The sequence below is a fragment of the Hordeum vulgare genome, chromosome 2H (assembly GCF_904849725.1).
Source record: "Hordeum vulgare subsp. vulgare chromosome 2H, MorexV3_pseudomolecules_assembly, whole genome shotgun sequence".
NCBI lineage: Eukaryota > Viridiplantae > Streptophyta > Magnoliopsida > Poales > Poaceae > Hordeum > Hordeum vulgare.
This window is the reverse complement of record NC_058519.1, coordinates 617,320,684-617,392,772: the sequence shown is the minus strand read 5'-3', so window position 1 is coordinate 617,392,772 and position 72,089 is coordinate 617,320,684. Positions and strand designations below refer to the sequence as shown.

The following is a 72,089-nucleotide window of genomic DNA, read 5'->3' as shown; positions in this document are numbered from 1 at the left end:
CAAGATAGCTTTTGTCCCATCATATTTGGCAGACCCTTCCTCAATATTGTCAATGCTGATATTGACTGTGAGGAGCAAACTGTCACTTTTGGCTTTGAAGGTGTGTCACATGAGTTCAATTTCTCTAAGTTTGGTAGACAACCTCATGAAAAGGAGTTGTCTAGTAGGGATGAAACTATTGCCTTAGCCTCTATTGCCATGCCTCCTATTGATCCCTTAGAGCAATACTTGTTTGAGAATGAAAATGATATGCATATGGATGAAAGGGATGAGATAGATAGAGTTGTCTTAGAACAATATCCTATCCTTAAGAATAACTTGCATGTTGAACTGCTTGGGGATCCTCCCCCACCAAAGGGTGATCCTGTGTTCGAGCTTAAACAGTTGCCTGATACTCTTAAGTATGCCTATCTTGATGAAAAAGAGATATATCGTGTTATAATCAGCGCCAGCCTCTCAGAGCATGAAGAAAAGAAGTTACTAAACACTCCGAGGAAGCACCGTGCTGCTATTGGATATACTCTTGATGATCTTAAGGGCATTAGTCCTACCCTATGCCAGCACAAGATTAAAACTGATCCTGACTTCAAACCAGTTGCTGATCATCAAAGGAGATTGAATCCTAAGATGAAAGAAGTAGTGAGAAAAGAAATACTAAAGCTCCTCGAAGCAGGTATCATTTATCCTGTTGCTCACAGCGATTGGGTGAGTCCGGTGCATTGCGTTCCTAAGAAGGGAGACATTACCGTTGTCCCCAATGATAAGGATGAATTGATCTCACCGAGGATTATTACTGGCTATAGGATGGTGATCGATTTTAGGAAATTGAATAAAGCCACTAGGAAAGATCATTACCCTTTGCCTTTTATCGACAAAATGCTAGAAAGGTTGTCTAAACACACACACTTCTGCTTTCTAGACGGTTATTCTGGTTTCTCCCAAATACCAGTTGCACAATCTGATCAGGAGAAAACCACTTTCACCTGCCTTTCGGTACTGATACATCTCCATCGTATCTACTTTTCCAAACTCTTTTGCCATTGTCTTGGACTCTAATTTGCATGATTTGAATGGAACTAACCCGGACTGACGCTGCTTTCAGCAGAATTGCCATGGTGTTGTTTTTGTGCAGAAATGAAAGTTCTCGGAACGTCCTGAAAATTTACGGAGAATATTTCTGGAAAATATGAAAAATACCTCAAAGATCCACCGGAGGGGACGGGCCAGTGGGCCAAAAGCCCTGTAGACGCGGCTACCAGGCTTGTGGGGCCCACGTGGCTCTGCCGCCCCCAATTCCGGCGTTATTTATTCCCTTTCGTCTCGGAAAAAAAATCAAGAGAGAAGAGTTCATCGCGTTTCACGATCCAGAGGCGCCTCCACATCCCGTTCTTGCCCTGGAGGGCAGATCTTGAGTCCGTTTTGGGCTCCGGATCAAGGAGATCATCGCCATCGTCATCATCAACCTTCTTCCCTCTCCAATTCCATGAAGCTCTTCATCGTTAGTGAGTAATCTATTCGTAGGCTCGCTGGGTGGTGATGAGTAGGATGAGATCTATCATGTAATCGAGTTAGTTTTGACGGGGATTGATCCCTAGTATCCACTATGTTCTGAGATTGATGTTGCTACTACTTTGCCATGCTTAATGCTTGTCACTAGGGCCCGAGTGCCATGATTTCAGATCTGAAATTATTATGTTGTCACCAATATATGTGTGTTTTAGATCCGATCTTGCAAGTTGTAGTTACCTACTATGTGTTATGATCCGGCAACCCCGGAGTGACAAGAACCGGAACCACTCCGGGTGATGACCATAGTTTGAGGAGTTCATGTGTTCACCAAGTGCTAATGCGTTGGTCTGGTTCTTTATTAAAAGGAGAACCTTAATATCCTGTAGTATCCATTTGGACCCCGCTGCCACGGGAGGGATGGACAATAGATGTCATGCAAGTTATTTTCCCTAAGCACGTATGACTACACACGGAATGCATGCCTACATCACATTGACGAACGGGAGCTAGCCAGATATCTCTCCGTGTTAGAACTGTTGCATGATGAATGCCATCCAACAATTCACCGATCCATTGCCTACGAGTTTGTCCCACTGTTGCTGCTACTGTTACTTGTTGCCATTGTTACTTGCTTTGCTTTGCTGCTGTTACTATTGTTACTTGTTGCTGTTGTTACTTGCTACTCTTGCTACTTGCTACTGCTGTCACTACTGCTGTTCCTTGCCACTGCTGTTACTCGTTACACTGCTACTACCTGCTACAATACTTTTCTGGCACCATTGATACTTCAGTTAGGAATAATCTGCCGTCAACAGATTCTTTCCTAGCACCGTTGCTATCATACTACCTTTGCTGCTTATATCCTGCTTGCAGATACTAATCTTTCAGGTGTGGTTGAGCCGACAACTCAACTTCTAATACTGGAGAATATCCTTTCACTCCCATCGTGTCGAACCAACAAATTTGGGTTGAATACTCTACCCTCGAAAACTGTCGTGATCCCACGCGCTGGTGGGCCATTGCAAGACAATTGCTAATTGTTGAGCAACCGGAAGCAGCTCTTTTCTGGCGCCGTTGCCGGGGAGGATAGCTATATTCTCTGAGTCACTTGGGATTTATATCTGCTGATCACTATGAAGAATCTGAAGATCCAACAACCAAAGTCTTGCCCTCAACTATGAGGGGAGGTAAGGAACTGCCATCTAGCTGTGCACTCGATTCACCTTCAGTTATGAGTAAGTTTGCGACACCACCTCCTGCTAGAAATCTTGATATGTCGCCTGTGCGTGATACTGCTAGAGATACTATGCCTGATACTGCTAGAGATGCTATGCCTTATACTGCTATCCATGATGCTATGCTTGATACTGCTTTGCCTGATGATGCTAGAGATGCTATTTTGCCTGATGATGCTATGCTTGATACTGCTTTGCCTGATGATGCTAGAGATGCTATTTTGCCTGATGATGCTATGCTTGATACTGCTAGAGATACTACTTTGCCTGATATGCCACTAGGGGCATTCCTTGATGCTCATATTGCTAGAGTTACTGCCAATGCTCGTGATGCTTCTGAAACTGCCGATACTATTGAGATAGAACCTGCTTTTGTTCCTGCTAGATCTAGCTCTCCTAGATATGAATTGACTGATATACCTGAGGGTTATGTTATGGAGGGAGAGATAGCTGAGGATTTTCTTGCGTGTAAGGATGCCTATGACGCTGAGAAATTACTTCTCAAGTGGAAGGAAAAATCTCTGAAAGCTAGGATGAAATACGACCCGAAGTTTGCCACTTCACCTATCTTTATCACCGATGAGGATTATGAATTCTCTGTCGACCCTGACATAATCTCTCTAGTCGAATCTGATCCTTTCCACAGTTATGAGTCTAAGACGGTCATAGCCCATCTTACCAAACTACACGATATAGCCACCCTTTTCACTAGTGAGGAGAAGATCCGCTACTACTATATCCTTAAGCTGTTTCCTTTCTCTCTAAAGGATGATGCTAAAGCCTGGTTCACTTCTCTTGCTCCTGGATGTGTGAGTAGTCCCCAGGATATGGTGTATTACTTCGGTGAGAAATATTTCCCTGCCCATAAGAAGCAAGCTGCCTTGCAGGAAATATACAACTTTGCTCAACTCAAAGAAGAGAGTCTCCCACAAGCTTGGGGGAGGCTCATCCAGCTACAGAATGCTTTGCCTGATCACCCTCTTAAGAAGAACGAGATAATTTATATCTTCTATAACGGACTTACCGATGCTTCTAGAGACCACCTAGATAGTTGTGCCGGTTGTGTTTTTAGGGAACGAACTGTAGAACAAGCTGAGATCCTATTGAATAACATCTTGATCAACGATAATGCTTGGACTATTCCCGAACCACCTCCTAAGCCAAATCCTAAGAAAAGAGGTATTCTATTCCTCAGTCCCGAAGATATGCAAGAAGCCAAGAAATCTATGCAAGAGAAAGGCATTAGATCTGAAGAAGTCAAAAATCTACCGCTTATCGAAGAGATCCATGGTCTTGATAACCCGATACAAGTAGTAGAGGTGAATTCTCTGCGTAGATTCAATGAGAGTGATATTCCTTTTGATAAACCTGCTGGCCTATGCTTTGATGAATTTGACAACTTTGTTGGCAAACAACAGAGTTTCAATGATTATGTTAGCAGACAATTGGAACAAAGTACTCGTATGCTTAGTCATTTAAGTGCTTGTGTAGACAGAAATGTCAATGATCTGAAGCTTCTGAGTAAACATGCCTCTATGATTACTACTCAGGTAGAACAATTACTTCAAGCTCAGAATGACTTGCTCAATGAATTAAATGACAACTCTATCAGAGTCATTACTAGAGGAGGCAAAATGACTGAGGAACCTTTGTATCCTGAAGGCCATCCTAAGAAAATTGATCAAGATTCTCAAGGAATTAATGCTGATACACCCAGTCATCCTAAGAATAAGAAGAAGGATGATAGAAACCTACATGTCAGTTCACCAAATACTGTCACACCTGAAGAACCAAATGATATTTCTGCGTCTGATGCAAAATAACTATCTGGTGATGAACATGAACCTGGTGACAATATGGACAACAATGTTCATAATAATACTCAACATAGCAATGATAAGGATGTGGAGATTCAACCTACGGTTAATCCTGATAACCCACAACCTAAGAGATGCGATAAGAATGACTTCACTGCTAGGAAGCATGGTAAAGAAAGGGAGCCATGGGTTCAGAGACCCATGCCCTTTCCTCCTAAGCTATCCAGGAAAAAGGATGATGAGGATTTTGAGCGCTTTATTGAAATATTGAGACCCGTCTTTGTGCAGTTGCGGTTAATTGATATGCTCAAAATGTCTCCATATGCCAAGTACATGAAAGATATCGTGACCAATAAACGTAAGATACCAGATCTTGAGATCTCCATCATGCTTGCCAATTACACTTTCAAAGGTGGAACTCGTAAGAAACTTGGTGATCCCGGAGTGCCCGCTATATCTTTCTCCATTAAAGGAAACTACGTAAGAACTGCCTTATGTGACCTTGGAGCCGGTGTTAGTGTTATGCCTCTCTCTCTTTATCGTAGACTTGAACTAGATAAGTTGACACCCATTGAAATTTCTCTGCAAATGGCCGACAAATCAACTGCTTTCCCTGTCGGCATTTGCGAGGATGTGCCTGTTGTGGTTGCTAACGTTACTATCTTAACGGACTTTGTTATCATGGATATTCCTGAGGATGATGCCATGGCGATCATTCTTGGAAGACCATTCTTAAACACCGCAAGGGCTGTTATAGATTGCAGCAAAGGCAATGTCACCTTCCATGTCAACGGTAATGATCATACAGTGCACTTTCCGAAGAAACGATATCAAGTACATTGCATCAATGCTATCGAAAAAACTTCATCGATTCTTATTGGGAGCTTTGAATTCCCTATTCCTCGTGTTAAGATGAAGTATGATTTGCTTGTTGGGGAGATTCATATCCCCATTGAGGTGACTTAGTGGCTATTCAACAATTCTCCGTTTCCTCTTGCGATTCGAAAAAGTTTTGTCATGAGGATTTGATCAACCCCATTGAAGGATTTATTTCGTTAACCATGAAATGGATGAATCAAGGAGTCACATACCTCTGTTTTAAGCTTTCACTTTCTGTTGGTTAGAAGGAAAATGATAGATTTAGTTTAGTTTTTCCTGTTTTCTGTTTTAGCGTCCCGGAGCTGGTTATTTCCCTCCTTGGGAGTAGACCAAGCTAGACCAAAAGCCTAAGCTTGGGGGAGTACGTGTTTGCACCAACTTTACATCTTTGTTAGTCGATGTTTACACTTTGCCACTGTATTATCCATGCTAGTTTATTTTCGTTTTCTTGTTTTCTTGTTTTGTGTCATTTTGAGAAAACCCAAAAAGATTTTCCTTTCTTCTTTTGCTTGTTGGGAGCTTTCCCGTGTAAATAGTTTTCTTTTTCTTTGAGTCGAGGTAGAAGACCATGGTTACAATGTTTAGTGGCTCTCGCATGCATACCTGTTCATTTGTTAAAGAGCCATATTACTTTGTCTTCTCCTTTGTGTTTTCCTGCAGATTCAGCTTAGTCCAATGCACGAGCACTCTTATTATTGTTCACATCGTTCGATCGTGCAAGTGAAAGGCAATAATGATGATATATGATGAAGTGACTGAGACTGGAAAAGCTGGTATGAACTCTATCTATTTTGTTTTTGTAAATATGACTAGCTTGTCGTCCCAGATTCAGCTTTGTTGAGAGAGAACCATGTTTGCAATGACAACTTAGAGATCATAGTTTCTAATGCCATGCTTAATTAGCTAGGATCTTATAATGGTTTGTCTTGAATGCCAACATAGATTTTGAGATGACTATGATGTAGTATGATAGGATGGTATTCTCCTTTGAATGATTCAAGTGGCTTAACTTGGCGCATGTTCATGCATGTAGTTGAAACAAAATCAACATAGCCTCTATGATGTTCGTGTTCATGGTGATTTATATCCTGCTCATGCTTGCACTCAATGTTAGTCAAACTCTTTGCATCTTGATGATTGTTGTCGCTCTCTAGTTGGTCGCTTCCCAGTCTTTTGCTAGCCTTCACTTGTACTAAGCGGAATACTGCTTGTGCATCCACTTCCATAAACCCAAGAGTTTTTCCATGAGAGTCCACCATACCTACCTATTTGCGGTACCTACCTCCGTTCCAAGTAAATTTGCATGTGCCATTCTCTAAACCTTCAAGAAATAATTTGTTTTGCATGCCCGAACCGCTCATGTGGTGACAGGGGGCTATTGGTATCTTCCATGTTAGGCATGTTATCCTCGACATGTGTTTATTCACTATCATTCACGAGAAAGGGGCCGGTAATTGGAATGCCCAGTTCCATGCTTAAATCGAAAACATAACTGTAGACTCCCCCCGGATTGATGTTAGTATGGACGGTACCCGAGGATTCGGCTAGCCGTGGAGTGTGATTGATTGGTGGTGGGGGAGTTAAAACTTTACTTTTCTGTTTGGGAACCGCCTATAGCATGAGTAGCATGGAAGATATTGAGAACTCTTGGTCATTGCATTGACAATGATAGCATGCCACCCAAAATTATTATCTCTGTTTTCAAAGCTTGAGCTCTCGCACCTCTGCAAATCAATGCTTCCCTCTGCGAAGGGCCTGTCTATTTATTTTCCTGTTGAGTCATCCTCTTCTTATATAAGCACCAATTAGAGAGCACCTCTGTCATTTTATGCTTTGCTTTTGATTGATATTGAGTATGACTATGACTGGATCTTCGTTGCTATGAATTACAATGTTTAGTCAGCCCTTGATCTTTGAAAGTGCTCTGCATTTATGTTTTGCGGTCTCAGAAAGAGCTAGCGAGATACCACCTATTCATATTGCTTCATGCTTGTTTTGATTGAATTGTTGGTATCTGAAACTCATTATTAATTGCTCGCTAGCTATTTATGCCATTGATATTAGTTTACCATGAGACCTATGTGTCACTTGCTTATGTGGTTAACTTGTGATCTTGCTGAAATTCTGGTTATGAGTTAGACATAGTTGCAACAACAATATCAAACAGAGTTTGTCAAAGTTTTTCTTTCTCTTTTAGTTTGTCAACTGAGTTGCTTGAGGACAAGCAAGGTTTTAAGCTTGGGGGAGTTGATACGTCTCCATCGTATCTACTTTTCCAAACTCTTTTGCCCTTGTTTTGGACTCTAATTTGCATGATTTGAATGGAACTAACCTGGACTAACGCTGTTTTCAGCAGAATTGCCATGGTGTTGTTTTTGTGCAGAAATGGAAGTTCTCGGAACGTCCTGAAAATTTACGGAGAATATTTCTGGAAAATATGAAAAATACCTGCGCAAAGATCCACCGGGGGGGACGGGCCAGTGGGCCACAAGCCCTGTAGCCGCGGCCTCCCCCCTGGCCGCGGCTACCAGGCTTGTGGGGCCCACGTGGCTGTTGGGTTACGTAGCATAAATTCAAAATTTTCCTACGCATATTCATATCTTCCTATGGAGAGACCAGCAATGAGAGAGGGGTAAGAGCATATTCATACCTTTGAAGATTGCTAAGCGGAAGCGTTTCTAGAACGCGGTTGATGGAGTCGTACTCGCAGCGATTCCGATCTAGTGCCGAACTACGGCACCTCCGCGTTCAACACACGTGCAGCCCGGTGACGTCTCCCGCACCTTGATCAAGCAAGGAGGAGGGAGAGGTTGGGGAAGAAATCCAGCAGCATGACGGTGTGGTGTCGATGGAGAGATGAGGTCTCCCGGCAGGGCTTCGCCAAGCACCGACAGAGAGGAGGAGGAAGAAGGGCAGGGTTGCGCCGAGGGAGAGGGAGAAGTCTATCTCCCAAGGGCCAAAACCCCTCTGTATTTATAGGAGGAGGGGGAGGGGCTGCGCCACCCCTAGGGTTCCCTCCCTAGGGGCCGACGGCCACCAGATGGGAAAGGGGGGGCGGCGGCTAGGGTGGGAGGGGGTGGCGCACCACCTCGTTGGCCTAAGGCCCACCTGCGCCTAGGGTTGCCCCCTCTCCCCACCACTTGCGCATTGGGCTGGGTGTGGGAGGCGCACCAGCCCACCTAGGGGCTGGTTCTCTCCCGCACTTGGCCCATCTAGCCTCTTGGGGTCGTTGCCCCCCTTCGGTGGACCCCCGGGGCCACCTCCGGTGGTCCCTGTACGATACCGGTGACGCCCGAAACACTCCCGGTGTCCAAAACCATCCGTCCTATATATCAATCTTTACCTCCGGACCATTCCGGAGCTCCTCGTGACGTCCGGGATCTCATCCGGGACTCCGAAAAACTTTCGGTAACCTCGTATAACAATTCCCTATAACCCTAGCGTCATCGAACCTTAAGTGTGCAGACCCTACGGGTTCGGGAGACAGGCAAACATGATCGAGACATCTCTCCGACCAATAACCATCAGCGGGGTCTGGATACCCATGGTGGCTCCCACTTGCTCCACGATGATCTCATCGGATGAACCACGATGCCAAAGATTCAATCAATCCCGTATACAATTCCCTTTGTCTATCGGTATAGAACTTGCCCGAGATCCGATCGTCGGTATACCTATACCTTGTTCAATCTCGTTACCGGTAAGTCTCTTTACTCGTTCCGTAGCACGTAATTGTGTGACTAACTCCTTAGTCACACTGAGCTCATGATGATGTTCTACCGAGTGGGCCCAGAGATACCTCTCCGTCACACGGAGTGACAAATCCCGATCTCGATTCGTACCAACCCAACAGACACTTTCAGAGATACCCGTAGTGCACCTTTATAGTCACCCAGTTACGTTGTGACGTTTGGTACACCCAAAGCACTTCTACGGTATCCGGGAGTTGCACAATCTCACGGTCGAAGGAAAAGACACTTGACATTAGAAAAGCTTTAGCATACAAACAATACGATCTAGTGCTATGCTTAGGATTGGGTCTTGTCCATCACATCATTCTCCCAATGATGTGATCCCGTTATCAATGACATCTAATGCCCATGATCAGGAAACCATGATCATCTATTGACTAACGAGCTAGCCAACTAGAGGCTTGCTAGGGACACATTGTGATCTATTTATTCACACATGTATTACTATTTCCTGTTAATACAATTATAGCATGAACAATAGACGATTATCATGAACAAGGAAATATGATAATAACCATTTTATTATTGCCTCTAGGGCATATTTCCAACAGTGGCTCTGTCGCCCCCAATTCCAGCGCTATTTATTCCCTTTCGTCCCGGAAAAAATCAAGAGAGAAGAGTTCATCGCGTTTCACGATCGAGAGGCGCCGCCACATCCCGTTCTTGCCCTAGAGGGCAGATCTGGAGTCCGTTTTGGGCTCCGGATCAAGGAGATCGTCGCCATCGTCATCACCAACCTTCTTCCCTCTCCAATTCCATGAATCTCTCCATCGTTCGTGAGTAATCTATTCGTAGGCTCGCTGGACGGTGATGAGTAGGATGAGATCTATCATGTAATCGAGTTAGTTTTGACGGGGATTGATCCCTAGTATCCACTATGTTCTGAGATTGATGTTGTTACTACTTTGCCATGCTTAATGCTTGTCACTAGGGTCCGAGTGCATGATTTCAGATCTGAAATTATTATGTTGTCACCAATATATGTGTGTTTTAGATCAGATCTTGCAAGTTGTAGTTACCTACTATGTTTTATGATCCGGCAACCCCGGAGTGACAATAACCGGAACCACTCCCGGTGATGACCATAGTTTGAGGAGTTCATGTGTTCACCAAGTGCTAATGCATTGGTCCAGTTCTTTATTAAAAGGAGAACCTTAATATCCCGTAGTATCCATTTGGACCCCGCTGCCACGGGAGGGATGGACAATAGATGTCATGCAAGTTCTTTTTCCTAAGCACGTATGACTACACACGGAATGCATGCCTACATCACATTGACGAACGGGGGCTAGCCACATATCTCTCCGTGTTATAACTGTTGCATGATGAATGCCATCCAACAAATCACCGACCCATTGCCTACGAGTTTGTCCCACTGTTGCTGCTACTGTTACTTGCTGCCATTGTTACTTGCTTTGCTCTGCTGCTGTTACTACTGTTACTTGCTGATGCTGTTACTTGCTACTGTTGCTACTTGCTACCGATGTCACTACTGTTGTTCCTTTCCACTGCTGTTACTCGTTACACTGCTACTACCTGCTACAATACTTTGCTGGCGCCATTGATACTTCAGTTAGGAATAATCTGCCGTCAACAGATTCTTTCCTAGCACCATTGTTATCATACTACCTATGCTGCTTATATCCTGCTTGCAGATACTAATCTTTCAGGTGTGGTTGAGCCGACAACTCAAATGCTAATACTAGAGAATATCCTTTCACTCCCATCACGCCGAACCAACAAATTTGGGTTGAATACTCTACCCTCGAAAACTGCCGCGATCCCACACGCTGGTGGGCCATTGCAAGACAATTGCTAATTGTTGAGAAACTAGAAGGAGGTACCTTTGCTTATAGATGTTTGCCTTTTGGCTTATGTAATGCACCTGCCACCTTTCAAAGATGTATGATGGCTATATTCTCTGACTTTTGTGAAAAGATTGTTGAGGTTTTCATGGATGACTTCTCCGTTTACGGGTCTTCCTTTGATGATTGCCTCAGCAACCTTGATCGTGTCTTGCAGAGATGTAAAGACACCAATCTTGTCTTGAATTGGGAGAAGTGCCACTTTATGGTTAATGAAGGCATCGTCTTAGGACATAAAATTTCTCAAAGAGGTATTGAAGTCGATAAGTCTAAGGTTGATACAATCGAGAAAATGCCATACCCCACAAATATCAAAGGTATAAGAAGTTTCCTTGGTCATGCTGGTTTCTATAGAAGGTTCATTAAAGACTTCTCTAAGATTTCTAGGCCTCTTACCAATCTATTGCAAAAGGATATTCCTTTTGTCTTTGACGATGATTGTGAGGAAGCCTTCGAAATACTTAAGAGGGCTTTGATAACTGAACCTATTGTTCAACCACCTGATTGGAACTTACCTTTTGAGATCATGTGTGACGCTAGTGATTATGTTGTTGGTGCTGTTCTAGGGCAAAGAGTTGATAAGAAGTTGAATGTTATTCACTACGCTAGTAAAACTCTAGACAGTGCCCAGAGAAACTATGCTACTACGGAGAAGGAGTTTTTAGCAGTCGTGTTTGCATGTGAAAAGTTCAGGTCTTACATAGTTGATTCTAAAGTCACTATTCACACTGATCATGCTGCTATTAAGTACCTCATGGAGAAGAAAGACGCTAAACCTAGACTTATCAGATGGGTTCTCTTGCTACAAGAATTTGATTTGCATGCTGTCAACAGAAAGGGTGCTGATAACCTAGTAGCAGATAACTTGTCTAGGTTGGAGAACGTTCTTGATGACCCACAACCTATTGATGATAGCTTTCCCGGTGAGCAATTGAATGTCATCAATGCTTCACGTAGTGCACCGTGGTATGCTGATTATGCGGACTATATCGTTGCCAAATACATACCACCTAGTTTCACGTACCAGCAAAAGAAGAAATTCTTCTTTGACTTGAGACACTACTTTTGGGATGATCCTCACCTTTATAAGGAAGGAGTAGATGGTGTTATTAGACGTTGTGTACCTGAACATGAACAGGGACAGATCCTACAGAAGTGTCACTCCGAGGCCTAGGAGGACACCATGCGGGAGATAGAACTGCACACAAGGTATTGCAATCATGTTTCTATTGGCCCGCTCTCTTCAAGGATGCCCGTATGTTTGTCTTGTCTTGTGACGAATGTCCAAGAATAGGTAATATTAGCAAACGCCAGGAAATGCCTATGAACTATTCACTTGTCATTGAACCATTTGATGTTTGGGGCTTTGATTATATGGGACCTTTTCCAAAATCCAATGGGTATACTCATATCCTAGTTGTTGTTAACTACGTCACTAAGTGGGTAGAAGCTATCCCCACTAGTAGTGTTGATCACAACACCCGTATCAAGATGCTCAAAGAAGTTACCCGTATCAAGATGCTCAAAGAAGTTATCTTCCCTAGATTTGGAGTCCCTAGATATCTAATGACTGACGGTGGTTCACACTTCATTCATGGTGCTTTTCGTAAAACGCTTGCTAAGTACGATGTCAACCATAGAATTGCGTCTCCCTATCACCCTCGGTCCTGTGGTCAAGTAGAGCTAAGTAATAGAGAGATTAAACTAATTCTGGAAAAGACTGTCAACAGGTCTAGAAAGAATTGGTCTAAGAAGCTCGATGATGCACTTTGGGCTTATAGAACTGCCTATAAGAATCCCATGGGCATGTCTCCATACAAAATGGTGCATGGGAAAACATGTCATTTACCTCTTGAGCTAGAGCATAAAGCTTATTGGGCAATCAAAGAGCTCAACTTTGATTTCAAACTTGTCGGTGAGAAGAGGTTATTTGACATTAGCTTGTTTGATGAGTGGAGAACTCAGGCATATGAGAATGCCAAGCTGTTCAAAGAGAAGGTTAAGAGGTGGCATGATAAGAGGATACAAAAGCGTGAGTTCAATGTAGGTGATTATGTCTTGCTATATAACTCTCGTTTAAGATTATTTGCAGGCAAGCTTCTCTCTAAATGGGAAGGTCCCTATGTTGTTGAGGAAGTATATCGTTCCGGTGCTATCAAGATCAACAACACGGAAGGTAATTGTCCGAGAGTTGTAAATGGGCAGAGAATCAAGCATTATATCTCGGGTACTCCCATAAATGTTGAAAGCAATATCATCAATACCATAACTCCAAAAGAATACCTAAGGGACATTTATCAGCCTGTTTCAGACTCCGAAAACGAAGAGGTATGTGATTCGATAAGAAAACAGAGTCCAAAACTTTTCTAGTAGGAAATTTTCTCCGTTTTGGAATATTTGAAAAAATACAAAAAATGGAAGTAGTCCGGAAAGTGCGCGAGGAGGCGACAAGCCTGCACGGCGCGGGCCCACCCCCTGGCCGCACCGTGAGGGCTTGTGGCCACCTCGTGCGCCTCCCGGACTCCGTTTTCGTGCAGGGTACTCCTTCTGGTCTGGAAAAAATCATTATATATACTTCCGTTTGGTCTGACCCCTACATCACGCAGATTTCCTTTGTTTTTCGTTTCGAGCCTGTTTTCTGCCGCAGATCTAGGTCAAGATGTCATCCCAGGAATCCGTGAGGGAGAAAAACCTCCGTCAAATCTATGGAGAAGTTCATGCTGATCTGAAAAGGATGGAGGTCATGGAGGCTAAGGAGAGGCTACCTAAAGAAACCAAGGGCAAAGATAAGGAGAAGGATCAGGCATGGGACGAAGTGCAATCTGTGCTCAACAAGGAAGAAGTTGAAGAAGTGGATTTCCTCCAACCTTACCTCCACCTACTATCTCCATCTTTGATTGAACTCTTGAGGTTTTGTGAAACAACTCGTGCTCGCAATACTTGTCTCACTCGTGAAGTTGTTTTGCTGGAAAAACATATCGCATATCTCCAAGGTATAAATCAAAGATTAATGGCCCTCTTAGAGTCAAAGATTGCAACAACTCCATCACCTTCACCACCAAAGGAAGACAACTGAGCATTGGTATGGGCAATCCCCTTGGCTTGTGCCAAGCTTGGGGGAGTTGCCCCGGTATAGTATCACCATCACATCTTTTGCCTTTACCTTTGTTTTAGTTTTCCTTTTCAGTTTTCTTTTTCTCTGGTAGTTTAAAAGTATTAGTGTTTTAGTCTTGAGTTTTGCCTTGTGTCACCCCTGATGTATTCTTGCTCGTGAGCCATATAATAAAGAGTGTCTTAGTTGAAGGGCTTTGCCTCTTGCCATGATCAAAAGAGTGAGAATAGAACAAAAGCATGAAAGATCATGTAATGATCTTATGGGAAGTGATGGCTTCACATATAAAAGAATGAGGATTGAAACTTGTTGAGGGTAGGCAAACGTAGACCTTGGTCATTGTTGCAATTAATAGGAAGTGATAAAGAAGGAGAGGTTCACATATAAATATATCATCTCTGACACCATCTATGATTGTGAACACTCACTAAACTATTGCATGCCTAGAAGTAGATGTTGGACAAGGAAGACAATATAATGAATTGTGTTTGCTTGGCTCCGAACAATGTTATATGATTAGAGATCCCTTAGCATGTGACGATTGCTTCCACCTCATATTAGCCAAAACTCCCACACTAAGTAGAGATACTACTTGTGCATCCATAAACCTTCAAACCAGTTTTGTCATGAGTGTCCACCATACCTACCTATGGATTGAATAAGATCCCTCAAGTAAGTTGTCATCGGTGCAAGCAATAAAAATGCTCTCTAATATGTATGATCTATTAGTGTGTGGAAAATAAGCTTTATACGAACCTGTGATGAGGAAGACATAAAAGCGACAGACTGCATAATAAAGTTCTTTATCACAGGAGGCAATATAAAGTGACATTCCTCCGCACTAAGAGGACACGCATCCAAACCTTAAAAACGCATGACAACCTCTACTTCCCTCCGCGAAGGGCCTATCTTGTACCTTTACTTTTTGCCCTTGAAAGAGTCATGGTGATCCTCACCAATTCCCTATTTCGCCTTTATCTTGGCTACCGTCATATGCTAGGGAAAGATCTATATTCATATGTCAACTTGGAGGCAGGCATTCATGAATTATTATTGTTGACATTACCCTTGAGGTAAGCAGTTGGGAGGCAAAACTGTAAGCCCCTATCTTTCTCTGTGTCTAGTTGAAACTTTGATCTCATGAGTACCACGTGAGTTGTAGCAATTGTAGAGAACGGAAGAATGATTGAGTATGTGGATTTTCTTTACAAGCTCTTATTTGACTCTTTATGATGTTGTGATAAATTGCAATTGCTTCAATGACTAAAGGCTATCGGTTCTTACTTCTCGGTAAGGTTCTTGATCCATGCTTTACTTTGTGAAGGAATTATCACTTTAGTATGAGAGATTATATGTTGGTATTGATGTTCTGATCTTGATCATGATGCATGCATGTTCGTATCTTGTTTTGTCGACACCTCTCTCCCTAAACATGTGGACATATTTATTGAGCTCGGCTTTCGCTTGAGGACAAGTGAGGTCTAAGCTTGGGGGAGTTGATACGTCCAATTTGCATCATGTTTTCATGTTGATATTTATCGCTTCTTTGGTTGTTATTTCACTTCACGGTACAATTCTTATGCCTTTTCTCTCTTATTTTGCAAGGTCTACATGAAGAGGGAGAATGTCGGCAAAATTAGAATTCTGGCCTAAAAGTGGAGCAAAGTTGAGATACCTATTCTGTGCAACTCCAAACGCCGTAAAAATCAACGAGGATTTTTTTCCTGATTTATCAAAAATACTGGGCCGAAGAAGTGCCAAAGGGCCACCAGGGGGTGCCCACAAGCATGCACGGCGCGGCCACCCCCCCCCCCCCAGGTCGCGCCATGAGGGCTTGTGGGCAGCCCACTGGCCCAATGGCCCCCTCTTTTGCTATATGAAGGGTTTCGTCCAGAAAAAAAATCAAGGAGGAGCTTTTTCGTGGATTCTCCGCCGCCACGAGGCGGAACTTGAGCAGAACCAATCTAGAGCTCCGGCAGGACGATCCTGCCGGGGAAACTTCCCTCCCGGAGGGGGAAATCATCGCCATCGTCATCACCAACACTCCTCTCATCGGTGGGGACTCGTCACCATCAACATTTCATCAGCACCATCTCATCTCCGAACCCTAGTTCATCACTTGTAACCAATCTCCGTCTCGCGACTGCGATTGGTACTTGTAAGGTTGCTAGTAGTGTTGATTACTCTTTGTAGTTGATGCTAGTTGGATTATTTGGTGGAAGAGTTTATGTTCAGATCCTTGATGGTACTCATTACCTCTCTGGTAATGAATATGATTATGCTTTGTGAGTAGTTACTTTTGTTCCTGAGGACATGGGATAAGTCATGCTAATAGTAGTCATGTGAATTTGGTATTCGTTCGGTAATTTGATATGTTGTATGTTGTTTTTCCTCTAGTGGTGTTATGTGAAAGTCGACTACATAACACTTCACCATTATTTGGGCCTAGAGGAAGGCATTGGGAAGTAGTAAGTAGATGATGGGTTGCTAGAGTTACAAAAGCTTAAACCCTAGTTTATGCGTTGCTTCGTAAGAGGCTGATTTGGACCCACTAGTTTAATGCTATGGTTAAACTTTGTCTTAATTCTTCTTTCGTAGTTGCAGATGCTTGCGAGAGGGTTTAATCATAAGTGGGATGCTTGTCCAAGTAAGGGCAGTACCCAAGCGCTGGTCCACCCACATATCAAACTATGAAAGTAACGAACGTGAATCATATGAACATGATGAAACTAGCATGACAGAAATTCCCGTGTGTCCTCGGGAGCGTTTTTCCTCCTATAAGACTTTGTTCAGGCTTGTCCCTTGCTACAAAAGGGATTGGGCCACTTTGCTACACCGTTGTTAATTTTGTTACTTGTTGCTCGCTATGAATCATCTCACCACACAATCACTTGTTACCGATAATTTTAGTGCTTGCAGATATTTTCTTGCTAAAAACCACTTGTCAGATCCTTCTGCTCCTCGTTGGCTTCGACACTCTTACTTATCGAAAGGACTACGATTGATCCCCTATACTTGTGGGTCATCACCCCCTCCACGCATTCACCCCAATCATCTTTGTTGATGAAGATTCACACACAATACACTAATTCCATTTATCTCAGGTTGCTTATGTACAAATTACAGGGGGCAGTTTAGAGAGAACGTGTGAACTCCACTAACCCACGATTCCATGCACGTCTAAGGGAGAGTGAGACCATGCGGTGACCACTCACACATGTACATTTATGCTAACACCCACTCCCCCCCGGTCAGTCTTGAAGTCGATGGTCAAGAGGCAAGGAGTGGAACGGAACTCTTAAAAAATGTTCATGTACAATCCCTTGGTCATGACATCAGCAAACTATTGACACGTGGGAATGTGCAGAACAGGGAACTGGCCGAGCGCCACCCATTGACGAACGAAGTGGATGTCGAGCTCGACGTGTTTAGTGTGTCGGTGATGCATGGGGTTACTCGAGAGGTAGACCGCCAAGACATTGTTGCAGAATACAAGTGTGGCATACGAGACGGGGGTAGAGCAGCTTGCCGAGAAGCTAACAAAGCCATACGCACTCGGCTACAACGTGGGCGACGTCGTGGTACTCTGCCTCCGCGCTGGAACGCGACACCGTCGCCTAACTCTTGGAGGATTAACTGACAAGTGGGTTGCCGAGGAAGACGCGGTACCTAGGTCGAGCGGCGGTGTTAGGGCAGCCGACCCAGTCCGCGTTAGTGTAAGCGCGGATGCCGAGGGCAGAGGAGGAGTGCACATAAAAACCCGGGGTGGTGTTGTCGCAGATGTAGTGCAAAATGTGCTTGAGGAGGGCGAGGTGGCACTCCCGCGGGTCGTGCATGTGCAGTCATAGTTGTTGAACAGCGTAAGCGAGCTCAGGACACATGATAGTCAGGTACCGGAGAGCATCGGCCATGCTCCAGTAGCCGTTGGCATCGTCGACGGGTCCGTCTGCCGCGGAAAGCTTGGCCTTGGTGTCGATCGGGGTGGCGTCCTGCTAAGAAGAAGAAGAAGTTGATGGCTGATGATATGCCTAGAAAGTCTGCACCTAAACCTTCTGCACCCAAACAGCCTAAGAAACCAATAGCTCCCAAGAGGACTACTAAGGATATACCTGCAGCAGAGAAGAACAAAGGCTCTTCATCCAGAGAGGCTGCTGCAGTGGAGGAAGAAGATGCATCTATGCTGAGAAAACTGAGAGCTCACTTGCCTTTGCACAATGATTCTCATCCTATTGCTGACGACACGAAGAAGAGAAGGGATCAAGGTTTGAGTCGGTGGAGGACTGCAGATTCATATACTATCACGAGAAGAACTCTTGTTGATCCTCGTTTCCACACTAAGGAGCAACAAGACTTTTATGAGACAGTTTTGCTGGACAAGAGTCCTGCAGTCAGTGACATGAGATATGTTGACTGGAATTACATCAAGGACAATGAGGACTACTTCCCTCATGTGAGAGAGAATTTTAGGCTGATTAACATTGAAGGTTTTGTTGGCAAAGAGATGACATCTTGGAATGATGAGATGATCATGCAATTCTATTAACTGCTCATTTCTTTCCAGATGGAAGGATAGGATGGATGAAGGAAGGTCACCGGTATGAGTCTACCGTAAATGAGTGGGCCACTATTATTGGTGCCCCTGTGGCACAAGAGGGAGATTTGGATGTGTACTCAGAATCCAAGATAAATCGCAACATAATAGCAAACATGTACAATCGAGTGCCCTATCAGTATGTGAAGACACATAAGCTTGGCTCTGTCTATTTTCTACAAGGAGGAATACCAAAAACTAACGCTATCTGAGATACACCCTGATGTCTAAATCAAGAGATGATAAGATGATCAAAGGTTATTCCATTAACATGCTACACCATTTAGACACCCACACCAGGATCATAGTGATGGATTTGATAGTAGATACTGCCAGGAGGACTACTGCAGATCAGAAGAGATCTTGTGGGTATGCACCATATATTCATATGATCATCAATGCCAAGATTGGCAAGCATGCATATCAACTTGATCATCCACACTTGCCACTACAGCCAGAGTTCAAGGACAATGAAGTTGTGACGGACCCCAGCCATCCCAGCTCAGCTACAACGCATCAGGCAGCACAGGTAGCAGAGGGAGAGGCAGCAAGAGATGCTATAGCTCCAAATCTTAAATCTAGACAGGAGTAGATGTCATTTCTTGTCAGCACCATACGAGGGATGGAGAAGAATATTTCTGAGACATTGGTGAACCAGAAGATCCTTCAGAGGATCGTATAAACTAAATTCCATGATGTGGATGTCAAATTCATAGAGTTGGCTACAGGTGTTGAGCAGCTCAAGCATGAAGTTGATGCGGTGCATATATCTCATCCCAGCAGTGATGATGAAGAGACGCCTCTTCCTACGACTACTCAGTTCAGGATCCAGTCTAGGTCTGTAGCTGTGCCAGTGACGGAAGCAAGCTGAACTTCATCAGCTCAAGCATGAGTGCCTTCAACTCCACCTCTAGCTCCTGCACCTCCAGTGTCTACAACTCTAGCTCTAGGGACATCAGCAGAAGCCTTCGTCGACGCTCTTCTGTCTACTCCATCGACTGCTACTGGAGGAGATCGAGCGCACAAAGATGATTAGTTCTAGACCTTTGAACTTTTTGGTAACTTGTTGCCAAAAGGGGAGAAGTGCATAGATCAATCAGGGCTGGGAGAGAGAGAGAGAGAGCTTTGCCTTTTTATTTTCTCTTGTTTGGTTTTACAAAACATTTGGTCTTTTGGATGACTTAAACTTTCGTGTTTGATCATAGACTTTGATTGTTGATGCTAATACATTATACATTTGAGCTATCTACATGATGATTATTCACTTATTTGTTTAGTGTTATGTGCATTAATATTCATTCGTATCATTTATACGCACCACCAAGATGTATGTGACATGGAAGAGTAACCCATGATCCTAATGGATTGTGCATTGCAATTAGGGCTTCGAGAGAGAGAGAGCTTTGCCTTTTTTATTTTCTCCTGTTTGGGTTTACAAAACATTAGGTCTTTTGGATGACTTAAACTTTCGTGTTTGATCATATGCTTTAATTGTTGATGCTACTATGTTATACCTTTGAGCTATATACATGATGATTATTCACTTATTTGTTTAGAGTTATGTGCATTGACATTCATTCATATCATTTATGCGCACCACCAAGATGTATGTGACATGGAAGAGTAACCCATGATCCTAATTTATTGTGCATTTGCATTCAAATGCAAATTTAAAATAATGCACAAATGGGGAGCTCTTGTTTTCACATACTTCTCAAAGCGACGATGCTAATCATTGACTATATCTTTTATTGAAGCTTTGGTCTATATGTTGTCATCAATTACCAAAAAAGGGGAGATTGAAAGCACAATTGCTCCATAAGGTGGTTTTGGTAATTAATAACAACATATGTATCATTTAACTAATGATGTTATCCAAGTATATTTTAGAAAAGTTTAAAGATGCATTAGCATAAAGGATTGTGAGGAGAAGCCCCTTGATGCAAGAAAAGGAATAGGATTGGCCAAGCATCAAGCAAGAAGACTCTAAATTTTATATTTGTGAGAAATCACATTCGAGTCTATAGAAAAGCCAATACTATTAAAAGGGGGTGAGGTATTTGTGATGAATTGGTTGCTCAAGTGCTTAGAGATAGCCACCATAAATACTCAACATTTCTCTCACAAAATCTCTATCCCAAGCCTAAACAACAAAATCGGTGCCACCAAGATTTTTCATTCGGCCCTACTAATTTTTCCAGTGACAAATACTTTGCCAAACCCTAATCTCTCGGTATCACCAACTTTCATATCGGTGCCACTAATATGAGTGACCAAGTTGTTGTTGTGTCAATTTAAAGAATAGAAATTTCCAAGTTTTGAAATCGGTCTCACCGAGATTTGGAAACTGCTCTAGGCCATCGAAGCGGTACCACCGAGATTCATGTATCGATCTCACCGAGAATTCAAAAGTTGCCACATTTAGTGCAACTCGGTACCACCGAGATTCATTTCGGTGTCATCGAGTTGGGTAATAATGTTGTAACGTTTGGATTTTGGGAAATTCCTATATATACCCCCACCACCTCTCATTCGCAGAAGGAGCACTCAGAACACACACACACACACACACACACACTAGCCAGATCCATTTTCTGAGACAGAGCCACCTACTCATGTGTTGAGATCAAGACATTTCAATCCATTCATTTGAAACTTGATCTAGCCTCCTCAAGTTGCTTTTCATAAATTAATCTCTACTACCCATGCTAAATCTGTGAGAGAGTGATTGAGTGTTGAGGAGACTATCTGTTGAAGCACAAGAGCAAGGAGTTCATCGTTCTACCGCATATATTACCTTTTGGAGGGTGGTGCCTCCTAGATTGGTTAGGTGTCACTTGGGACCCTCCTATTTTGTGTTGTGGAGGTGAACCAAGAAGTTTGTAAGGGCAAGGAGATCGGCTACTTCGTGAAGATCTACCCGAGTGAGGCTAGTCCTTCGTGGACGTAAGCCATGTTGGAATAGACAAGGCCGCTTCTTCGTGAGCCCTTTATGGATGGAGCCCTCCGTGGACTCTCGTCGCCGTTACCCTCCGTGGGTTGAAGTCTCCACTAACATGGACGTACGACAGCGCCACCTATCGGAACCACGCCAAGAATTATCGTATCAACTTTTGTGTTTGATCTTCCTTCCCTATCCTCTACTTACATTTGCATGTCTTTACTTTCCGCTGCTATACTCTTAGATGTGGATGTGTAGGGTGAACTTGACTAGTCATAATTGCTAAAACTGGCCAACAACTAAAATTGAGAAAATGCTAAGATTTTATTTGGTCAAGTAGTCTAATCACCCCGTTCTAGAGATACTTTGGATCCTACACAACAACAACAATTAGCACATGTTGTTGGAAGAACCATGGTGTGGATAGAATCAATACTTATGATATAGTGTGAGATCCCGTCGTCACAGGGCCGACCCTGAGGTGGGAGCAGGGTCGGCCACCCCGGGCCCCCAAAACCTAGGGGTCCCTACCCGTAGGATGCACGAGTATACGCCATGGTCCAAGGAGGCAGCTAGCTAATCACGGGCATGGAGACGCAGGATCCCGATGGGATTGTCTATCTCGCGAGTTCTCATGTCGCCCTCGTCATTTTCTTCTTTCTAATTTCCCATGCATAAACAGGCAGATCCTGCATACTAAATCTGCATATCAAGTCGGACCCATCCTGTTCCTCATACATGTATCCCACTCATTGTACTTTTCTTTTTCCTAATTTCCTATTGTTAGTTTGCCAATCCAAAGCGCTGATTACGAGTCAGAGACACGAGGCTTCTTCGAGCGCTCGATGCCCTCATGAACATGGACATCGTAGAGCGCTTCCCTTCAGACACAAAATCGGCTGCCAGGAATACCGACACTAGCAGAAAAGGAACTACTTGGATTGAATCGGAATAGATCAATTAATTTTGGATCGATGGTCTACACATCAAGGGTGACCTCTTTTCTATTATTATCTAGTTCTTTTTTTGGAATATTCTCTACTTCTTAAATACTCTATTTAGTTTGGATTGTTCAAAAAAAATATTTACTTTGTCGATCGAAGCCAGAATTGTTTTCGATTTTTGAATCATTGAATAAGATTAGGGTTGTAAAAATTGACACTATTTTGTATATAATTTTGAGATGACACCAACAATAAAGTTGTAATGATTATTGATAGTTTTCCCGGGAAATCTATTTTGCTCAATTTCGATTAATATTCGGACATCACCAAACAGGTGCTGCTATACCAGAATTTTCAGATTTTAGTTTATAAAAAAATCAATTACCAGATTTTAGTAAGTTTTTATTTTTCAAGAACTAGTATATTTCTATGAAGAACCAATTTCTATGAAGATATAATTATGTTTCGTTATTCGGGGATGTAGCTATACTTGTATTATTTATCTCATAAAATAAATAAAGTAGATTTAAGAGAGATTTACACAAGTCCTTGGTGTCAAAATACAATGCTAATACATTAATTATTATTTGAAAGCTTATATTAAGAGGCCCCAGTTTCTAGATCCGCCCTGGGCCCCCGAAATCTTAGCACCGGCCCTGCGTCGTCACTAAGTTTTCAGTATTGTCATATAATATGTTAACATTTAATCGTGTCCTTAGACTATGAGAATGTCATCATACCGGATGGTTGTTTTTGGGAGGCCACACGTTTCCAGTATGTGGAAGATCATAAAGGTTGGTTATGGCTACATCGGAAAAGTATGTCAAGATTCTCAATGATTCAAGATTGAGATTTTCTATTCCAACAATGGAGAGATATTCACATGTCCCACTTGGTGTTATGGTATCATTATCGTCTGGTCAGACGCATTGCTAGTGATCACAGGGATAACAGAATGCAAAAAGAAGAAGAGAGAACAAAACCGGCAACTAGGATAACAAGTATAGTGATCAATGAGTTGATCATAGAAATATCGTCTTGCCTTGGGTTTTGTAAACGTATTGTGAAGCAAAGGAAAATGTATGCAGAAACAAATGTTTTGCTAGATCCCATTGTTAACTATTAACTGAAAGGTGTTCCAATTCATGTCCACATATTACTGAACCAATAGGATCACACACGTAACGACTAGTGGTTTGTTAGAGAACTAGGAGATCATAGGAGAATGAGTGGGAGTTACCAGAAGTGATATGTATGTTCCCGAATGTGTTCCGGGAGGTCTTTGAAGTGTTCTCGGAACTGGTTACCATTTATGAAACGCCACCGAACAGCCTTCGATGAATTTCATGTTGATCCCATATCTACATACATAGAAGATGGGCTAAAACCCTTTCTGGTGTGGAATCGAGCAATAGCTAACCACTTTGTTTCCACCTCCGTTAGACCCGGATATTCTTCCCAGATAAAGTCATCACCGTCGTACTCATGAAGATCAAGTCTTTTGAATAATTAATCCACAACTGCTTCAGCTCTTCCCTTCCTCATGTTGTTTTCTACTTCTGCCATCACTGCTCGTTCGGCTACCAAAAACCTAGATCACTCCTAAACCAAGGCCAGAAGGATACAAAGCCCCTAGTCAGCCTGAGTCATCGGAGCGAAGGATGTTTACATGGGGAGATTGATCGAAAAGTAGGAGTGGAAGGATGGAACGCTTACATGGGGAGATTGATCGAAAAGTAGGAGTGGAAGAATGGAACGCTAGGAGGAAAAGGCATATGCATGAAGTTATGGTATACAACCGCACATGCTTAAAGTCATTGTAATTGTCTTTCGCCTTTGTTTATAGAAGCTATTCTAAATTTCTTATTAATTAACGGATGAGGCAATTTTTTGCCTTTATTTTGAAAACACTTTTTTTCTTCTGAAAATGCTTAGTTTTTAATTTAGACACGGTACCGACATAGATACTCAGAGTCTCAGATACACGCTCATAAACAACTCCTTATAAATGGAGATACACTCTTTCTACCCACACTTTATCTAGTATAAACTGGGTATCCTATTATTCAGAAGGTCCTCCTCCATGTCTTCAAGACTCCACATTATGGTTGGGGATAATTATGAAGGAAAAACAAGTTTTGAAATGCGGAATTGAATAGTGTTCTTTTACACTAGGAAGTTAGGTTGTGAACCAACTTATAGTCTGAATGGTCAGAAGAATAGTGGTATTCCTTATTCGTAAGAGTTTAAGTTTTATACTTGACATTGTTGCTGTATTTTTTATTTATTCCAGACTTTTTCTCAACGATGGAAGCATACGTAATGACTTCATTAATCTTAAAATGATTGCCGGCTCATCTAAAATTATTTTAAAATAATATAAAAAGGACGTCTTCATCAATTAGGAACGCATATATGACGACTTCATCAATCTTAAAATAATTTTATTAGTTTTAAAATAATGTGCTGATATATCTGAAAAATCTTAAATGATGTACCAGTTCATTTAAAACAATCTTAAAATGATGTTTTTATGAGAAAATATGGAGACTTTATTCAACATAAGCCCCGGTAAAGTTTGCCATAAGGTTGGTTACAAGAAAACTGGGTTTCGAATCAAACCAGCAATCTGTCATATCTGGAGTGCTAACTTGCTTCGCATAAAGATGGGCAGAAGTGTTTGCCGCTCTATTACAATGTTGAATATCAAAGAAAGAAAACACCACTACATGCGCCCTATCTTATCTAAGATAGACGCCACAACTGATCTTGAGTTGTGACGTAAGTTTCAGAGCTGAACCAAGTCCAAACAATTTGTCTCCATAACAATCTTCGAGAAGCCTCTCAGCCGCAAAGCGCCACGGCCTCAGCTATAAGAGGGTCCAGGCTGCCAGAAAACCGTCAATGTACCGGTTGAATTTTAGCAAGCTCATGGACCGTCAATGTACGCAATGGATTTCATACAACAACACTCGAAATAGGACATGAAGGTACAGACCATTTTACAACACGCTACTCCCTGTAGCTAAATAATTTGTAGTTACACAGGGAGTACATTTTATTCCGACACATGGGTGTGCATGCACACAGCATACCCTCGTGCACCAACTACCTACGACTAGCGGGCAGGACGGCAGGTTATAGACTAAGGCCTCGTTCAGTATCCGGGTATTCGCACGTTATCGAGAGTATTTTACTGGCCCGGTAAAAGAATCCTTGAAATCTCCCACAGCCTTTCGTTACCCCGGTATTGGACCGGTCCATTTTCAAATTTACACGTCTGAAACTCTTAATACCCGTGTAAGAGCAGACGCGAGAGGCAGCTCGCGAATTTCCTCCCTCTGTGACGGCACCGCGCCCTCTACCGCCTGCCCCCTCCGTCGTCGCCCCTTTGCCCCTCTCCACCGTCCGCTCTCCGACATCCATCATCCGCCCTCCACTCTCCGTCGTTGGCCCTCCACCCTCCGTCCGCCGTTCGCCGGCTCCGTCCAGGCCTCCTCAACCCCTGCCAGACGATCCGTCGGTCCTGCCTCCTCAGCCCCTGCCGCCTCCAACACCAGAACTCATTGCTCCGATAACCTTGTGTCTTCTCACGTAAGGGTTGGTTCCATCTCATCCCTCCCCTCTCCTCCCCCTTTTCTAGGGTTTCACTCGTTTCTCTAACCATTGTCGTTCTAGCATTCTTGCTATTGTAGATGTGATTTGTTTACTGGTCAGCTTACAACATTACAAGATTTAGTCTGCAGCTTGTAGTCATGTTCCTGTAACATGTCGTGTTCCTGTAACATGCTCTTGTTCCTGTAACATACTTGGTGCTATTAAGATGCGATCTGTCCTGGCAGTCATGCTCCTGTACCATGCTCGTGTTTATCAAATGGAAGTATACAATATAGCTCATTTGCAATGTTGTTTGATTTAGTAACAATTATACAATGACCCATCTCAGTAGTTCAATTGTTGTTGACTGAAGAACTGATGCTTATCTCACTAGTAAATTACTGGTGTTTGCTGATGAGTGTGTGTCTAGTTGGTCTAGTTGCTCAACTTTGATTTACTGATGAGTGTGTGTCTCGTTTAAACTAGCTGCATCAGCAAGCTCAGATAAGTTGTAACCACAGAAGTAGTTCCTTCATATAGGAAGCTGGCTTTGGACTCAACACACCAATTTCACGCATACATTCAGTTGACAACACATATGTTGATTGACTAAAAAGAATGGTCAAATTTATCTTACCACATCATTTTCATTATGTATAAGTAGCCGCTGTTATCATTCAAATAAAATTATGAATGGTTGGTTGGCACATTTTTAAATACACGAGAGGGATATTTGCTTACTAGACAAGGATATACAGTTACCTTCTGTTATTTGGACCTGCGATCGTCAATCTTTTACCCACTGTTGTGCTAGTTGGTTCGTGCTTTAGGTCTGTGCTAGCAGGTTGATGGTTGTCCCTTTTTTCTCAGCTTTGAGTTGGGAAATGTGGAAAGTTGGCATTTCTATACAATTACTTATGCATGATGATGGGAAGAAACATATTTGATAATGATGTTCTGTCATCAAATAAAAGGAAGGAAAATGTAGAGATGTTCTATTTTATTCTGAATTAACATTCTCCGTCCTTGGATAGTTGTGCTCGGATTATCTAAACCTTAGACCAACTGATTTGTTTTTTTATAGGTACCCGAGCCTTGGTTTATAGTGGGAGTGGACGAGCCGCCACCTTCGTGGGATCCCGTTAAGACGCCAAAGTTTGGTATGCCTTGTACTTACTAGGGCTTGTTAGCTCTCTAATTCTTGTTAGCTTTCTAATTCTTGTCATTGTTTCTTGATTTCTTCGGTATTAGTTTTCAAATGAAGTCACGGGGTCTAGATCGTATTAGGAAGAGAAGAGAGGAAGATGATGATGAGATGGTCCTTTTCATTCTTCCATTATTGCACTCTTACTTAATGGACAGTAGAGGACAGGGTGAAAAAAACAAAGGCAGAGGCAACAAAATTACATGAATTCTCTATCACCAAGTGCATGGATGTGTTGAAAACAATGGAGGATGTGACCCACATCAAGAAGATCAAAGCATTCAACGTCTTCAAGGATGCTGCAAACCATGAGATTTTCATCAATGTCGTTGATGATGATAAAGATACTGCTGTTATGTGGCTTCGGAGCCAAATGTCCCCATGAGGTATGTTCAAGATGTGAGCTCTCAAGTGTTGGCTATAATGCTTTTGCCCCTTTTTCTGCCTTGTATGTGTGTCGGATTCAACTTCTCTAGATGACTAGATACATCCATATCTAAGAAACTTCTCTGGAATATGTCTCGGATAATTGTTTCTTGTCATATCCACAGTTGAATATGTAATATGTAGTATGCATCCAAAAAATAAATAAATTAGTATCTACGAGATTTGCCATCTCTCATGTCTCAATCAGTGACACTGGATTCTACATGGGCAATTGATTCCATTTCTTGGTCCTTTTAGGATTTAAAGGACCTCGGCCTAGTTAAGTATATAGGTTTAGGCTTGTAGTTGAATGTTGCCATTGTCCTAGCCCATCCTTTTCTTCTGGAGTTATAATTTCAGATCTTTTGTCAGTCTGTCCTGAAGCATGATAGAGAAGATGCACCCCGGAGCAACACTTCCTTACATGTAACAATTATAAGAATTTCACTCATAGACATATATTTCAGTCTTTTGCATCTATTCAGGCTGAACCTCGCTACAAGCATGGAAGTCCTCTTTCTGTAACTAGGAAGTTGCTTGCTTTGCTGGGTATGACTGAAAATTACATTTATTTTGGTGTGATTAATATATACATGTACATGTTTGACTGCTATTGATAAAATATGTTTGTGGGGTGTCTAAAAGATCTTAACATTTTGTATCTATAATAGAAGACATGGAAACAAGTGAAGTTGACGTAGGTTATAAGATGATTGAAATGTTGTTTTCCATTTGAGTTTAGTTGCATTTTTCCTTACTGTAATTTTATATCAACGACCCTTTGTGTGCTCGCGCGTGTCAAACAATGCAGCAGCTGGCTTGTACCGAAATACATTATTGAGATGAGTTGTTGACCATTGTATTTCTGTAGCTATTGTTGTATCTAAATGTGCAACAGCTTGCTTGTACCGAAGTACATTCTTGAGATGAGTTGTTGACCATTGTATTTCTGTAGCTATTGTTGTACCTAAATGTTTGCTTTTTGTCTGGCAAAAGAAGTTGACGACCATTGTAATTTCTGTAGCTATTGTTGTATCTAAATGTTTGCTTTTTGTCTAGCAAAAGAAGTTGACTGTGATTTAGATTGTTGATTCATGTGAAGCTAAACTCAACATGCTTTTTATTTGCAAGAAATCAACAAAAAATTGCATAGTAATAATGTGTTCAGTAATTTGTCGCTCTTGTACAGTATGCTTTTTATTTGCAAGAAATCAACAAAAAATTACATAGTAATAATGTGTTCAGTAATTTGTCGCTCTTGTACAGTTCACAAACAATTATTATACGTGCTTTCCTGATTGTTGTTTCAACTTTCAAGTATAAAAAAGCATGTTCAACTCTCTTTTGTTTCATCAGGTTCTCAAGCACCCGAGGAGGCAAGGTTGGATAATTTTGGCCACTCGGATTCTAGATGACCATGACATCGGAAGAACAATTCATCTTCATTACAAAATTATTCTCATATTTTCTTGGTTTGTAATAATTCTCAGCCTTGCTTGGTCTGCAATAATTGCAGAAGTATTCAACAATTCATCTCCATTACGAAATTATTCTCATACTTCCTTGGTTTGTAATAATTCTCAGCCTTGCTTGGTCTGAAAAACATAATTGATCCTGAATAATTGGAGAAGTATTCAAGTACTATGTTTTACATTATGACTTTTGCAAAATTGTGTGATGACTGTGAGACTATTGTTGCTATGGTGAGATAGTGATTCTAAGTCATATTGTTGCTATGATAAGATAGTGATTCTAAGTCATGCAAAATTAAGTTGTTGATGTGATGATCCGCAAAGATCGCATCGTTGTTTTGATTGCATCGTTGTTTTGATTATCCAATTATCTTCGTGGTTGTTGTGTCATTCTGATTTATGCTTTGATCGCTTCGTTATTTTGATTATCCAATTATCTTCGTGGTTGTTGTGTCATTCTGATTTGTGCTTTGTTGTTGCTGTTGTCACAGCTGACCGGATTGCTAAATGATTTGATTTTTATTCTTCATTTTATCGGAATGTAGGACAGCTATTGCAACTTGTGCTATGTTATTGTACCAACATAAAAAAACTGGGAAACTCTAGTACCAAACCGAAATTGAGGGGATTTGATGGAGGGGAGGGGATCACCAAATCCCCTCCAATCCTCAAACCCATCGGGTGTGAAAAAACACCAATACCAAACGAGGCCTAAAAGGTAGAGCGTCCTGCTCCCCTGGCCATCTCTAGATGTACTTCTCCGCCGCCGGGTGCCCGCCGCTTGCCGGGTACGCGGGGTCGGGGGCCACGGGAGCGCCGACGGGGCCGTGGTGGCCGCGCGTCCCGGCCGTGCCGTGGCGTCCCATGGCCGCGTCGGCGCGGTGCTCTGCCTTCTCCCGGTGCTCCTGCGCGTCGGCCTGGGACTTGTGCGCGCGCTCCTCCTCCTTGGCCATCTCCTTCTCGCCGTGCGTGGTCGCCGCGGCCTTGCCTGCCTTGCCCTGCACCTCGGCCGATCCCTCCTTCGCCTTCTCCTTGGCCGAGCTCACCATGTCCTTGGCCTTGACCTTCGCCGTTTGCATCGTGTGGTGTGTCGCTCCTCCAATGGCTGCCTCGTGCAGTGCGTGTGTCTGGTCGTGTGGATATAGTTCTTCTGTGGCTGTCTTGCTTCGGTGAGCTCTTGGGTGCAGTCAGTGGATTTATAATTTTATAGGCGCCGATTGCTCGGAGCGGCGGCGGTGGAGTTTGGACTCTTGCCAGATGAGCGGCGTCCTCTCGCCTTGCTGCACGTCAGCTGCGGGGCGGCTGGTGGCGCGCATGCGGCGATTCCAGAGCGGAGGGAGCTGCACGTCGCGGCTTGAGGTGGCTCCCCGCGCGCGAAGGTTGGGCCTGTGCGGTCGCGTAGGCCGTGCCGCGCTGCCGATCTGCCGTGTGGTGGATGATGGAGGTGCGCTTACGAAAATCCAGCAACGATCAGGATGAACACCAGGGAGAGTGCGTCTGGGATCAGCCGATGGTAATGGCCAAAACCAGGACACGGACGAGGTTGGCTCCAGTACTGGCAATCTTCGTGCGGTAACCTGGTGTTTGTCTTGGCGAATACGCAAAGGTTCCTCATTCCGGTAGCGAGCGTAGAGCAAACAGAAGAGGTTAGCTGGTGTTGCAAGTCGTGTCGAGCCTTTGTTGTGTCTGCCGTGGTATTACTGCTGTCATGTTAGCCATTACTGATCTTGATGCATGGTAGTACTTTACACAAAACTCAAGTGCATATGCTACGCCAACAGGGCAACGCCGTCCCTTTCTTCATCATTCACTGTAGGGAAAATCTATATTGCAGCGTGCACACCGTCGCGCTCCGGTGTGGCGGGTTATGATCCTTTTGATATTTGAAATTTAAAAAGTTTTATCTACAAAACCTTTAATTTAATCGATGATCCGTTTTCATCATTGACTTTCCCGCAACGAGTTCTTCGAAACTAGATCTCATGTCGACATGTACCGTCAACTATTTTTTTCTGTTCATATTTGCCATATTTTTTAACCCATTTGTCATATTATTAACCACTTACTTGCCTAAAAAAAACTTAATTTACACTTTTTAATGTTGTTTCGTACAAAGCCTTTTAACAGTTTTCATTATACATGATATAAAAGCATGTCAAAAGTTGTGTTTGCCAATTTAAATATGCCAACTTGTCATATTTATATATAACTTTGCCAGAAAACTATTTTGTGTGCTTGTAGGTTTAATTATGCCGAGTTATCATATTTACAAACGATGACCAAAAAAGATTTTGTTATGGTCACCGATTTTAAATATGTTAAGTTGTCATATTTTTGCGCGTAATCTCCTACAAAAAGTTATTTGTGCTTGCCATTTTGATTATGTCGAGATGTCATATTTATACGTAATTTCCAAAAAATTGACGATCAAGTTATTTTTACAGACAAGTAAATACTCACTAATATAACAAGTAAGTGCAATAAATGTGGTAAGTAGGATAGAGAAAAAAGTTGTCGAAACATGTCGACATGGAATCTAGTTTTGAAGATTTCGTTGAAACAAAGTCAACGATGAATACGTATCATCGATTGAATTAATGATTTAAGAGATAAAAGTTTTTGAATTCCGGTCATTTAAAACTTGCATGCAACGTTCAAGGATTGATTTGAGAACTCTATTCATTTGTACTGCAGCATAGGACACTAGTTTACTGTCGGTCCCATGACTTTTTGAAGTATGCATAGCTGTATGGCACCTCTGCGGTAGTCTGCCACTGCATGCAGCTTCTTTTTATATTCTATGAGCTCGCAGTGAGACACATTATCGCAAGTGATTATTGATTAGTAGCTGCCGCACGGCAAGACGAGGATGCGACGCCGCTACGTAGTTAAATCCTTCACTGTATCATCATTAGGTAGCCCCCACCATCGCTGCACGGAAATGGTACTATATAAATATTAGGTATTTCTCGGACTTTTTCGACTCTTCAATATGTAACAAATTGGATGATTTTTTTTTGTAAATCAGACCAAATTCATTATTCCTTCCGTCTCATAATGTAAGATATTTTTTAATGTTAGTGTAGTGTCAGAAAATGTCTTACATTATAAAAGTAAAGGAGTAAAGGAGTATTTTTTTACATATTTTATCTAAGCAAAAGCAGACCATACTATTTTAACTAGTCAAACACATTATGTGTCTCACAACATGTCCTCCCCATGTTCGACAAGCTCACTGACCGTGAACCCTGGTAAGTATCGCGGGAGGGGAAGAATAGAAGTGGCCTTCCTCGGGCCCAAGTTGTGGCAGTGTTTCATGTTTTACTCTTCTTCGCCAGAATTCACCATGTCAACGGTGTCGGAAGTGGACGGATTGGCCTCGTGATCATGGTGGTGTGACGCGAACAGTGGTGGCAGCGTGGCCGCCGCATAGCTAGTGCCGTTCGCGGTCGCTTGCGCCTCCTCTTTGGTCACCTCTGCATCGATCTCTGCGAATAGGGTGTCCATGTCCTTCCGCGGGGTGAGTAGCCATCATTGCTCGTGACTGATATCACGATCGCTGAGGATGGGCCGGTACAACGCCCGCTACACATCTAGGAAGCTCAGATCCTCCGTGGCCATGGCGGTGACAACATCATTGGTTGCGTGCTCACCAGCGATTTGCCCCTCCGCGAACCGGTGCTCGTCGAGGAGTCGGAGGTTGAAGCTTTGGTCCTCCAACGCTAGCCGAAACTCCGATATCGACGGCTCCTCCAACTCTCCCGACATTACGATGTCGAAGTGCGCCCACGCCTGATCCAAAGTGATGCCGGCATGGACTTGTAAACGCAGTGGCGCGGGCTCATGGTCGTGTACCTCGTCCATCATCTTGTCTATGATGATGCCCTTCAGCGAGCTCACCAGGTGGCCACAATGCCAGCCAACTCCTGCTTCTTCTCTGTTGAGAGCCTTTCCACATCTCTCTGATGGTCATGATAGAGATGGTATAGTGTTGATCGTGTTGGGCGACGAGGAAAAGTTCAAATAGCCAGTGTCGGTCAGGCCAAGCGGCGGGTTGTGTCAATGTGGGCGCGAGTGGGCTTCTCTTTTGACGTGTCTGTTTAATGTTGGCAGGCGGACGGACGTGAGCCGATTTGAATGTGGTATAGAGCCGACTAGTCTCGTCCATTCACGCGTCTCCGGCCTTCGAGATAGGTGTGGAGACTGGGCGGTGCTCTCGGCTGGTGCCCAGGTTCAATGTCGGTTTAGTGAGAGGTCGTGTCCACTCCGATCCGGCATCAATGCGGTTTTGGCGCTCTGGAGCGACGCTGACTCACATGAATGCACGACAACCGCTTTGTATGGGATGGAAACAGGCAGGGAAAGGGTTTTGGTTGGGTTCAGAACGTTGGACGCATACGTGACAGCGGTCCAGACACCCGCAAAGCCCCATAATTTACCTTTGGTTTGTGAAAAAACAGAAGTCAAGATCGATCTATGATATGCATCATGTTGAATGTAAAATCACGTTCGGACCGCCCGGTCCGGACGGGGCATTGTCTCTCAGCTGCATTCAGATTGCTAGCAAGGCTCTAGCAATTAATTGTAGGTGGGGGCTTCACAAAGATCACATGCCTACAACTTTTTGTACTATCTTCGTTACAGTTTAGAAGGAACGGTTAAATTTACATGCATTTTTATAATAGATAAGGTTTAAGACGCACTGGATTTACTCTTAGCAGCTAATTAATACTCTGTTGTACTACTTTTATATACTTGCGTAGTGTGAATGCTATTTTTCAACCCATCTCACACCCAATCAATAACCACCTAGGTCTAGAGAATATTCAAGAACGCCCTATAAACCGTGACTGAGGGAGTGCATAACAGAGAGCATTAACTGAAACAACTACACGCAAGTTGACTAATGGCTACATATGAATCTTACAAGTCTACTTAACAAGTCAAACCTACATACATTATACTACACCAATGCAGCCACGACATTGATACTTCCATATGACACTTGTTGCAATCCAGCACAATGCCGTGGCCTTCCTAACAATGTTCATCTTTAGAAAATATATTTTTAACACAATACAAACGCAAACTATCATATATACGCATATACACTTATTCCTATGAATATACACATGTACATCCTACCTCTATAAACACCTTGAAGAGACTGGGGCAGCATATCATCTTAAGATTTACGAAGTTAGTGTAGACGTCTCGTTGTAGACGTCTAGTGATTGATCATACAATTGACCAAAACATACATTCAAAAGAGACATCAAATGTTCAGACTGACTTCAAAACAAACATCAAATGCCTGGACTGTCCGACACTTTGAATGGCTGCGTAGTGACATATCCTGACTATTTAAGCCGACAATCGACGCTGAAACCCTATCCATTCGGATTTCCCCTTCCCGTGTGTCGTCGTCACTTTCCGCACGGCGTTTATCACTTTCACCTAGTAGCATTGCCCCCACACCGTCATGTAACGTATCTAACGCAAGAGCGTCGGCTTTAGTTCCTTAAGTACATCCCGGCAAGACGCGAAGCCTTGATAGTTACGGGGCTACCTCCGAACCCACCGCATTCGGAGGAGACTTGAAGAACAATGAGTTAAGGAAGGACGACGGGGAGGATGAGGAGGATGCTGGGGCTACGGATCTGTAGACAGGCAATACTCAATTCCCTCTAAGAACATTTAGAGTTGGAGTAGTCAAATCCAAAACCAAACGCCCGCGGAGACTCGTTGATCAAGCCTCATATTTACCGAAACCAAACGCCCGCGGACACTGGTTGATCAAGCCTTGTATTTACCATCCAAAACCAAACGCCGGCAGACACTCGTTGATCAAGCACGCGGACCAAACACCGGCGAACACTGTTGATCAAGCCTCATATTTACTGCATCCGGATACCTCATACTAAAAATCTTAAATCTGTATAAAAGCATGCAAACTCTATGTGATAAATCTGGGGTAGAAACGTATGCGTGTTGCAGGGACGTATGCGTGTTTATATAAGGCAGAAGCCAACCGAATACACAAGATACACAAGGAGGTTAGGATTAATCTTTATCTATAGAGAGAATATATCTACAAGATCAATCCTAACTTAAACAACACACACCCCTAATATTACAATGTCTAACACTCCCCTTCAGTCACAACTTATCTAAGTTGAGATTGCGACAAAAAATGTCTAACTGTCGAGCGGTAAGCGGCATAGTGAAACCATCCGCCACTTGATCTCCAGTTGGAATGAACCGGATGTTTAATAACTTCTGAGCAACCCGTTCACGGACAAAGTGATAGTCAATTTCAATGTGCTTGGTACGAGCATGAAAAATGGGATTACTAGATAAATAGGTTGCACCTAAGTTATCACACCAAAGGGAAGCAGCCATAGGATGAGCAATACCCAACTCAGTCAATAGGTTTTGTACCCAAATGATTTCAGCCATGGCATTAGCAAGGGCCTTATATTCAGCTTCAGTAGTGGAGCGAGACACAGTAGGTTGCTTGCGAGCAGTCCAGGAAACAAGATTACTGCCAACAAACACAGCAAAACCTCCAGTGGACTTTCTGTCATCAGGACAGCCAGCCCAATCAGCATCAGAAAAAGCACTTACCAACATGGAATCAGACTTGCGAATAGAAATACCATGAGTCAAAGTGCCTTGCAAATATCTAAGAATCCTCTTGACAGCAGTCCAATGCACAGTAGTAGGAGCATGCAAAAATTGACAAACCTTGTTGACTGGAAAGGAAATATCAGGCCGAGTTAATGTGAGATATTGCAATGCCCCAACAACACTCTTGTACTGAGTAGAGTCCTCGTCCCCAAGGGGGTGACCATCAAACAGGGACAGCTTCTCAGAGGTGGAGAGAGGTGTGCTAACAGGTTTGCATCCTGGCATAGCCACTCGTTGTAGCAATTCAAGTAAATACTTACTTTGAGATAACAGAATGCACCATCAACAGGAGTTACCTCAATACCAAGGAAATAGTGGAGAGAGCCAAGATCCTTGAGAACAAAATCTATGCGTAGATCAGCAAGGAGAGCTTCAACTGCCTGAGGGTGTGAGCTGGTGACAATGATATCATCAATATAGATGAGCATAAAAATGGTTATACCAGCCCTAGAGTACAGAAACAGTGATGTATCACACTTAGAAGGCACAAAACCAAGTGACAGCAGCTTGTTAGAGAGACGAGAATACCAAGCTCGTGGGGCCTGTTTCAGGCCATACAGAGCTTTATCAAGTTTGCAAGAAATGTGAGGTGACTGTGGATCCACATACCCAGGAGGTTGTTTCATGAATACATCCTCTTCCAGAACACCATGTAAAAACGCGTTCTTAACGTCCAACTGTCGCATGCACCAACCCTTGGAGACAGCTATAGACAAAATTAACCTGATAGTGGCAGCTTTGACAACAGGGCTAAAAGTGTCCTCATAATCAAGACCATAGCGTTGTTTAAAACCTTTAGCAACCAACCGTGCTTTATAACGATCAACACTGCCATCAGACTTACGTTTAATCTTGTACACCCACTTGCAGTCAATGAGATTTGTAACTTTCTGGGGAGGCACAAGATGCCACGTACGGTTTTCCATAAGTGCACGATACTCCTCATTCATGGCCTCCTTCCAACGCGAATGAGTAAGGGCCTCCGATAAATTCAGTGGTTCACCTGTAGCACAAAAGGAGCCCCAACGAATACAACCATCTTTATATTCTTTGGGTTTGAGAGTACCACTGCGAGACCGTGTATGAGGACGATCGGGAGGGGGAGGCGGCGGAGGTGGTAGGAGGGCCTATCGACGCCGAAGTGCATCAGGAGCATCGGAAGATGCAACCGATACCGAGCCAACGTCATCTGCTATAGTCAACGAGTCAGAGGCAGACACGTGGTCGGAGGAACCTGCGGGAGAGGGCGGCTCCAGGATCTGTGGAGAGGGCGGCCCACAATCAGTGGGAGGTGTCACAGCAGCCGAGGTTGGCGTCACATCAGCAGAGACAGGCGTGGCAGCCGACCGGGGCAAACCCGAGGGAGGGGTGGCAGCCGACCGGGACAGTCCCGTGTCCCGTGCCAGGCCGGGCATGCGATCGATGTCGGGGGACCGCCCCAAGCCCGAGGCGGAGGCACCTGGTCCCGCACGTGAGGCCGCACCACTTAGGGCGACAGGGGCGGGCGGGAGCGAGCTTGATAGGCGCGTGGATCCCGTGGCGGATGCGCCTGACGCGTCTGGCGCAGGAGATCCCGAGGCGGGTCTGGCAGGGAGATCAGTAGGGGAATACGCGCCGGCGGGATTTGATGTGGCTGGCGACTCTGTAGCATGCGTTACCTGCATAAAATCACCATTTTCTGCACAATGTTCATCAGATCCTGGTACACTAGTATGGGAAATAGGCACAGTATTAGTATGCACTTCCTCTGGGGATACTTGGGATGGCGGTGGAGGAAAAAGTGATGGTAAAAGAACGAGTTCCGCACGGAGTTGGGTGCCGACATTAGGGTGTAGGGAAGCAAATGGAAAAATGTGCTCATCAAAGATGACATCACGAGAAACATAGACCCGACCCGTGGACACATCAAGACATTTATACCCTTTGTGGAGTGGACTGTAGCCAAGAAACACACATTGTTTAGATCGATACTCAAGTTTGTGCTTGTTGAAGGGTCGCAAATTTGGCCAAACTGCACACCCAAAAATACGAAGGGATGAATAATCAGGTGTGATGTTAAAAAGACGTTGAAGAGGAGTTTGGTTATGAATGACACGACTAGGAACACGATTTATAAGGTAGACAGCCGTTAGAAAAGCCTCATCCCAAAACTTGAGTGGCATGGATGCATGGGCTAAAAGGGAGAGGCCTACTTCAACAATGTGGCGGTGTTTTCATTCAGCAAAACCATTTTGTTGATGAGCATGAGGGCAGGAAACATGATGTGTAATACCAATGCGTTCAAAAAATTGATTCAACTTTTTATATTCACCTCCCCAATCAGTTTGCATAGCAATGATTTTCTTATCAAATAAGCGTTCAACTAGTGCTTGAAAGAGGTGAAACTTTTGGAACACATCAGACTTATGTTTGATAAGATAAATCCAACTGAGCTTACTTAAATCATCGATGAAACTGACATAGTATTTTTGTTTGCCAACAGAAAGAGGCCCAGGGCCCCATACATCAGGAAAAATAAGCTCTAAAGGAGCATGAGATACACTAGTTGAATGAGAATAAGGTAGTTGATGACTCTTAGCCATTTGGCAGGCATCACAAACTAAATGGTGATCGGTTTTATTAGACACGGGAAGATGATGATTACGAAGAATTTGCTGCACCACTGGGAAGTATGGGTGTCCTAGGCGCCTATGCCACCTAGAGGTAGATGGCTTGATGACTCCAAGAACTTGACGCCCAGGGATAGCTGGCCGACCAGTGATTGGGTAGAGTCCATCTCTACTTGGACCGTGAAGAATTGTGTTCCCCGTTGCCTGATCATTCACAGAAAAGAACTCAGGGTAAACAACAAGATATGCATCATTATCTTTGGTAAGTTGATGACCAGAAAGAAGGCTTTTAGTGGTACTAGGTACATGGAGAATATTGTTTAGCTTGAGAGACTCATGAGGGGTAGGAAGAAGTGCATGACCAACATGTGCAATTTCCATACCTTGACCACTTGCTGTGTGGATTTGTTCCAGCCCAGTGTAGCGATCACAAACCGTAAGCTTCTCTAGCTCACCGGTCACATGATCTGTTCCTCCCGTGTCAAGATACCATTAGTATCAACACCATAGGAGGTAGCGGATGCATTGGCAGACTTGGGAGGATTGCCTTGGCGCTTGGGGTTGTTGTTGAAGGTCTTGTCGAAGCGCTTTTTGCAGGATCAAGCGTCGTGGCCAGCGTATTTGTAGATCTAGCAAATGAGCGGGCCTTGAGGATAAGCAGCGCCTCCTCCCGGTGGTGCGGCAGTGGTGCCGAAAGTGTTGTTGAAGGGGGCACCACCGCCAGCAGAGAAACGGGCAGGACCACCGCGGCCGCCCCCTTTGGAGGCGAGGTTGATGGAGTGGGCGGCAGTGGTGTTTTGGGATTCAATCCTTGTCTCGGCAGAGAGGAGCAGGGAGAACAGCTCCCTGAGGCCGATGGGGTTGTCTGCTGCTGCACGGGTTGAGATTGCAGATACAAAGGAATTGTAATACGAATCCAAGCCGTGCAGTATATGGGAAACAACCTCATCTTCATCAACGGGAGTCCCGGCCGCCGCAAGTTCATCTATGAAGCCTTTCATCTTAGTATAATAGGAGGCAGCGGAGAGATCACCTTTGCGGGTTGTAGAGAGCTGACCGCGAAGTTGAATCTGTTGGGGAACGTCGCATGGGAAACAAAAAAATTCCAACGCGCACGAAGACCTATCATGGTGATGTCCATCTACGAGAGGGGATGTGTGATCTACGTACCCTTGTAGACCGTACAGCAGAAGCGTTAGTGAACGCGGTTGATGTAGTGGAACGTCCTCACGTCCCTCGATCCGCCCCGCGAACTGTCCCGCGATCAGTCCCACGATCTAGTGCCGAACGGACGGCACCTCCGCGTTCAGCACACGTACAGCTCGATGATGATCTCGGCCTTCTTGATCCAGCAAGAGAGACGGAGAGGTAGAAGAGTTCTCCGGAAGCGTGACGGCGCTCCGGAGGTTGGTGATGATCTTGTCTCAGCAGGGCTCCGCCCGAGCTCCGCAGAAACGCGATCTAGAGGAAAAACCGTGGAGGTATGTGGTCGGGCTGCCGTGGAAAAGTCGTCTTAAATCAGCCCTAAAACCTCCGTATATATAGGTGGGAGAGGGGGAGCCTTGCCTTGGGGCTCAAGGAGCCCCAAGGGGGTCGGCCGAGCCAAGGGGGGAAGGTTTCCCCCCCCCCAAACCGAGTCCTACTTGGTTTGGTGGGTGGAGTCCTTCTTTCCTTTCCCACCTCCTCCTTTTTTTTTCTTTTCTCTTTGATTTTCTTCCTATGGTGCATAGGGCCTTCTTGGGCTGTCCCACCAGCCCACTAAGGGCTGGTATGCCACCCCCAAGGCCTACGGGCTTCCCCGGGGTGGGTTGCCCCCCCCCCCCCGGTGAACTCCCGGAACCCATTCGTCCTTCTCGGTAACTCCAAAAACCTTCCGGTAATCAAACGAGGTCATCCTATATATCAATCTTCGTTTCCGGACCATTTCGGAAACCCTCGTGACATCCATGATCTCATCCGGGCTCCGAACAACATTCGGTAACCAACCATATAACTCAAATACGCATAAAACAACGTCGAACCTTAAGTGTGCAGACCCTGCGGGTTCGAGAACTATGTAGACATGACCCGAGAGACTCCTCGGTCAATATCCAATAGCAGGACCTAGATGCCCATATTGGATCCTACATATTCTACGAATATCTTATCGTTTGAACCTCAGTGCCAAGGATTCATATAATCCCGTATGTCATTCCCTTTGTCCTTCGGTATGTTACTTGCCCGAGATTCGATCGTCAGTATCCGCATACCTATTTCAATCTCGTTTACCGGCAAGTCTCTTTACTCGTTCCGTAATACAAGATCCAGCAACTTACACTAAGTCACATTGCTTGCAAGGCTTGTGTGTGATGTTGTATTACCGAGTGGGCCCCGAGGTACCTCTCCGTCACACGGAGTGAGAAATCCCAGTCTTGATCCATACTAACTCAATGAACACCTTCGGATATACCTGTAGAGCATCTTTATAGTCACCCAGTTACGTTGCGACGTTTGATACACACAAAGTATTCCTCTGGTGTTAGTGAGTTATATGATCTCATGGTCATAGGAACAAATACTTGACACGCAGAAAACAGTAGCAACAAAATGACACGATCAACATGCTACGTCTATTAGTTTGGGTCTAGTCCATCACGTGATTCTCCTAATGACGTGATCCAGTTATCAAGCAACAATACCTTGTTCATAATCAGAAGACACTGACTATCTTTGATCCACTGGCTAGCCAACTAGAGGCTTGCTAGGGACAGTGTTTTGTCTATGTATCCACACATGTAAATGAGTCTTCATTCAATACAATTATAGCATGGATAATAAACGATTATCTTGATACAGGAATTATAATAATAACTATATTTATCATTGCTTCTAGGGCATAATTCCAACAGTCTCCCACTTGCACTAGAGTCAATAATCTAGTCCTCACATCATCATGCGAATTACATTGTAATAAATCTAACACCCATACAGTTCTGGTGTTGATCATGCTTTTCCCGTGGAAGAGGTTTAGTCAGCGGGTCTGCTACATTCAGATCCGTGTGCACTTTGCATATATTTACGTCCTCCCCTTCTACGTAGTCGCGGATGAGGTTGAAGCGTCGTTTGATGTGTCTGGACTTCTTGTGAAACCATGGTTCCTTTGCTAAGGAATTGGCACCCGTGTTGTCACAGAACAAGGTTATTGGATTCAGTGCGCTTGGCACCACTCCAAGATCCGTCATGAATTGCTTCATCCAGACACCCTCCTTAGCCGCCTCCGAGGCAGCCATGTACTCCGCTTCACATGTAGAATCTGCTACGACGCTTTGCTTGGAACTGCACCAGCTTACCGCACCCCCATTAAGAATAAATACATATCCGGTTTGTTACTTAGAGTCGTCCAGATCTGTGTCAAAACTTGCATCGACGTAACCTTTTACGGCGAGCTCTTCGTCACCTCCATACACGAGAAACATCTCCTTAGTCCTTTTCAGGTACTTCAGGATATTCTTGACCGCCGTCCAGTGATCCACTCCTGGATTACTCTGGAACCTACCTGCCATACTTATGGCCAGGCTAACGTCCGGTCTGGTGCACAGCATCGCATACATGATAGAACCTATGGCTGAAGCATAGGGGACGGAGCGCATATGCTCTCTATCCTCATCAGTTGTTGGGCACTGAGTCTTACTCAATCTCGTACCTTGTAAAACTGGCAAGAACCCTTTCTTGGACTGTTCCATTTTGAACCTCTTCAAAACTTTATCAAGGTATGTGCTTTGTGAAAGTCCTATCAGGCGTTTTGATCTATCCCTATAGATCTTAATGCCTAGAATGTAAGCAGCTTCTCCTAGGTCCTTCATAGAGAAACATTTATTCAAGTAATCCTTTATGCTCTCCAAAAACTCTACGTTGTTTCCAATCAGCAATATGTCATCCACATATAATATTACAAACGCCACAGAGCTCCCACTCACTTTCTTGTAAATACAAGATTCTCCAACCACTTGTATAAACCCAAAAGCTTTGATCACCTCATCAAAGCGTTTGTTCCAACTCCGAGATGCTTGCACCAGTCCATAAATGGATCGTTGGAGCTTGCACACCTTGTTAGCATTCTTAGGATCAACAAAACCTTCGGGTTGCATCATATACAATTCTTCCTTAAGGAAACCGTTAAGGAACGCCGTTTTGACATCCATCTGCCAGATTTCATAATCGAAAAATGCAGCTATTGCTAACATGATTCTGACGGACTTAAGCATCGCTACGGGTGAGAATGTCTCATCGTAGTCAACTCCTTGAACTTGTGAAAAACCCTTTGCCACAAGTCGAGCTTTATAAACGGTCACATTGCCGTCAGCGTCCGTCTTCCTCTTAAAGATCCATTTGTTCTGAATAGCCTTGCGGCCCTCAGGCAGTACCTCCAAAGTCCACACTTTGTTCTCATACATGGATCCTATCTCGGACTTCATGGCTTCTAGCCATTTGTTGGAATCTGGGCCCACCATTGCTTCTTCATAATTTGCAGGTTCATTGTTGTCCAACAACATGATTGATAAGACGGGATTACCGTACCACTCTAGAGCAGCACGTGGTCTCGTCGACCTGCGTGGTTCGACAGAAACTTGAACCGGAGTTTCATGATCATCATCATTAACTTCCTCCTCAACCGGCGTCGCAACGACAGAGGTTTCCCCTTTCCCTGCGCCACCATCCAAAGGGATGAGAGGTTCGACAACCTCGTCAAGTTCTATCTTCCTCCCACTCAATTCTCTCGAGAGAAACTCCTTCTTGAGAAAATCTCCGTTTTTAGCAACAAAAACTTTGCCCTCGGATTTGAGATAGAAGGTGTACCCAACTGTCTCTTTTGGGTAACCTATGAAGACGCACTTTTCCGCTTTGGGTTCCAGCTTTTCAGGCTGAAGCTTTTTGACATAAGCATCACATCCCCAAACTTTAAGAAACGACAACTTTGGCCTTTTGCCATACCACAGTTCGTATGGTGTCGTCTCAACGGATTTTGATGGTGCCCTATTTAAAGTGAATGCAGTTGTTTCTAATGCATAACCCCAAAATGATAACGGCAAATCAGTAAGATACATCATATATCGCACCATCTCTAATAAAGTACAATTACGACGTTCGGACACACCATTACGCTGTGGTGTTCCAGGCGGTGTCAACTGTGAAACAATTCCACATTGTCTTAAGTGAGCACCAAACTCGAAACTCAGATATTCACCCCCACGATCAGACCGTAGGAACTTGATCTTCTTGTTACGATGATTTTCAACTTCACTCTGAAATTGCTTGAACTTTTCAAATGTTTCAGACTTGTGCTTCATTAAGTAGACATAACCATATCTACTCAAATCGTCGGTGAAGGTGAGAAAATAACGATATCCGCCGCGTGCCTCTACGCTCATCGGACCACACACATCGGTATGTATGATTTCCAACAAGTCACTTGCACGCTCCATTGTTCCGGAGAACGGAGTTTTAGTCATCTTGCCCATGAGGCATGGTTCGCACGTGTCAAGTGAATCAAAGTCAAGTGACTCCAAAAGTCCATCGGCATGGAGTTTCTTCATGCGCTTTACACCAATATGACCTAAGCGGCAGTGCCACAAAAATATGGCGCTATCATTGTTAACTCGAACTCTTTTGGTCTCAATGTTATGTATGTGTGTATCTCTATCAAGACTCAATATGAACAATCCTCTCACATTGGGTGCATGACCATAAAATATGTTACTCATAGAAATAGAACAACCATTATTCTCTGACTTAAAAGAGTAACCGTCTCGCAATAAACAAGATCCAGATATAATGTTCATGCTCAATGCAGGCACTAAATTACAATGATTCAAGTTCATAACTAATCCTGATGGTAACTGAAGTGAAACTGTGCCGACGGCGATTGCATCAACCTTGGAACCATTTCCTACGCACATCGTCACTTCATCTTTCGCCAGCCTTCGTCTATTCCGCAGTTCCTGTTTCGAGTTGCAAATATGAGCAACAGAACCGGTATCGAATACCCAGGCACTACTACGAGAGCCAGTTAAGTACACATCAATAACATGTATATCAAATATACCTGATTTTTCTTTGGCGGCCTTCTTATCTGCCAGATACTTGGGGCAATTGCGCTTCCAGTGACCCATACCCTTGCAATAGTAACACTTTGTTTCAGGCTTAGGTCCGGCTTTGGGTTTCTTCGTCGGATTGGCAACAGGCTTGCCGCTCTTCTTTGAATTACCCTTCTTGCCTTTGCCGTTTCTTTTGAAACTAGTGGTCTTATTCACCATCAACACTAGATGCTCTTTACGGAGTTCAGACTCTGCGACTTTCAGCATCGCAAACAACTCGCCGGGTGACTTGTTCATCCCTTGCATGTTGTAGTTCAACACAAAGCCTTTATAGCTTGGCGGCAGTGATTGAAGGATTCTGTCAGTGATAGCCTCTTGCCGGAGTTCAATCCCCAGCTCAGCTAGACGGTTTGAGTACCCAGACATTTTGAGCACATGTTCACTGACAGACGAGTTCTCCTCCATCTTGCAAGCACAGAATTTATCGGAGGTCTCATACCTCTCGATCCGGGCGTTCTTCTGAAAGATAAACTTCAACTCCTGGAACATCTCAAATGCTCCATGACGCTCAAAGCGACGTTGAAGTCCCGGTTCTAAGCCATACAAGACTGCACATTGAACTACTGAGTAGTCCTCCTTACGTGCTAACCAAGCGTTCTTAACATCCTGATCAGCCGTAGCGGGTGGTTCATCTCCTAGCGCAGCATTAAGGACATAATCCTTCTTCCCAGCTTGTAAGATTAGCTTAAGATTACGAGCCCAGTCTACAAAGTTGCTTCCATCATCTTTCAACTTAGCTTTCTCTAGGAACGTATTAAAATTCAGGGTGACTGTCGCGTGAGCCATGATCTACAACACAAATATATTTAAAGTGGACTTAGACTATGTTCAAGATAATTAGAGTTTAACTTAATCAAATTATTCGCTAAACTCCCACTCAAAAAGTACATCTCTCTAGTCATTTGAGTGGTTCATGATCCACCTACACTAGCTCAACTCCGATCATCACGTGAGTTGAGCATAGTTTCAGTGGTAAGCATCCCTATGCTAATCATATCATCTATATGATTCATGATCGACCTTTTGGTCTCATGTGTTCCGAGGCCATGTCTGCACATGCTAGGCTCGTCAAGCTTAACCCGAGTGTTCCGCGTGCGCAACTGTTTTGCACCTGTTGTATGTGAACGTTGAGTCTATCACACCTGATCATCACGTGGTGTCTCGAAACGACGAACTGTAGCAACGGTGCACAGTCGGGGAGAACACAATTTCGTCTTGAAATTTTAGTGAGAGATCACCTCATAATGCTACCGTCGTTCTAAGAAAAATAAAGTGCATAAAAGGATTAACATCACATGCAATTCATAAGTGACATGATATGGCCATCATCACGTGCTCCTTGATCTCCATCACCAAAGCACCGGCACAATCTTCTTGTCACCGGCGCCACACCATGATCTCCATCAACGTGTCGCCATCGGGGTTGTCGTGCTACTTATGCTATTACTACTAAAGCTACATCCTAGCAAAATAGTAAACGCATCTGCAAGCACAAACGTTAGTATAAAGACAACCCTATGGCTCCTGCCGGTTGCCGTACCATCGACGTGCAAGTCGATATTATCTATTACAACATGATCATCTCATACATCCAATATATCACATCACATCGTTGGCCATAACACATCACAAGCATACCCTGCAAAAACAAGTTAGACGTCCTCTAATTTTGTTGTTGCATGTTTTACGTGGTGACCATGGGTATCTAGTAGGATCGCATCTTACTTATGCAAACACCACAACGGAGATATATGAGTTGCTATTTAACCTCATCCAAGGACCTCCTCGGTCAAATCCGATTCAACTAAAGTTGGAGAAACTGGCACTTGCCAGTCATCTTTGAGCAACGGGGTTACTCGTAGCGATAAAACCAGTCTCTCGTAAGCGTACGAGTAATGTCGGTCCAAGCCGCTTCAATCCAACAATACCGCGGAATCAAGAAAAGACTAAGGAGGGTAGCAAAACGCACATCACCGCCCACAAAAACTTTTGTGTTCTACTCGAGAAGACATCTACGCATGAACCTGGCTCATGATGCCACTGTTGGGGAACGTCGCATGGGAAACAAAAATTTTCCTACGCGCACGAAGACCTATCATGGTGATGTCCATCTACGAGAGGGGGTGTGTGATCTACGTACCCTTGTAGACCGTACAGCAGAAGCGTTAGTGAACGCGGTTGATGTAGTGGAACATCCTCACGTCCCTCGATCCGCCCCGCGAACCGTCCCGCGATCAGTCCCACGATCTAGTGTCAAACGGACGGCACCTCTGCGTTCAGCACACGTACAGCTCGACGATGATCTCGGCCTTCTTGATCCAGCAAGAGAGACGGAGAGGTAGAAGAGTTCTCCGGCAGCGTGACGGCGCTCCGGAGGTTGGTGATGATCTTGTCTCAGCAGGGCTCCGCCCGAGCTCCGTAGAAACGCGATCTAGAGAAAAAAACCGTGGAGGTATGTGGTCGGGCTGCCGTAAAAAGTCGTCTCAAATCAGCCCTAAAACCTCTGTATATATAGGTGGGAGAGGGGGAGCCTTGCCTTGGGGCTCAAGGAGCCCCAAGGGGGTCGGCCGAGCCAAGGGGGGAAGGTCTCCCCCCCCCAAACCGAGTCCTACTTGGTTTGGTGGGTGGAGTCCTTCTTTCCTTTCCCACCTCCTTCTTTTTTTTTCTCTTTGATTTTCTTCCTATGGCGCATAGGGCCTTCTTGGGCTGTCCCACCAGCCCACTAAGGGCTGGTGTGCCACCCCCAAGGCCTATGGGCTTCCCCGGGGTGGGTTGCCCCCCCCCCCCCCCCGGTGAACTCCCGGAACCCATTCGTCATTCCCGGTAACTCCGAAAATCTTCCGGTAATCAAATGAGGTCATCCTATATATCAATCTTCGTTTCCGGACCATTCCGGAAACCCTCGTGACGTCCATGATCTCATCCGGGACTCCGAATAACATTCGGTAACCAACCATATAACTCAAATACGCATAAAACAACGTCGAACCTTAAGTGTGCAGACCCTACGGGTTCGAGAACTATGTAGACATGACCCGAGAGACTCCTCGGTCAATATCCAATAGCGGGACCTGGATGCCCATATTGGATCCTACATATTCTACGAAGATCTTATCGTTTGAACCTCAGTGCCAAGGATTCATATAATCCCGTATGTCATTCCCTTTGTCCTTCGGTATGTTACTTGCCCGAGATTCGATCGTCAGTATCCGCATACCTATTTCAATCTCGTTTACCGGCAAGTCTCTTTACTCGTTCCGTAATACAAGATCCCGCAACTTACACTAAGTCACATTGCTCGCAAGGCTTGTGTGTGATGTTGTATTACCGAGTGGGCCCCGAGATACCTCTTCGTCACACGGAGTGACAAATCCCAGTCTTGATCCATACTAACTCAACGAACACCTTCGGAGATACCTGTAGAGCATCTTTATAGTCACCCAGTTACGTTGCGACGTTTGATACACACAAAGTATTCCTCCGGTGTTAGTGAGTTATATGATCTCATGGTCATAGGAACAAATACTTGACACGCAGAAAATAGTAGCAACAAAATGACACGATCAACATGCTACGTCTATTAGTTTGGGTCTAGTCCATCACGTGATTCTCCTAATGACGTGATCCAGTTATCAAGCAACAACACCTTGGTCATAATCAGAAGACACTGACTATCTTTGATCAACTGGCTAGCCAACTAGAGGCTTGCTAGGGACAGTGTTTTGTCTATGTATCCACACATGTAAATGAGTCTTCATTCAATACAATTATAGCATGGATAATAAACGATTATCTTGATTCAGGAATTATAATAATAACTATATTTATCATTGCCTCTAGTGCATAATTCCAACAGAATCTTGCGGGCATGGGACTGTGCCGCAAACAGCATGAGAATCATCTGCCACACGCCGGAGGAGGTGGTGACGGTGTGGACTTGCAGGAGTACATCCCGGGAGAGGATGCGAGGAGGAAGGTCAGGATATCCTGACTGTACCACGCGGTGTACGCCGGGTTTGGAGTTGAGATCACCTCCTTCTTCCCGGAGACCTCCGTCTCCGTGGTCAGAATGGCAGGGGGTGCCGCAGAGGTACCATCTAGGTACCCCATCAGGCCGGCAGCCCTGATGTGGGGAAGAACATGTGCCTTCCACATCAAAAAATTCTTTCGGAAAAGCTTCTCGGTGATTGTATGGCCGAGGGCAGCAAGGGAGGTGGAGGAGTTCATGGCGGCGGTGATGGTGGAGGAGGAGGGATTGGACATTGATGGAAAGAGGGAGGCTCTTATACCATGTGATAAATCTAGGGTAGAAACGTATGCGTGTTGCAGGGACGTATGCGAGCGGCGGCGGTGGTGGAGGAGGGATTGGACATAGATGGAAAGAGGGAGGCTCTTATACCATGTGATAAATCTAGGGTAGAAACGTATGCGTGTTGCAGGGACGTATGCGAGCGGCGGCGGTGGTGGAGGAGGGATTGGACATAGATGGAAAGAGGGAGGCTCTTATACCATGTGATAAATCTGGGGTAGAAACGTATGCGTGTTGCAGGGACGTATGCGAGCGGCGGCGGTGGTGGAGGAGGGATTGGACATAGATAGAAAGAGGGAGGCTCTTATACCATGTGATAAATCTGGGGTAGAAACGTATGCGTGTTGCAGGGACCAAGGACGTATGCGTGTTTATATAAGGCAGAAGCCAACCGAATATACAAGATATACAAGAAGGTTAGGATTGATCTTTATCTATACAGAAAATATATCTACAAGATCAATCCTAACTTAAACAACACGCACCCCTAATATTACAATGTCTAACACTCTACTTATTACGTATATCGACTACTCTAGGTGGTGTTTCTTTAGCTAACTACTCTAGGTGGTGTTTCTTTAGCTAGGAACTAGACTAAAAAATTCTTTTTAGTCCCTAGATAAAGAAATAGAAGGGACTTTTTGTTAAGGGACTAGAAAAAGTCTCTATTGAAGGGACTTTTTTCTTTAGTCTCTCTAGTCCTTCAAAAAGAAACACCACCCTAGTCTTTATCGTCTCTGGGACTGAAAAAAAAAGCCTAGTCCCTTATAAAGAAACACTTCTCCCGTGGCTCCTTCGCAACGGCCTCTGCATAAATCTTCGAACTCGTCGAATGGGACGTCGGTCGCCGGTCGTTCGAGCCTGCTGCTCCGTCATCTCGTTCGTTTGGATGGCGGTGAACATCTCCACCTACTCCATGTTGAAGCTCGTCGTCGTCCTCCAAATGGCTGCATGGGTGGTTATCTTCGTTCGAACCATGGCGTCGTTAGAGAGCAGCATGGTATGAGCGCCGGAGCAGGAGAGATGAGGTGACCGGATTCGAGCGATTAGCCGGACCGCTGCCATGCGTTCACCGCCCGTCCGGACGCGCACATAGATATGTGGGGTCCGGGTGAGCTCAGGCTCGTTTAAGGCACCCACCCGGTTCGTTTCTTTTCTTTTTGTGACCGGACCGCATTTGGGACGAGGGTTTGAAAGGTCCGGTTGTAAATACTCGAAAGTCACAAACTACAACATAATAAAAGGTGCATTTTACAACTGACCGATACATTTTATTCCGGCACACGCATATGCGCACAGCATACACGCGCGCGCCAACTACGGCAGACGGGCAGGATCACTAGCCACAACAACAAAAAACACTACTTGATCTGCTAGCTCCTTCTGATCCCCGGATCATCTCAACGTCTAGACGTACTTGTCCGTGGTCGGGTACGCGCCCGCGCCGGTGCCCGTGTACGCGGGGTCGGCGGGCGCGGCGGCCGCCGGGCGATGGTGGCCGTGCGGGCCGGTGTGCGCCGTGCCGTGGCGCCCCGCGGCGGCGTCGGCGCGGTGCTCCGCCTTCTCCTGGTGCATCTCGGCCTTGGCCTGGGCCTTGTTGGCCCGCGTCTCCTCCTTGGCCATCTCCTTCTCGCCGTGCGTGGTCGCCGTGGCCTTGCCCGTCTTGCCCTGCGCCTTGGCCGTGCCTTCCTTGGCCTTCTCCTTGGCCGAGCTCACCGCGTCCTTCACCTTCACCTTCGCCGTCTGCATCCTCGCCGCTCGCTAGCTCCTTGGAAGAAAAGCTTCTTCTGCTGGTGTGTGTTTGTTCTTGTGTGGGTGTCCTATCGATGAGTGTGGTATGTGCATGCAGTGGCGGTCGTGTGGTGTATTTGTAGGCGAGGATGGGTTGGTTTGGAATGGCGGCGCTGGCGTTTGGGTTCTGCCGGAAGCGAGACGTGGCGCGCTTTCGGTGGTTCGAGAGCAAGCCGGGGATACACGTAGCGGCGTGAGGTGGCGCCGAAGGTTGGATACACGTAGCAGGCGGGCGCGTGGACTGTGTGGCGCTCTGCTCAGGTGCCGCGTGCCCCTGTGGTGGATGACGGCGGTGTGCTCGTCCTGCGGATCAGTCCGGTGCACGTGAACGGCATCTGGATCAACGTCAAGTAAGTATAGCTGTGTATGTCTGGTTCCAGTGCGCGATTGCTATATTGGAGGCTGCTATACGCTGCATGTAGCGGGTATTAATCGCATCGGCCAGCAATCAGTACTGGTTTTTTGGAAAAAGAATAGGTACCGTTCATTCCACAATGTTCATATATACATATAATTATAATATTTGGGAGGGGTGTTTTGGCTCTCAGAAACATATGCTCCCAAATAAATAGTACCGCAAAGAAAGTAGTAAAATGTTTTTTTAATTTTTTTTGGATGTCCTATGAAAAGCATGCTGGACAATTTTCACACAAAACGGTGCAGTATAGTTTTGTCGACGAAAATAACATATTTAGCTGACATTTTGGGGTAACATTTGATGTTTAAATTTTTTATTTTTGCACAGGCCAAAATATTTAGCTTTTTTGCCTAAAAACTTACAGGTAACATTAGAATTTGAATATAAATGGATAAATTTTTTGTTGGAATTTTTTGACATTCCAAAAATTGTTTTTCATGAGCAGGAGCAAATGCTCTCGCGAGCTAAATTGGATTTCCCAAATATTTCCACTTATAAAAAATAAGGTTATACATTTAGAAAACGTATTTTAAAATGTCTTTATTTATTATAAAATATATTTTTGAACTAAAAATTCATATAATTTATAACAACTTACTTAATATAAAATGTGTTTACATATGTTCAAAATCTATCCATATAATTTTAATGTTAGTGGCATGTTAAAATGAGTTCATGTACTTAATAAATTGTTCGTGTAATTTTAAAAAGTGTTGACATAAAATTTAGAAAGTGTTTATCTATTTCAAAAAAAAAACATGGCAATTTAAAAAAATATAGTTATTAAATTCTTATGAAAATTATGAAAGTGTGCATGTGGTATTTAAAAATTGTAATATAAATTATAAATTTTCAAGTATTCTAGAAAATCGTGTAATTTTTTAAAGTATATTTTAAATATGTACCTCAAATAAAAAATAATTTTGATCTATTTCTGAAAACTCTTCGTGTAAATTAAAAATGTGCTCAAGACTTTAATTAAAGTATTTATGTGATTTTGAAAGTTTCAATGCGTTTAATAAAAGAGTCAATGACTTTTCTTTATATGAATAGGAAAGGAAAATAAATAAAAATAAACAAAGAAAAGGAAATCACATACACCGATGGAACACGGATATAAGGCAAAAAAACTAGCACGCTGATAATCACCACACGTGTGGTGAAAGTAACATCCACCACATTTTTCATGACTACATATTGAGCCATGCCATCGCATGCATGCATAAGTGATAAAACTAATGATGTCGGCAGGAATCTTTCACCTTTCAGTCTTTAAAATGGTTTATCTCTTAAATAGAAAATTCGATTAAAAAATTCTTCATTAAATCCGTCACGACAAGATCTTTGAAACTAGATCTCATATCGATATTTTCCGATGATTTTTTTTTGTTAAATGTTGCCATGTCTATTGCACATAAATTGTCATTATGATTATACTAAACATGTCATCATATATTTTAACTATTTTTTATTTTTCTTGTATATTTAAAGTAGACATATTATGAAAAAGGAACTAATAAACTAAACTTGTCATGACGAATTACTAAAATTAGCATGATTCATAAAATAATTTTAATATGGTCCATAAGTAAAAAAGAAATATGTCGTCAATTACTTTGAAAATGAATGGTCAATGCCTCAAATTTGCCATGAACCACAAACTAAAATTTCCATAGTGAATTACTTAAATTTGCAATGATACATGCACTAAAATTTCCATGGTTCATAAAAAAATGATTTTCATGTTTAAAATACTAGAATTGCAATGGTCAAAATACTAATAGTATCATGATCTATAAACTCAATTTGCCATGATGAATTACTAAATTTGACATGATCCATAAATTGAATTTGTCGTGGTTAATTACTAAAGTTTACCATAGTCAATTAATCAGAAAATGTCGTAAAAAATAGTTTAAATACAATGGTAGCTTTAAATCTAAAAAAAACTTCAGTGTAAATATCATGATAATTTTGATCCAAAAAAAGCTCGTCGAAAGATATTAATATAGGATCTAGTTTTGAAGATCTCGTCGAGATGGATTTAATGTTGAACACGGATTTTGAATTGGATTTTTTATTAAAGAGATAAAACACTTTTAAGTCCGAAAAACAAAAAAGTCCATTGTATCATACTTTTGATGTGACAAGATAGCTCGTTATGAAGACATATGGATCATGTAGACTCGTGTCACACGTATGAGTATTAACATTTAGAAAAACTAAAGGCAGAAACATAACACTAGTCCTTCCCAGGCTAGTGGGCGTATGGCCACGCCCCGAGCACTTACACGTTGCATGACCACTTTTAGTCCGAAATCACAATTTAGGGAGTACTCCTTTTAAAGATCACTTTCATCTTTTCAGGTTACAACAAGAGGCGCATTGCATGTGTGTCACGTGTCGCAACCTTGGATTTTTTTTCCTTTTTTCGTAGATTCGTATTTTCTAAATTATTTATTTCCTAAACCGTTCGTCCAAATCTCGAACAATTTTCACCGTTGGATTTCTCGCGTCGAGATTTTTAAAACAAGATCTCATGTTGATGGATTTTGATAAAAACAATTACGAAAATAATTGGATCAAAAAATCATGACTCTCGTGATAGAAAAAAACAGAAAACACGTCTTTTTTCGTTTTTTCCTTTCTGAGAGGCGTGGTCGTGCTTCTCACGAAGGAAAAAATCGTGCCTCTCATGAAAACAAAACCGTGCCTCTCGCGAAAAAGACAAGTTATTTTCCCTTTCCGAGAGGCACGGACGTGCCTCTCACGAAGGCAAAACCATGCCTCCTGCGGAAACAAAACCATGCCTCTGGCAAAAAAACAACAGAAAAAGTTGTATTTTTTTCCATTTCCAAGAGGCATGGCCGTACCGCTCAGGAAGCAAAACCGTGCCTGTCATAAAAAATAGAAAATATTTTTTTTGTTTTCGAGAGGCATGGTCGTGCCTCTCGCGAAGGCAAAAACATGTCTTTTACGGAAGCAAAATCGTGCATCTCGTGAAAAAAAAAAACATGTTTTTTTGTGCAAACAATTTTAATTTTTTTTCGTCAAAAAACTAAGAAAGACCGATGAAAAACCAAAACACCAAAAAAAATAAAAAACAAATAATCTAAAAAGCCAAAAACGCGTGCGGTAAAATTAAAAAAGAAAATCCAGAGAAAGCGCTCGGATTGCGACATGTGACGGCGGCTGAAAACGCATCAAGTGATGACGCGCGGGAGTGCTCGCTGCGAGGCTCCGAAAGGAACGCTGACTAACTAGTAACTCCCAACCCGTTCCTGCATGCAATTTTAAGAGAGAACAAAGATTTTTATTTTCTTCGTTTTAAAATAAATGTTTTAGCTTTCGTTTTATATGATTGAATTTATTTTATTTATGCATAACTATGATGAAGTTTTCTTATGAGCTAGACAAGTGGTTCTTCTGGCCACAACAAATGCTCAGTCATTAGGACACTAATTTTTCTTTTATCATTTCGCGTTAGCTACTTACTTGGATCAATGACTGGACAATTAACAACTCAATGAACTGTTTTCAATCACTAGATAAGTAACTATGTAGGGTTTTTTCATGCGCATTTCTTCTCTGCTGGTTTTATTTTGGAGTTTTTCTTATAATTTTTTTGTCGCCTTAACCTTAATTTTTATATCTTTCCTTATTTCTCATAGAAATGTTATGAAGTTATATAAACTTTTATCAACTGACACACATGTTCTACTCTGTTTTATTTACCTTTTCCAGATTTGTACTTGTTTTATTTTCTTCTTTGCAGAATTACAATCTATTTTATTTTCTCCTTTCTGATTCGTATTTTCCACTTTTCTGATTTATTTGTTTAGTTTTTTCCATTTCCTAATATATTTTCAAATAGATACACTTTTTAGAAATACATTAATAACTTTTTAATATGTGTGACCATTTTTATGAAACTACTTGAACATTTTTCTACAAGACGGGGCGCTTTGAAATGTATGAAATTAGAGAACAAACTAGTGAACATATTTGGAAATTATGAGAACATTTTTTGGAATACGTTAACACTCTTTATATCTACACAAATACTTTTTGAATTTGCATGACTTAAGGGGGTATGGATAAAACTAAGTGTTTCGGAATCCTCAGCGGTGGGAACCAAGTGCAAAATCATAAAATTTTCAATTGTTTATTCCTTATTATGCATAGATCTAAATATAATAAAAATATATTACTTGTGGATATACCACAAGCTTGTGGATTGCCATTAAGTTTTGAGCTTGTGGTAAAGTGCTACATTATGTGTAGTTGTTCACAAGGGCTGCCTTTTTTGCTTGTGGATAATTTATGGGATAGTTGATTTTATACCCCTAGTTGGGTCACACTCGACTGGTTTGCCTCTAATTTCCCAAAACACGCGGTCTTGCCCAACTCACGTCGCTTTGCTTGCGTTTTTGCCCTTTCGGCATGGCTCCGTCCAGTCAGCGTTGTTTGACCATAAACGCCGCTAGATTTTGGACATTGTTGCCCTTGTCGGTGCTACACTTAGTACCGCCAGATCCATTGCTAGGATATGGGGGTAGCTCCACCTACAGTAGTAGTAGCATTACCGAAGCAACCTGCACACAAAACAAATGCAGGAAGAATCAGAGGGGAGGAAGATGAAGAAGAAAGAGAGAAGAGAAGGGGATGACATAGAAGAGATCCATGGACCACCGGAAGATCCATGGCCAGAGATGGGCGTCGTGGAGGCCGGTGAAGAAGCGACGCTCGTCTGTGTTGAGGTCCCCACCAAGATCAGGTGGGTGCAGATCCGCCACCGTAGACTGCCCGTCACCATCCAACCATCCATCCATCCATGGGTGGCTAGGCGGGTGATGGGCTAGGTTTTCGTGCGATGTCGCCTTGTCCGTCCATGGGTCGGACAGACCTGAGGAGGGAGGGACTGAGGGAGGTGATGGGGTTGGGGGGACACGGTCTTCGGCGGGTGTGACATTGGGGGGTCGGTGAAGGCGGGATTCGAGAGGAATCGGGAGGTGGAGGGAGGAGGATCTCGAGTGGATCTCCTGCCAGGGAAGGGAAGGGAGGTGGCGTCACTGGTACAAGTGGAGGCCGTCAGCTGTGTTGGGGTCACTCGCCGGAGTTGGGGTTGGTCTCATTCGCCGGAGTTGGGGTTGGTCTCATTTGCCGGCGACACCTTCCTTCTCTTCCGGCTTTGGTCCACTGTTTTGCCTCGCGGGCTTTGCTCCTCTGTTTTCTTCCGCGAGCTCACTAAGGACGAAAGGGTACTAAGTGTAGCACCGACAGGGGCAACAATGTCCAAAATCTAATGGTGCTTATGGTCAAACGGCGCTGACTGGATGGAGTTGTGCCGAAAGGGCAAAAACGCAAGCAAAGCAACGTGAATTGGGCAAGACCGCGTGTTTTGAGAAATTAGGGACAAACCAGTCGAGTGTGACCCAACTAGGGCTATAAAATCAATTATACCATAATTTATAGGCTGCATTGGGGATGCCCTGAGTGGTAGGAGGTTGTCTTAACCTCTCAATAGGATTCTACTTTCTTATGGTAGGAGGTTAGATGGGGCTTGATCTAGGAGGTGCTCGTTTTCTTCACGGGTGTGGTGTTCGTTGGTGGTGGTCGGGTCTCTGCCACACTGTCGGGCAAATCGACGTAAAGGCCCACAGGCATGGCGTCATTCATGCATGCTTGGCGACGGCCATCAGTCACGGAGTTGGGTCTTCGCCGTCCACCAGGTACGGTTGGAGACCTAGGCATGGATGCCTCCTACCATGGAGGCGTCCACTGATACGTCCCAAACGTATCTATAATTTCTGCTTGTTCCATGATCTTTTGGGTGACACTGTTATATGTTTTGCTACACTTTTATATCATTTTACACATATTTGGACTGACTGTAGTGCCCCAGATGTAAACCTTCCCTATTTGGAACCTATTGTAAGTGGGTCCACCTTGTTAGAGTTATGATGTTATCATTTGTGCCATGAGTTCTTGTGTTGTCCCTTGTATTTTTTCCCTTCCTTCCCATGCATGCATGCATAGCATATCATTGTTTGCCTTGTCTTGTGTTGTGTTATGTGATCTTAGCATTTCTTGTGGTGTGGTGATCTTGTGGTTAGTTACTTTGTGACGTTGTGTATGTGTTGGGGTGCTCTATGATTTCATGTGTGTGTGACTAGTTCTAAATGAAGTGGGCTTGTCATATTTGCAAACCTCTCTCTCTCTTTTATATCTCAAGCCAATATTCACTTGTCCCAACCTTGATTCAAAAATGCCCATGCTTTAGTATATTTTTGTGGTGGATGTCAAGATGTGTTTTTGGTGTTTTGTAACTTAGTTTTAAGGGTGCAACTATTCACAAAACAGACCCAACAAATTCTGTTTTGTAAATATTTAATTGCTCCAGATATTTCTTTTCTATTTTATTCATTTAGATCATAATTTCTTATGACCAGGTGCATTTTTGTTTTGTTTTTAACCCCAACAGATTTGTCTGTGATTTACATCCTTTTCCCCGTTTGTTTTAATTAGAAAAACCCCTCAGGTTTTTCTCCTCTCCTATCTGGCGCCAACTAGTGGGCCTCCTCCCACTAGCAGGCCCAACTCCCCTCTCTCGCGTGTGGCCTCCCTGTAGACGGCGTGCTCGTTCCCCCTTCTTCCGCCAGTGCTCCACTCCAGCAGGTTCAGAGCAGCGGCGATTTGACAGCGTCACGGACGTCGAGGAATGTTCCTCGCCCCTTCCCTCCATAAAAGAGAACCCCCCTTGGCGTCTGTGCAGTATGGTTTCCCTCTCTCGCGCCGCCACCTCCTTTCCCCTCTCCACCTCACTCTTTGAAGATCTGCGTCAGGTAAGGTAGAGCTCCTCCGCCATGGCCGTGGATTGAGGTCCTCCTCGCCGCCGCGTATGAGCTTCTCCTTCCTCCCCGACGACTCGGCGAGCACGCGGGGTCATCCACGAATCCATCCCCGCGGCTAGATCGACGCGAGCTCCCCTGCTTCCTCTTCTCCACGACGGCGACAACCCTCCCCGACGAGCAGGCCAGAACGGCGACCACCTCTTCTTCCCCTGCTTCCTCTCCGTCGCGGCCGAGTTCTCCTACCGTAGGGTGAGCAGATCCATCTCCTACCCCCTTCCTTGCAGTAGATCTTTGGTAGGAGCAGCAGATCGTCGACGTACCGTGTCTCTGTCGCCGGCGCCGCCGCGCACCATAGCTAGGCCACCGTAGTTTTTTTGGGGAACGTCGCATGGGAAACAAAAATTTTCCTACGCGCACGAAGACCTATCATGGTGATGCCCATCTACGAGAGGGGATGAGTGATCTACGTACCCTTGTAGATCGTACAGCAGAAGCGTTAGAGAACGCGGTTGATGTAGTGGAACGTCCTCACGTCCCTCGATCCGCCCCGCGAACAATCCCGCGATCAGTCCCACGATCTAGTACCGAACGGACGGCACCTCCGCGTTCAGCACACGTACAACTCGACGATGATCTCGGCCTTCTTGATCCAGCAAGAGAGACGGAGAGATAGAAGAGTTCTCCGACAGCGTGACGGCGCTCCGGAGGTTGGTGATGATCTCGTCTCAGCAGGGCTCCGCCCGAGCTCCGCAGAAACGCGATCTAGAGGAAAAACTATGGAGGTATGTGGTCGGGCAGCCGTGAGAAAGTCGTCTCAAATCTGCCCTAAAAGCCCCATATATATAGGAGGAGGGAGGGGGACCTTGCCTTGGGGTCCAAGGGATCCCCAAGGGGTCGGCCGAGCCAAGGGGGGGAGGACTCCCCCCCCAAACCGAGTTGGACTTGGTTTGGTGGGAGGAGTCCCCTTCCCTTCCCACTTCCCCCCCTTTTTTTTCTTTTCCTTTGATTTTCTTATCTTGGCGCATAGGCTCCCTTGGGGCTGTCCCACCAGCCCACTAAGGGCTGGTGTGTCTCCCCAAAGCCTATGGGCTTCCCCGGGTTGGGTTGCCCCCCCCCTCCCGGTGAACTCCCGGAACCCATTCGTCATTCCCGGTACATTCCCGGTAACTCCGAAAACCTTCCGGTAATCAAATGAGGTCATCCTATATATCAATCTTTGTTTCCGGACCATTCCGGAAACCCTCGTGACGTCCGTGATCTCATCCGGAACTCCGAACAACATTCGGTAACCAACCATATAACTCAAATACGCATAAAACAACGTCGAACCTTAAGTGTGCAGACCCTGCGGGTTCGAGAACTATGTAGACATGACCCGAGAGACTCCTCGGTCAATATCCAATAGCGGGACCTGGATGCCCATATTGGATCCAACATATTCTACGAAGATCTTATCGTTTGAACCTCAGTGCCAAGTATTCGTATAATCCCGTATGTCATTCCCTTTGTCCTTCGGTATGTTACTTGCCCGAGATTCGATCGTCAGTATCCGCATACCTATTTCAATCTCGTTTACCGGCAAGTCTCTTTACTCGTTCCGTAATACAAGATCCCGCAACTTACACTAAGTTACATTGCTTGCAAGGCTTGTGTGTGATGTTGTATTACCGAGTGGGCCCCGAGATACCTCTCCGTCACACGGAGTGACAAATCCCAGTCTTGATCCATACTAACTCAACTAACACCTTCGGAGATACCTGTAGAGCATCTTTATAGTCACCCAGTTACGTTGCGACGTTTGATACACACAAAGCATTCCTCCGGTGTCAGTGAGTTATATGATCTCATGGTCATAGGAATAAATACTTGACACGCAGAAAACAGTAGCAACAAAATGACACGACCAACATGCTACGTCTATTAGTTTGGGTCTAGTCCATCACGTGATTCTCCTAATGACGTGATCCAGTTATCAAGCAACAACACCTTGTTCATAATCAGAAGACACTGACTATCATCGATCAACTGGCTAGCCAACTAGAGGCATGCTAGGGACGGTGTTTTGTCTATGTATCCACACATGTAAATGAGTCTTCATTCAATACAATTATAGCATGGATAATAAACTATTATCTTGATACAGGAATTATAATAATAACTATACATTTATTATTGCCTCTAGGGCATAATTCCAACAGTCTCCCACTTGCACTAGAGTCAATAATCCAGCCCTCACATCACCATGTGAATTACATTGTAATAAATCTAACACCCATACAGTTCTGGTGTCGATCATGTTTTGGCCGTGGAAGAGGTTTAGTCAGCGGGTCTGCTACATTCAGATCCGTGCGCACTTTGCATATATTTACGTCCTCTTCCTCGACGTAGTCGCGGATGAGGTTGAAGCGTCATTTGATGTGTCTGGTCTTCTTGTGAAACCTTGGTTCCTTTGCTAAGGCAATGGCACCAGTGTTGTCACAGAACAAGGTTATTGGATCCAGTGCACTTGGCACCACTCCAAGATCCGTCATGAACTGCTTCATCCAGACACCCTCCTTAGCCGCCTCCGAGGCAGCCATGTACTCCGCTTCACATGTAGAATCTGCTACGACGCTTTGCTTGGAACTGCACCAGCTTACTGCACCCCCATTAAGAATAAATACGTATCCGGTTTGCGACTTAGAGTCGTCCGGATCTGTGTCAAAGCTTGCATCGATGTAACCTTTTACGGCGAGCTCTTCGTCACCTCCATACACGAGAAACATCTCCTTAGTCCTTTTCAGGTACTTCAGGATATTCTTGACCACCGTCCAGTGATCCACTCCTGGATTACTCTGGAACCTACCTGCCATACTTATGGCCAGGCTAACATCCGGTCTAGTGCACAACATCGCATACATGATAGAACCTATGGCTGAAGCATAGGGGACGGAGCGCATATGCTCTCTATCTTCATCAGTTGCTGGGCACTGAGTTTTACTCAATCTCGTACCTTGTAACACTGGCAAGAACCCTTTCTTGGACTGTTCCATTTTGAACCTCTTCAAAACTTTATCGAGGTATGTGCTTTGTGAAAGTCCTATCAGGCGTTTTGATCTATCCCTATAGATCTTAATGCCTAGAATGTAAGCAGCTTCTCCTAGGTCCTTCATAGAGAAACTTTTATTCAAGTAACCTTTTATGCTCTCCAAAAGATCTACGTTGTTTCCAATTAGTAATATGTCATCCACATATAATATTAGAAATGCCACAGAGCTCCCACTCACTTTCTTGTAAATACAAGATTCTCCAACCACTTGTATAAACCCAAATGCTTTGATCACCTCATCAAAGCGTTTGTTCCAACTCCGAGATGCTTGCACCAGTCCATAAATGGATCGCTGGAGCTTGCACACTTTGTCAGCATTTTTAGGATCGACAAAACCTTCGGGTTGCATCATATACAACTCTTCCTTAAGGAAACCGTGAAGGAACGCCGTTTTGACATCCATCTGCCAGATTTCATAATCGAAAAATGCAGCTATTGCTAACATGATTCTGACGGATTTAAGCATCGCTACGGGTGAGAAGGTCTCATCGTAGTCAACTCCTGGAACTTGTGAAAAACCCTTTGCCACAAGTCGAGCTTTATAAACGGTCACATTACCGTCAGCGTCCGTCTTCTTCTTAAAGATCCATTTGTTCTGAATAGCCTTGCGGCCCTCAGGTAGTATCTCCAAAGTCCACACTTTGTTTTCATACATGGATCCTATCTCGAATTTCATGGCTTCTAGCCATTTGTTGGAATCTGGGCCCACCATTGCTTCTTCATAATTTGCAGGTTCATTGTTGTCTAACAACATGATTGATAAGATGGGATTACCGTACCACTCTGGAGCAGCGCGTGATCTCGTCGACCTGCGTGGTTCAACAGAAACTTGAACTGGAGTTTCATGATCATCATCATTAACTTCCTCCTCAACCGGCGTTGCAATGACAGAGGTTTCCCCTTGCCCTGCGCCACCATCCAGAGGGATGAGAGGTTCGACAACCTCGTCAAGTTCTATCTTCCTCCCACTCAATTCTCTCGAGAGAAACTCCTTCTCGAGAAAAGTTCCGTTCTTAGCAACAAACACTTTGCCCTCGGATTTGAGATAGAAGGTGTACCCAACTGTCTCTTTTGGGTAACCTATGAAGACGCACTTTTCCGCTTTGGGTTCCAGCTTTTCAGGCTGAAGCTTTTTGACATAAGCATCACATCCCCAAACTTTAAGAAACGACAACTTTGGTCTTTTGCCATACCACAGTTCGTATGGTGTCGTCTCAACGGATTTTGATGGTGCCCTATTTAAAGTGAATGCAGCTGTTTCTAATGCATAACCCCATAATGATAACGGCAAATCAGTAAGAGACATCATAGATCGCACCATTTCTAACAAAGTACGATTACGACGTTCGGACACACCATTACGCTGTGGTGTTCCAGGCGGTGTCAACTGCGAATCAATTCCACATTGTCTTAAGTGAGTACCAAACTCGAAACTCAGATATTCACCCCCACGATCAGAACGTAGGAACTTGATCTTCTTGTTACGATGATTTTCCACTTCACTCTGAAATTGCTTGAACTTTTCGAATATTTCAGACTTGTGCTTCATTAAGTAGACATAACCATATCTACTTAAATCGTCAGTGAAGGTGAGGAAATAACGATATCCGCCGCGTGCCTCCACGCTCATTGGACCACACACATCGGTATGTATGATTTCCAACAAGTCACTTGCACGCTCCATTGTTCCGGAGAACGGAGTCTTAGTCATCTTGCCCATAAGGCATGGTTCGCACGTGTCAAGTGAATCAAAGTCAAGTGACTCCAAAAGTCCATCAGCATGGAGTTTCTTCATGCGCTTCACACCAATATGACCCAAGCGGCAGTGCCACAAAAATATGGCGCTATCATTGTTTACTCTAACTCTTTTGGTCTCAATGTTATGTATATGTGTATCGCTGTCAAGATTCAACATGAACAATCCTCTCACATTCGGTGCATGACCATAAAAGATGTTACTCATAGAAATAGAACAACCATTATTCTCAGACTTAAAAGAGTAACCGTCTCGCAATAAACAAGATCCAGATATAATGTTCATGCTCAACGCAGGCACTAAATAACAATGATTTAAGTTCATCACTAATCCCGATGGTAGTTGAAGTGACACTGTGCCGACGGCGATTGCATCAACCTTGGAACCGTTTCCTACGCGCATCGTCACTTCGTCTTTCGCCAGCCTTCGTCTATTCCGCAGTTCCTGCTTCGAGTTGCAAATGTGAGCAACAGAACCGGTATCAAATACCCAGGCACTACTACGAGAGCCGGTTAAGTACACATCAATAACATGTATATCAAATATACCTGATTTTTCTTTGCCCGCCTTCTTATCTGCCAGATACTTGGGGCAATTGCGCTTCCAGTGACCCATACCCTTGCAATAGAAGCACTCTGTTTCAGGCTTAGGTCCAGCCTTGGGTTTCTTCGGCGGATTGGCAACAGGCTTGCCGCTCTTCTTCGAATTGCCCTTCTTGCCTTTGCCGTTTGTCTTGAAACTAGTGGTCTTGCTCACCATCAACACTTGATGCTCTTTACGGAGTTCAGACTCTGCGACTTTCAACATCGCAAACAACTCGCCGGGAGACTTGTTCATCCCTTGCATGTTGTAGTTCAACACAAAGCCTTTATAGCTTGGCGGCAGTGATTGAAGGATTATGTCAGTGATAGCTTCTTGTGGGAGTTCAATCCCCAGTTCAGCTAGACGGTTTGAGTACCCAGACATTTTGAGCACATGTTCACTGATAGACGAGTTTTCCTCCATCTTGCAAGCATAGAATTTATCGGAGGTCTCATACCTCTCGATCCGGGCGTTCTTCTGAAAGATAAACTTCAACTCCTGGAACATCTCAAATGCTCCATGACGCTCAAAGCGACGTTGAAGTCCCGGTTCTAAGCCATACAAGACTGCACATTGAACAATTGAGTAGTCCTCCTTACGCGCTAACCAAGCGTTCTTAACATCCTGATCAGCCGTAGCGGGTGGTTCATCTCCTAGCGCAGCATTAAGTACATAATCCTTCTTCCCAGCTTGTAAGATTAGCTTAAGATTACGAGCCCAGTCTACAAAGTTGCTTCCATCATCTTTCAACTTAGCTTTCTCTAGGAACGTATTAAAATTCAGGATGACACTTGCGTGAGCCATGATCTACAACACAAATATATTCAAAGTGGACTTAGACTATGTTCAAGATAATTAGAGTTCAACTTAATCAAATTATATGCTAAACTCCCACTCAAAAAGTACATCTCTCTAGTCATTTGAGTGGTTCATGATCCACTTACACTATCCCAAGTCCGATCATCACGTGAGTTGAGTATAGTTTCAGTGGTAAGCATCCCTATGCTAATCATATCAACTATATGATTCATGATCGACCTTTCGGTCTCATGTGTTCCGAGGCCATGTCTGCACATGCTAGGCTCGTCAAGCTTAACCCGAGTGTTCCGCGTGCGCAAATGTTTTGCACCCGTTGTATGTGAACGTTGAGTCTATCACACCCGATCATCACGTGGTGTCTCGAAACGATGAATTGTAGCAACGGTGCACAGTCGGGGAGAACACAATTTCGTCTTGAAATTTTAGTGAGAGATCACCTCATAATGCTACCGTCGTTCTAAGCAAAATAAGGTGCATAAAAGGATTAACATCACATGCAATTCATAAGTGACATGATATGGCCATCATCTTGTGCTTCTTTGATCTCCATCACCAAAGCACCGGCACGATCTTCTTGTCACCGGCGCCACACCATGATCATCCATCAACGTGTTGCCATCGGGGTTGTCGTGCTACTTATGCTATTACTACCAAAGCTACATCCTAGCAAAATAGTAAACGCATCTGCAAGCACAAACGTTAGTATAAAGACAACCCTATGGCTCCTGCCGGTTGCCGTACCATCGACATGCAAGTCGATATTTCTATTACAACATGATCATCTCATACATCCAATATATCACATCACATCGTTGGCCATATCACATCACAATCATACCCTGCAAAAACAAGTTAGACGTCCTCTAATTTTGTTGTTGCATGTTTTACGTGGTGACCAAGGGTATCTAGTAGGATCGCATCTTACTTACGCAAACACCACAACGGAGATCTATGAGTTGCTATTTAACCTCATCCAAGGACCTCCTCGGTCAAATCCGATTCAACTAAAGTTGGAGAAACCGTCACTTGCCAGTCATCTTTGAGCAAAGGGGGTTACTTGTAACGATGAAACCAGTCTCTCGTAAGCGTACGAGTAATGTCGGTCCAAGCCGCTTCAATCCAACAATACCGCGGAATCAAGAAAAGACTAAGGAGGGCAGCAAAACGCACATCACCGCCCACAAAACCTTTTGTGTTCTACTCGAGAAGACATCTATGCATGAACCTAGCTCATGATGCCACTCTTGGGGAACGTCGCATGGGAAACAAAAAATTTCCTACGCGCACGAAGACCTATCATGGTGATGCCCATCTACGAGAGGGGATGAGTGATCTACGTACCCTTGTAGATCGTACAGCAGAAGCGTTAGAGAACGCGGTTGATGTAGTGGAACGTCCTCACGTCCCTCGATCCGCCCCGCGAACAATCCCGCGATCAGTCCCACGATCTAGTACCGAACGGACGGCACCTCCGCGTTCAGCACACGTACAGCTCGACAATGATCTCGGCCTTCTTGATCCAGCAAGAGAGACGGAGAGATAGAAGAGTTCTCCGGCAGCGTGACGGCGCTCCGGAGGTTGGTGATGATCTCGTCTCAGCAGGGCTCCGCCCGAGCTCCGCAGAAACGCGATCTAGAGGAAAAAACTATGGAGGTATGTGGTCGGGCAGCCGTGAGTAAGTCGTCTCAAATCTGCCCTAAAAGCCCCATATATATAGGAGGAGGGAGGGGGACCTTGCCTTGGGGTCCAAGGGATCCCCAAGGGGTCGGCCGAGCCAAGGGGGGGAGGACTCCCCCCCCAAACCGAGTTGGACTTGGTTTGGTGGGAGGAGTCCCCTTCCCTTCCCACTCCCCCCCCCTTTTTTTCTTTTCCTTTGATTTTCTTATCTTGGCGCATAGGCTCCCTTGGGGCTGTACCACCAGCCCACTAAGGGCTGGTGTGTCTCCCCAAAGCCTATGGGCTTCCCCGGGGTGGGTTGCCCCCCGGTGAACTCCCGGAACCCATTCGTCATTCCCGGTACATTCCCGGTAACTCCGAAAACCTTCTGGTGATCAAATGAGGTCATCCTATATATCAATCTTCGTTTCCGGACCATTCCGGAAATCCTCGTGACGTCCGTGATCTCATCCGGGACTCCGAACAACATTCGGTAACCAACCATATAACTCAAATACGCATAAAACAACGTCGAACCATAAGTGTGCAAACCCTGCGGGTTCGAGAACTATGTAGACATGACCCGAGAGACTCCTCGGTCAATATCCAATAGCGGGACCTGGATGCCCATATTGGATCCTACATTTTCTACGAAGATCTTATCGTTTGAACCTCAGTGCCAAGGATTCGTATAATCCCGCATGTCATTCCCTTTGTCCTTCGGTATGTTACTTGCCCGAGATTCGATCGTCAGTATCCGCATACCTATTTCAATCTCGTTTACCGGCAAGTCTCTTTACTCGTTCCGTAATACAAGATCCCGCAACTTACACTAAGTTACATTGCTTGCAAGGCTTGTGTGTGATGTTGTATTACCGAGTGGGCCCCGAGATACCTCTCCGTCACACGGAGTGACAAATCCCAGTCTTGATCCATACTAACTCAACTAACACCTTCGGAGATACCTGTAGAGCATCTTTATAGTCACCCAGTTACGTTGCGACGTTTGATACACACAAAGCATTCCTCCGGTGTCAGTGAGTTATATGATCTCATGGTCATAGGAATAAATACTTGACACGCAGAAAACAGTAGCAACAAAATGACACGATCAACATGCTACGTCTATTAGTTTGGGTCTAGTCCATCACGTGATTCTCCTAATGACGTGATCCATTTATCAAGCAACAACACCTTGTTCATAATCAGAAGACACTGACTATCATCGATCAACTGGCTAGCCAACTAGAGGCATGCTAGGGACGGTGTTTTGTCTATGTATCCACACATGTAAATGAGTCTTCATTCAATACAATTATAGCATGGATAATAAACTATTATCTTGATACAGGAATTATAATAATAGCTATACATTTATTATTGCCTCTAGGGCATAATTCCAACAAGTTTGTCTTGGGCAAAGTTTGCAAGGGAAATGAGTTCATGTGTGTGAGGGCTTCCTCCCCTCCACGAGCCGGAGCTGGATTTGGCTCGCATCGCCGGCGAGACCCCTCCCCTGTTCCGGTCTGCCGCCGGTAGCAGTTCAGTAGAGAGGACCCCCTTCAGTTGATTCTTTGCGCGATATAGTTTAGACATCGTAGCGTAGCCCAGTGGTATGTGGTGTGGTGTGCCTGTGGTGAGGGCGTGGGTTCGATCCCTCCCCTCGGCAACCCCTTTTCTTTCTCATTTTTTTTCTTCGGCACAGTAGCAGGCAGGTTAAGCATACCTGGAGAGAACCCCCTCTCTGGTCAGTTCAGAAGTTGTAGCAGAGTGGTAGCTGCCTTGTGCCTGTGTGTGCTCGAGCAGCAGGTCTCGGGTTCGACCCCCAGTACCTCCCTTTTATTTTTTTCCTTGTCCTCTGCATTTCTTTTTTCCTTTGTTGTTCACCACCTTGCAGCCCTGTTCTTTGTAGCTAGGTACTTATTTTTCTTGTGCACGTAGATGTTTGTGCTACCTCCTCTCTTAATCTGCAAGTATGTTCATTTGTTGGTGGCTTGTGAATAAGTGGTGATGCACTTGTGTGTGTGAATATGCACTTAGTAGAGTTGTAGATGCATGTGCTTATAGTCTTGTGATTATCACTTCAGTTGAGATTGGCTTTTATCTCCTTGCTTGTGTTGTATAGTAGTGGATGATGATGTGGTGTATGTTTGGGTGCTTGTGAGAGGTGCATGTGTGTGTGTGTGTGCATACACATGAGGTTAGTCACACATGGATGTGTGTGTATGGTGATGCTTCCTAGTAGATGATCTTAAGTAGGTGGCTTGTGTTTATGCTTGTGTGCCTAGTAAGAGGTGGCAGTAGGTGATGTGGATGTGTGTGCGTGTGTGTGTGTTGCACACACATGAGGTGTTGCTAGTGTAGGTATGCATGTGAGTGTGATTGCCATATGCATGTGTTAGCATTCTTTGTGTTGCTAGCATGTGTAGGTGGTGTGGGTTTCTACTAGATGACATGCATATGAGTTGATGATATGCATGTGGTGAAAACAGCCCACTTTGCAACACTTGTGCACCTTCACATGTCCATATGTGAGAGGGCATGGTGATTTGTATGTGTGGATAGCTTGGTAGAAGTGGTTGTGAAGTTGATGTGCATGAAACAAACATGGGGTTCAAACCCCCATGTCACTTTGTCATTGTGCACATGAGCTCAACTATGTAGTAGTTGATATAGTGAAACTACATGAAATGATGCACTATTCCCTAGTCATGATTTGGAGTAGTTTCCTCTTCCTTAATTTGTGGTCACTTGTTCCAAGTAAGTGCCCACATATTATATATGATTTTGTGGTATAATTTCCCAAGGAATCCATTGGTGAACTTAGATTTGCCATTGGAGCATTTTTCTGGAAAGTCATATTTGCACTTTCTTCTAAGTTTAGAGATTGGTTCCATGCATGGTTATGTGCTCTTGTAATTGATTCTTGGTTGTGGTAGTAGAGGGTGACCCCCTCTACCACATGTGGGTTTCAATTCATGATTTGGAATCCATGTATGCAAGTGGTGCCCATCCAAAGTGGGCATGTGGCTGGAAATTCCAGCTTAGTGAAATCTGGAATTTCACTAAGTCTGAGAATCTGGAAACATTTTCTTCTCCTGTGGATGAGGTTGTGCTGGTCATTGTGTTGTGATATAGCCTTAGTTCACTGCTAGGAATTTGGACCTGATATGTTTGTGAAGCTCCCTGTCAAATTTCATCCCATTTGGAGTCCTGTAGGATATGTTTTGGTTGCTGTCAAAAAGGCTTCAGAGCAAAGACAGAAAGTCAGGTGCAGGAATTTTCACCAAGTCCCTGAGACCTAATGGTTTTGGGAAAGTTTGTAGCCTTGTATCTTCCTGTGTTTAATTCCTTTTTGTGTTATTCTTGCTTGTGCTAGTAGTATTCTTGGCTAGCTACAGCCACATATATTATTTTTCATATTTGGAGGGTTGTAGCTATGTTGCATGTAGCTCACAAAGTGCTAAGATGCACATTATGGCAGATTATGTAGTTTTGTAATTTTGATGATTGTGGGTGCTTAGTTGATGTTGTGGTGTTCTTCCTTGCTCCAATCCATTCATGTTGGGTTGTTATATGTCTTGGCAACCTGGGAATACCAGATTTGTGCCATTTGAGTGTGTGGTGTTGATTTTGACACGTAGGGCTTCATATCTTGTTTCATTGATTCCCGTTGATCCGTAGCTCCGATTGTATTGTTCTTTATACGGTTTTGCATCGTTTTCTCGAGACGCATCTGATCATGTCATTCTCATGCATGTCAAAATATCTTAGGGTACAGTTCTGTCCAGAAACTTGTAGTAGTTTCTTTTGCTTGTGCTAGTGATAGAAATAGTGATGCATGCTCATTTTTCATCTCATGCATCATGTGCTTGTTGCATATTGAGGTGCTGTTGTTTATTGGATGTTATTATTATGTTGGGTAGCACCGGGATCGGAGAACGAGTACGTGGATTCAGGAGAGTACGTGCAGGACGAACAAGAACCATTCCAAGCTGAGGATATCACACGCAAGATGATATGACCTTGCTTCCATCTCTAGACTTGTTATGCTAGTTTGCGTTTCCATGTCATATTGCTCGCTGCCTACCATTGAATTAAATTGCCTCTTGATATGCCATGAACCCATACGCTGACCCCTTCCTAGCAAAAACTTGAATGGCTAAGTAGGCTTTGCTCAGCTACTAATGTTAGTGTTGCTAGATGCAGGTGCTTTGACTCATGTGATAACATGACCTTGATATCATTATCTTAAATTCTGTTACTTAATTAATGCATCTATATACTTGGTAAATGACGGGAGGCCTAGCCTTTTGCCGGGTGCTTTGTTCCGTTATTGCCGCCATAGTTACCGGCTACCGGTGTTTGATTCCATATTGATCGCTCCTAACACGTTCGAGGTTGTTATGGGGACCCCCTCGATAAATCGCGTAGTGCTAAGGCTTGTCCGGCAGGACCCAACATTGGTGTTAATTTGCTAATCACTTAATAATAAACTGCATAGGGAATAACTACCCCGAGGATTTTAATCAACAACCCGGGCCAGTGCTCCTCATGAGTGTTGGTCCAACCCAGAGCAGCTTATTACGCTCCCCGAGGCAACTCGGTGTTCTGGCGTGGTAACCATCGCTCATCCGGCGTGTCCTGAGACTGAGATACGCGGCTCTTATTGGGGTCGTCGACACGTCGAGAGGTCCTGCTAGTCTTGCCTTACCTTAGCGATATATCTTGCGTATAGGAATCCCAGTGAAGCTTTGGTTTCCCCCAGAGTTGAGGATTTCCTCTAAGGAATCCGACGAGATCACGAGATTCATGATAGAGGATTACTATGCGGCCCATGTACGTTTGTGATGGACTAGTTGGAGCACCCCTGCAGGGTTTAATCTTTCGGAAAGCCGTGCCCGCGGTTATGTGGCAACTTGAAATATTTTGTTAACATTCGGTATTAGACAACTTAAACAAAAGCTAATAAAATTGCCAACTGTGTGCGTAACCGTGACTGTCCCCTCGAAGATCTCTCTTCGATCGGGAACACGGTGGGGTTATGAGTGTCGTAGGTAGGTGTTCAGGATCACTTAGTGATCAATTAATCACGTCCGCTAGAATAGACCACCTTCATGAAATCTTTACGTAAGTTAACCACTGAATCAAGCTTAGGATGCTGCAACCTTAAACACTTCACCTTACCCTACCTAATAACTTGACTAGTTCTGGCACCAAGGTCTTAGATTGTTGAGTCCCTGTGGCTCACGGATTCCTCCAAAATACCAACAGGTACAGGTACCCCAGAGACAGATGATCCAGACGACACTCAGTTGGCGTGGCAGTACGACGAGGAGACAGACCGCCTTTACGTGAACTATCCAGAAGAGTGAGGCGTGGTCGAGATCGTGGGCCTGCAGGCAGAGTAGCATAGCATTTCTATGTTTTGTAGTCCGTAGCGGAACTACCTTGGTTGTATGTGTGATGTACTCTGAGATATTTAAGAGAAGGCAATTGAATCCCTGATTGTCTATCTTTATTATTATGTATGTGCTGTGTTACCTGTTTGCGAAACGCTTAGATGCGCTTCTTTCCTATTCGGGGCCTCGATCCCCAGATCGGAAAGGACCGCATCTTGGTCGTTACACTAACCTACTAACTCAGTGCACCTAGTGCCAGTTTCTGTGTGCCGATATCTATTTTGCAGGGGCTTTTACCCAATTTTCCGAAGCCCAAAAAAATCCAGAAAAAGTATATAAAAATCAGCGAAACAGAAAGGTTCCGGATCACCGAAGGGGGGCAGAGGGGGGCAGGGGCCTCCAAGGCGGCCTGCTGGCGCGGCCAGGCCCTAGGCCGCGCCAGGAGGTCGCCTGGGTGGGTCCCACCTCGTCCGGTACCCTCCTCTGGCCTATATTTAGATTCCCGAGAGGAAAACCCTCGCAGACTTTCTGGAATCATGAATTTCTCCATCGTTCTACCGCTGCAGCGCTTCCAAGATCGGGAGCGTCAAGGGACCTCTTCCCGGCACCCTACCGGAGGGAGGATTGACATCCGGGA

The 72,089-nt window shown here is 44.2% G+C and overlaps 2 protein-coding genes across 2 annotated transcripts; both read right to left on the bottom strand.

The window, feature by feature from the left end:
- Window positions 1-29,897: 29,897 nt before the first annotated feature.
- On the bottom strand, window positions 29,898-31,129 carry LOC123430847. Its single transcript, XM_045114682.1, has one exon. The coding sequence runs from the start codon at window positions 30,421-30,423 to the stop codon at window positions 30,091-30,093; it is 333 nt and encodes a 110-aa protein (XP_044970617.1). The 5' UTR covers window positions 30,424-31,129; the 3' UTR covers window positions 29,898-30,090.
- Window positions 31,130-50,289: 19,160 nt separating this feature from the next.
- LOC123430846 (late embryogenesis abundant protein 18) lies at window positions 50,290-50,943 on the bottom strand. Its single transcript, XM_045114681.1, has one exon. It carries the CDS (start codon window positions 50,833-50,835, stop codon window positions 50,494-50,496), a length of 342 nt encoding a protein of 113 aa, XP_044970616.1. The 5' UTR covers window positions 50,836-50,943; the 3' UTR covers window positions 50,290-50,493.
- Window positions 50,944-72,089: the final 21,146 nt, after the last annotated feature.

Coding starts and splice junctions, on each gene's coding strand:
- LOC123430847 (XM_045114682.1), bottom strand. CDS start 30,423: ATGCAAACGGCGAAGGTCAAGGCCAAGGACATGGTGAGCTCGGCCAAG.
- LOC123430846 (XM_045114681.1), bottom strand. CDS start 50,835: ATGCAGACGGCGAAGGTGAAGGTGAAGGACGCGGTGAGCTCGGCCAAG.